Below are 72,089 nucleotides of genomic sequence, written 5' to 3'. Positions count from 1 at the left end.
GTCAAATGCTTTTTCTGTGTCTATTGAGATGATTACAGGATTCTTTTCTTTCATTCTATTAATGTGATGCACCACATTGATTGCTTTGCATATGTTGAAACGCTCTTGCATCCCAGCGGTAAACCCAACTTTAACACGGTGAACGATGTTTTTAATGTGCTGCTGGATTCAATTTGCTAGTATTTTATTGATAATTCATGCATCAATATTCATCAGGGATAGTGGCTTGTAATTTTCTTTTCTAGCAATATCTATTTCTGGTTTTGGTATCAGGTTAATGTTGACCTTGTAAAATGAGTTTGAGAGTGTTTACTTCTCTTCAGTTTTGGGGAAGAATTTGAGAAGGATTTTTTTAAAGTTTGGTACAATTCACCAGTGAAACTATCTGATCCTGGGCTTTTCTTTGCTGGGAGATTTTTGAGTACTGGTTCAATGTCCTCACTAGTAATGGGTTTATTCAGATTTTTTTACTTCTTCCTGATTCGTTCTTGGCAAGCTGTATGTTTCTAAGAATTTTTTTATTTCTTCTAGGTTGTCCAGTTTGTTCACATATAGATATTCATAGTAGCCTGTTTTGATCCTTTGAATGTCTGTGGTATCAGTTGTAACGTCTTCTCTTTTAATTCTGATTTTGGTTATCTGAGCCTTTTTCTTTCTTGGTGAATCTAGGTTAACTCCTTTTTAATTTATAATTTTCTTGATTTGGGTTCTTTCTCTTTTCTCCTTGGTTAATCTAGCTAAGAGTTTGTTTATCTTTTTAAAGAATCAACTCAGTTTGGTTAATCTTTTCTATTGTTTTTCTGTTCTCTTTAATTTATTTCTACTCTAATCTTTATGATTTTCTTTGTTTTCTGCTAACTTTGGGCTCAATTTGTTCTTTTTCTTGTTCCTAAAGATGTAGAATTAGGTCATTTATTTGGAATCTTTCTTGCTTCTTAATGTAGGTGCTCATTGCTTTGAAGTTCGCTCTTAGAACTCTTTTTGCTGCTTCCCATAAATTCTGGTATGTTATGTTTCCATTTTCATTTGTCTCAAGAAACTTTTTTATTTCCTTTTGATTTCTCTTTTGATCCATTGGTTCTTGAGGATAATGTTATCTAACTTCCATGTGATTTTGGATTTTCCTGTTTTCCTCTTGTTTTGATTGCTGGTTTCTTGCCACTGTGGTCAGAGAAGATAGTTGGATGATTGCAACCTTCCTAAATTTACTATGACTTATTTTGTGGCCTAACATACGATATGTTGAAAAATATTTCACATGAGCTTGAGAAAATGTGTATTTTCCTGTTGCTGGACAGAATGTTCATTATATGTTTGTTAGGTCCATTTGATGTATAGTGTTGCTCAAATTTACTGTTTTCTTATTGATTCTGTCTGAATGATCCATCTGTTGTTGAGAATGTGGTATTAGAGTCCCCAATAATTATTGTATTGCTGTTTCTTTCTCTTTTTAGGTCTGTTAGTTTTTGTTTTATATATTTAGCTACTCAGATCTTGGGTGCATAAATATTTACAATTGTTATATCTTCTTGATGTGTTGATCCCTTTATCATTATGTAATAATCTTCTCTCTTTTTATCATGTTTAATTTAAAGTCTACTTTGTCTGTGATAAGTATAGCTACCACTTCTTTTTTTGTTTAACTTTTGCTGAAATGTCTTTTCTCATCCCTTCACTCTCAGCCTATGTGTGTCCTTAGAATTATAATGAGTGTTTTGTAGGCAGCATATCACTGGGTCTTGTTTTTATCCATTCACCCATTCTTTATCTTTTGATTGAAGAGTTTAATTTGATTAAATTTTAAGTAATTATATATAGGTAGGACTTACTATTGCTATTTTATTAATTGCTTTCTGGCTGTTTTATATATCCATTGTTCCTTGTTTCTCTTCCTTTTCCTGCTGTCCTTTTTTTGTGTTTTCATGTTTTTGGTAACTGTATGCTTTGACTTTTTATCATGTTCTTTTGAAGAATTACTATGAGATTTTTCTTTGTGATTACCATGAGGCTTACATAAAATACCTTAAACTTACAACATCCTATTTTGAACTGTTAACAATTTAACATCAATATGTTTTACATTCTTTATATTTTGGTTTCTTCTCCTCCTCAAATTTTAGATTTTTGCTGCTACAATTGAAATTTTTTTAGTATTGTGTAACTAATGACAGATTATTGAATTTTTGGTTATTTTTGCCATGTTGACTTTTTTACCTTGTAAACTAGAGTTGTGAGTTATATACCACTATTACCATATTGCAGATGTAACTATGGCTATACATTTACCATTGCCAGGGAGATTTGTGCTACTTTTTTGAGTTTTAATGACTTTTTTTCTTTTGAGGAAGATTACCCCTGAGATAACTACTGCCGATCTTCCTCTTTTTGCTGAGGAAGACTGGCCCTGAGCTAACATCCATACCCATCTTCCTCTACTTTATATGTGGGACGCCTGCCACAGCACGGCTTGACAAGCAATGTATAGGTCCGCAACTGGGATCCTATCTGGCAAACCCCAGGCTGCTGAAGCAGAACATGTGAACTTAACTGCGGCACCACTGGGCTGCCCCCTAGTAGTTGCATTTTTAATTTTTTAAGGAAACTTCATAGTGTTTCCCATAATGGCTGATCAATTACATTCCCAGCAACAGTGTTCAAAGTGGTCACTTTTGTCTAGATCTTCATCAATATGATGTATTTTGACTTTTTGATAGTAGCCATCTTAACAGATTTGAAGTGATGTCTAATTGTGGTTTGGACTTTCATTTTCCCTATGATTGGTGAAATTTAGCATCTTTTCACATGTCTGTTCACCTTTTGTGTATCTTCCTTGGAAAAATGTCTATTTATGTCTTTTGAGTGTTTTTTAATCAGGTTATTTATTTATTTACTTAACTTTTGAGTTGTATGAGCTTCTTATATATTTTGGATAGTAATCTCTTATGGTATATATGATTCACAAATATTTTCTCCCATTCAATAGATTACCTTTTTATTTGTTGATTGTTTCTTTTGCCATGCAGAAACTTTTCACTTTGATGTAGTTCCATTTGTTTATATTTTTCTGTTTTTGCCTATACTTTTTGTGTCAAAACCACAAGGTCATGGCCAAGAACAATGTCAAGGAGTTTTTCTCTGTTTTCATCTAAGAGTTGTTAGCTTCAAGTCTTACTTGTAAGTCTTTAATCCATTTTGAGTTGATTTTTGTACATGGTATAATATGGAGTCTAATTTCATTCTTTTACATGCAGATATTGTGTTTTCTCAACATCATTTATTGAAGTGACAATCCCTTCCCCACTGTGTATTCTTAATGCCTTTTGTTTTTCAAAGATTGGCACCTGAGCTGACATCTGTTGCCAATCTTCTTTTTTTCTCCCCAAATCCCTCAGTACATAGTTGTATACTCTAGTTGTAGGTCCCTTGGTTGTGCTATATGGGATGCCACCTCAGCATGGCCTGATGAGTGGTGCTAGGTCTGCACCCAGGATCTGAACTGGCACAACCCTGAGCCACCAAAGCTTAATGACTCGGCCATGGGGCCAGCCCCTGCTTAGTGCCTTTGTAAAAACGTCAGTCAGGTTTCTTTCTGTTCTCTTTTTCTTTTTTAGTGGCCTATGTCTTTTTTATGCCATTACCATATGGTTTTGATTACTATATCTTTGTGACACAGCTTGAAATCAGCTTTGTTCTTGATCAAGTTTGCTGTAGCTATTTGGGGTCTTATGGGTTCCATGCAAGTTTTAAGATTTTTTTCTATTTCTTGGAAAAATTCCATTGGATGTTGATAAGCATTGCTTGGAATCTGTAGACCATTTAGGGTATAACAGACATTATAACAGCATCGATTCTTTCCGTGCTTGAGCACAAGATACCTTTCAGCTTATTTGAGTCTTCTTTAGTTTCTTTTACCAATATTTCATAGTTTTCAGTGTACAGATTTTCACCTCCTTTAGTAAATTTATTCCTAAATATTTTATTCTTTTTGATGCTATTGTAAATGAGATCTTAATTTCTTTTTCAAGTAGTATATTGTTCGTGTATAGAAATGTAACTTATTTTTGCATATTAATTTTATATCCTGCAACCTTATTGAATTCATTTATTGGTTTTAACAGTTTTCTGTGGAGTCTTTAGGGTTTACTATATGTAATATCATGTCAACTACAAACAGAGAAAATTTTACTTCATCCTTTCTCATTCAGATGCCTTTTATTTATTTTTCTTTCCTAATTTCTTTGGCTAGGATTTTAGTACTATGTTAATTAGAAGTGGCAAGAGTGGCACCCTTGTCTTGTTTTTAATCTCAGAGAGAGAGTGTTCAGCTTTTTCTGTTGAGTATGATGTTAGCTGTGGGCTTGTCATGCATAGTCTCTATTATGTTGAATTGCATTCTTTCTATATCTAGTTTGAGAGGTCTTTTTTCAGTTTTATTGAGATATAATTAACATACATCACTGTATGAGTTTCAGGTGTACAGCATAAATGTTTGATTCACATATATTGAGAAGTAATTACCACAATAAATTTACCTAATGTTCATTATCTCATACAGATACAATAAAAATACATGGAAATAAAATAATATTTTTTTCTCGTAGTGATAACTCAGAATTTACTCTCTTAACAACATTCGTATATATCATACAGCAGTGGGAAGTATAGTTATCATGTTTGATCCTGAAATGATGTTAAGTGTTTTTCACATACTTTCTCTGTATCTATGGGAATGATTGTATGATTTTTATTCTTCATTTTGTTAATGTCACATTTATTGATTTACGCATATTGAAGCATCCTTGCATCGCAGGGATATGTCCTACTCGATTATGGTATATGATCCTCTTAATACGCTGTTGAATTCAGTTTGCTAATTTTTGTTTGAGACTTTTTGCATCTATGTTTATCAGCAATATTAGCCTGTAATTTTCTTTTCTTCTAGTGTCCTAATCGGGCTTTGCTATCAGGATAATTCTGGTCTTATAAAATGAGTTCGGAAGTGCTCCTTTCTCTTCCATTTTTTGAAACAGTTTGAGAAGGATTGGTGTTAATTCTTCTTTAATTGTTTAGTCGGATTCACAAGTGAAGCCATCTGATCCTGGACTTTCATTTGTTGGAGGATTTTTGATTACTAATTCAATCTTCTTCCTTGATATTAGTCTGTTTGGATTTTCTACTTCGTTTTATTTCTACTTTTTTGTTCAATTCATTTAAACTAGACAAAAACAAACAGCAATTTAACTATTTCTCCCATCTCCTTCCTCCCACCCCTGGCAACCACCAGTCTGGTCTCTGTATCCATGAGCTTGTATCTATCTATCTATCTATCTATCTATCTATCTATCTATCTATAGTATATAGCATACATATCTAGAATACATATTATAGAGTATATACATGGTGTATAGTACATAGTGTGTATAAATAGTGTGTGTTTGTATAGATATATTCCACATATAAGAGAGATCCTACAGTATTTGTCTTTCTCTGTCTGACTTATTGTATTTAGCATAATGTTCTCAGGGTCCAACAACATGGTCACAAAGGGCAAGATTTCACTCTTTTTTTATGGCTGAATAATATTACATTGTATATGTAGGTATCATTTCTGTTTCTTCATGACAGTCTTGGTAGATTTTACATTTCTAGAAATTCATCCATTTCTTCCAGATCATCTAAATTGTTAGCATATAGTTGTTCATAATAATATGTAATGGGCCTTTTTATTTCTGTGGTATCATTTGTAATGTGTAATATTTCATTTTTGATTGTATTTTTTGACCCCTCTTTCCTTTTTTTCTTGATTAGTCCAGCCAAATTTTCGCCAATTTTGTTTACCTTAAAACAAAGCATTTCTCAGGTTAATTCATCTCTTTTATTGTTTTTAGTCTCAGTTTTATTTATTTCTACTACAAACTTAGGACTTAATCTATTCTTTTACTAGTTCTTTGGAAACTTCAAGGTTAGGTTGTTTATTTAAGGTTTTTTTTTAATGCAGACATTAGCTCCTATAAAATTTCTCTTATTAACTATTTTCATTCCATCTCAAAAGTTTAGTATGTTGAAGCGTAGTTTGAGATTTTTAAATTTATTCTATAAATTTATTATATTAAGCCGAATAATTTCAACTAAAGCTTGCATGGTAATAACTTTATATTAGTCAACATTCTCTTTCACCAGTCCCCTCTTTTCTAGTGTTAAAAAATATACAAGATGTTTCCATTTCCAACATAAAAACAAATTAATTAAAAATGGTCTAAGTTTTTGGAATTGTTACATTCAATGACTTGAATGAATCTCCAGACAATTATGCTCAGTGAAAAAAAGCCAATCCTGAAAAATTATATAGTGCATAAAACTCCTCTCATATAATATTTATGTAATATACATAAATTCATGTAATTCATGATGGAATTATAGAGTTGAGAATAAATTAATGATTTCCACGAATTAGGGGAGGGTGTGTTGGTATGGCAGTAAATGGCAAACTGATGGACTCTCATGGTAATGAACCTGATCTATATCTTGACCACAGTGGAGGACACTCTAACCTACATTCATAATAAACTTACATAGAACTAAATGCACACACCTACACACATACTTTTGAGAAAAGTAAAACTAGGAAAATCTGAGAAATATTGATAAATTTTATCAATGTCTCTGTGCTGGTTATAATTATTGTACTTTAGTTTTGTAAGATGTCATCCTTGAGGAAAGATGGGTAAAAGTTACTTAGTATCTCTCTGCATTATATCTTACAATAGCATATGACTCTAAGATTATCTCTCAAAAGAAAAGAATTTAAATTAAACAACAACAACAAATCAAGTATTTATACATACAACATGGGTGAATCTCAAAAACATGTAGAATGACAGAATTCTTACTCAAAACTGGATGCCATAGAACTCCACTAGTATAAACGTCCAGAAAACAAACTAATCCAAGGTGGTAAAAAGTCAGAACAATGTTGAAGCTTCTGGGGTTTGGGGCAAGGATTAATGGGAATGGGCGTAGGAGGTAGAAATTTTCCGCAGGATAAATTCAACACACTACGTGGGTGTATGCATTTGCCAGAATTCATTGAGTGGTACACTTAAATTTGTGTATCTGACTGTATTTAATTAAAAATATAGCATATGTAGTTTTACATACCAATTTTTTTAATTGAAAATATAGATATGAAATTTAAAAATAAGCAAACAACTCTAGTTAGTTAATATTATATATCTATCCTCAGATGTTCAGGGGCTAAAGTGCACCAGTGTCTGAAATTCACTTTGAAACAAATAAAATAAATAAATAAAATGGACTAAATGGAGAAAGGCATTCATAAATATATAGATATGTGATAAAGCAAATAAAAAACAGTTAAATGAAGATAGAAATATGAGCATTGACTGTATATAAGTCTTTCAACTTATTCATTTATAAAATAATTTTCATACTCCAATGTTGGGAGAAAAACAAAAATATCAAAGAATATATAAAAACGAAAGATATAGCAGCGTGGGCGGGTCGGGCGGGCTGCGGAGAGGCGGGCCGGGCACGGAGCAGGGGAGAGGCCCGCGGCGGAGGCGGAGACTGGCCCTCGCGGCTCGGCCCCCGCATCGGAGCAGGCCTGGCTGCGTTCCCCGGCCGGCGCGCTGGTCAGCGAGGCCCAGGCCGCCCGCGGCGGCGCGGGGAGCGATTGTTACTTTTAGCTGATGGTTGCTTATAGAACAGCCCACATGGAGATGAGCTTCATCGCTGCAGAAAGTGCTGTTGGACAGCGCTGATCTGGACCTCTGTCTTAGCCGTGGTTGTGGATGTCATGTTCTTGAAATCATGAATCCTGTTTATAGGCTTGGTTCTTCTGGGGTTCCCTATGCAAATGCCAAAGGAATTGGTTATCCAGCTGGTTTCCCCATGGGCTACGCAGCAGCGGCTCCCACCTACTCCCCCAACATGTACCCTGGAGCGAACCCCACCTTCCAAACAGGTTACACTCCTGGCACACCTTACAAAGTGTCCTGTTCCCCCACCAGTGGGGCAGTGCCACCATACTCCTCCTCCCCCAACCCCTACCAGACCGCCGTGTACCCCGTGCGAAGTGCCTACCCCCAGCAGAGCCCATACGCACAGCAAGGCACATACTGCACACAACCCCTGTACGCAGCACCTCCTCACGTCGTCCACCACACCACGGTGGTGCAACCCAATGGCATGCCGATGACGGTGTACCCTGCACCTATCCCTCCACCTACAGGCAACGGGGTCACCATGGGCATGGTGGCTGGGACCACTATGGCGATGTCAGCAGGTACCCTGCTGACTGCCCACTCCCCAACTCCTGTCGCCCCTCACCGAGTCAAGGTGCCCACATATCCGGCCCCCGGAACACCCACCTACAGCTACGTGCCCCCTCCGTGGTGATCACCCTGCAAATGTTTGAGGATGGAGCTGTGCGTTCACATAATGGAGGTTCCACAGCTGGTGCTGCAGGCCTGGTGCCTCCAGCCCGGACTTTCTTCCTAATGCTCTGACACTTAGCTAGCACTCCTGCGGCCCACCCAGCAGGTCCCAGCGCCATGATTCTCCAGCTGACTCTGGGTTGTTCTTACAGAAAATCCTGTTTTGTGGGTTGCCTGGCAATTTTTTAGCTAACTATAATGATAAAAAGGGAGTATTAATCTATTCAGAATCATATCTAGTTGAATGCATGTTTAAAAAAACAAACACAAAAACAAAGCTTGCTCAATCTACCTGCAGTGACTGATGCAAACCCATCATATGCAAAATCCAAAGGAATAGAAAGTGTTTTACAGCTTGTATCCCTAATGCACTGTTGTAACGTATGCAAAGTCTTAAAGTTGTAAGTGTTAAAGTGAATTTCTTCATAGAGCAAAACAACAACAACAACAACAAAAGATGTAAAGATTTTGAATAACTCAGCTACACAAATACACAATTTATTAAGTGACTATTGATTACAACCCATAAATAAGTTAAAATAGATTAAATATTTATAAGGAAAAAATAAGAAAGAATTATGCATTTAGAAATTGAGAACAAGTCTTCTAAATTGCTATAGGTTTAGGAAGATGTAAAAAGAAATATATCAAGATGTATGAAAAAGGAGATACTTTTCAAACTTGTAGGATATGACTGAAGACATATTGTAGAAGGGACATAAATTGTGGCCTGCATTTAATATTTAGTCACAGAAATACATTTACAGGAATGTTAGGCAATATATCTGGGGAATTAAGAGATATCTGAGAAAAACAAACTAAAAATAAAGTAAAACAAAAGTCTTGTGCCATATAAAAAATGATTAATTTACCATAAAGTAAAATTTAAAACAAACAGTAAACAGGTTCTGGAAGTTAAGGATGAAGATTTTATAAGAAACACAAAGGGAAAAAAAGTATAAGGAAAACTGGATGAAAATGCTAGATACAAAAATTAATTGTTAAAGAATATATAACTAACAAAAGTGCTAATTAACAGAACAGACATAACCAGTTACTGATTATTCTGCTGAATTGTCACATAGTGTAAGCCTCTCAGACAACATCCAGATAAACAAATTGCTTTAACATAATAAGCATCACCAAAATAAAGTAAATAAGTAAATACACAGGAGGAGATATTTGAAGAAATAATGAAATTTTTTTCCCATTTGAAGCAAGATTATATTTCCCCCTCAAAATTGATATGCAATGCCAAACATAATATAGTAAAAAAAAATCTACACATGGGCATATTTGTAAAGTTTAAGACCATGAAAGGTAAAGAGAAAATTCTAACCTTTCTCAAAAGAATGCCTTACAAAACAAAATAATTATGGTCTCATCTGACTATTCCGTGGCAACACTGATATATTTTATCCTCAATTTTGCAATAAGGAAACTAAAGCTTCAGTTATTTTCCCAAAAGTACAGCAAATGGGAGAGCCTGTCAATGTTGTCAGAATTTATTCCTAAGTAGTTGGATCCTGAGTTTCCTATACTCATCACCATATACACTTGTGTGTGCTGCTCTATATACATGACTTTCGTTCATCCCTCAACTAGTATCTACCCAGTTGAATGCAAGTACAATATGGCAAGCAACGTCCTCAGCACTTTGGATGCATCAGTGAAGAACAAAGACAAAAATGCTTATGGGTGCATTATATTTTAGGTTGAGTGCATGTGTGTGTGGGAAAGGCAGATACTAAACGTAAACATAATAAATAGGTAAATTCTATTGTATGTTAGAAGATCATCAGTGCTACAGTGAAAGGAAAAGTGGGACAAAAGTGAGGCCAATCAAGAGTGACAGTGGTGATAGTGGGGAGCTCATGCTAGGCCCCACTGAGTAGCTAACTTTGGAGCACAGACTGGAAAGAAATGAGGGAATTCACCCCATAGATTCTTGGAGAAAGAGCAGTCTAGTAAGAAACCTCCAAGTGCACCAGCCCTCAGGCATGACTGTGGACAGTGTGTTCTAGAATCACACGGATGCCTGTTTGGTTGGAAGGAAGAGGAGAAGGTGAGAGCAGTGAGAGATGAGGTCAGAGGGTAAGTAGGAACTACACTGGTAGGGTCCTGGAGGCCTTCATGGGGACCATGGCTTTGGCTCCAAGGTTGCTGGGAAGCTGTTGCAGGGCTTTGAGCAGGGGAGTGCCATGATCTGACTCTCACATAGGACTCGGGCTACTCTGTTGAGGGTAGGTTGCTGAGGGACATGGACTGAAGAAGGGAGATTAGGCAAACATTTCAGAAATTTGAGTGGAAGTTATGGGCAGCTCAGAGCAGAGTGGTAGCTGTGGAGGTGCTGAGAAGTCACCAGATTCTAGGTGTGTTTGGAGGTAGAACCAACAGAAAACCTGGTGGACGGGACACAGAGCGTGTGCAGTGAGAATCCTCATGGGTGACCTCAAAGCTTTGGGCTTGAGGCACTGAAAAACGTCACTGCCATTCAAAGTACTGAGGAAGGAGGTGCTGGGGCAGTATGGGATGGGGGATCAGGATACAGGTTTGGACTTATGATGTCAGAGATGTTTAAGAGCCATTCAAAGGGAAAGGTCACCTAGACAGGTAGATGAGTGACTGAATCAGCAAGCAAATATATATGCAATCTTTAGGAACCATCAATACAAAGGCAAACAACCCACTAGAAAAAAAGTGTGCAAAAGGAATGAACAACAGTGTAACAGAAATTGTGGATGACCAATAAACATATCAAATACCACTGAGTATAATTAATAATTATGGAAATGAAAATGAAAGCATTAGGTAGTATTCCACACTTGCTATTTTTTGTCAAATACTTCATTGAGTGAACAGACCAAGTTTGGACAATGATGTGAAACACAGTGAACGCGGATGCATTGGGGGTAGAAGTATAAATCTGTGCAATCACTGAAAAATAATCAGGAATTACCTGGTAAAGGTTCTACAATCATTTATTTTCGTCTTAAGTGTTCACTGTAAAACAATTTCTACTTTCACAAGGAGACTTGTCCAGATACACTCATTGAACTCTTATTTGTAATTGCAGAAAATTAGAGGAAAAAGACCTGAGTAGATTGTGTTTAAACAACGTAAAACTATACAGAAGTTACTATCCTTTTAAGTGATTTATGAACATCAGCACATCAGCATATCCCAGGACAAAAGGCAAGAAAAGAAAAGACAAAAAGAACACTTTCAGTGTGATTCTTTGAATATAAAGCTCAAAAGAGACACACACATATTTGAAGATACAAACACTTATGATAAGGTTATAAAGAAACCAAAGGATTGACTGAAACAAATTTAAAAATGTAGCTCTCTGGGAAATGTAGGAAGAGGCCACCAGGGGTTTGAATGGATTGCTGATGTATATTTCCTATATATGTGATGATCACTGGTTATTACATTTTATTTTAAATGTGCTAATATTAATGAGATGTATTCTCTTGTGTGTACAATATATTTTATAATAAGAATTAAAATAATTTTAATTTCAAAAGTTTCAAAAATCAGCACAAAACCACTAAGGAGACTTCACCTTGTGGTTCTACTACACCATATTAATGAGTACACTGTTGTCATCCCACTCTCGATATACTTGCAAATACAGATCTGCTTCTGTTAAGCAAATGATCCACTCACTGCGTTCCAGAAATAACCTAAATATGGCAAGCACTCAATAACATTTGCACTAAAGTAGACCGGAAATCAGCAGTTGATTTGAACATTCACAGCAATGGGAAGTCTAATGGCTAACAAATACGGGAGGAGATGATCACTTCCATACCTAATCCATAGACAGCAATAAAATATTACTTTATTCTCACCAGGATGATGACAAACTTAGCATCATGGTTGTGGGATCCAAAACAAGCAAAAAAATGATGGAGGACGTTATGCGACAAAAAAAGTGCATAAATCTGGACCAACTTGTGGAAGAATCTTAAACAATTTCTGCTCCAGACACACACCAAAGACTAATAGTATGCATATCAAATACATGTGTATTTACATGTTAGGAGAAAAGTTTTCTGTGACAAGAAACTCTAGTTAAATATATCTGCAGATCTGAAACAGGTGAAATGTTGCAGAATGGGTGGATCTGAACTACAGGCTCTGTCACTGGGGCAGAGGGCAGCAGCTTCCCAGAGATAAAGATGAACTGGAGCAAGACCTTTTATGTGACATTGGAGGACGTGGTGGGCTTTTGCCTTATTCAAAGGGCTAATACATATTAATCAAACTGATATCTGTGTTTAAGCTTTTAATGGGAAGTTTTGAGGTCAGGAATTTGAGGAGAAAGGCTCAGTATTACTGCAAAGGAAATAAGACAAACTGTCTTCTGGCTGTGGACCTGCTATGTCCACAATATCTGAATGGGGAACAAAACTCAAGTCATGAATCATGGGAACCAGTTTTGAGTTTGAAGACCAGACGTCTGCTGAGAGGAAGTTATAAGCTGCTAGACAGAAAGGGTAAGCACAGATGGTGGGAGACAGATGGTGGGAGACAGAATATAATGTGTAAATGAGTTTGTCTGTTTATTTGTGTGACAGAGAGAGAGAGAGATCCAAATAGTTAAGTCTAATGTTAAAAAAAATAACTCCAAACTACCATAGAAATAGGAACTTGTTACAGGTGGAATTTATATTGCGGATAAGAAAAGTCTTGCAACATACACATGCACACTTGAAAATTTAATGAAATAGAAGTATAACTTCTATTTTAAAAGAACAGGAAATTTTGAAACAAATCAGGAAGGATGAAAGGAGAAAAGTGAATGCAAAATAAACAAAACCAGAATCTTGGAAACGTAAAATACATGCACTGAAATAAAAAATAAAATAAATGGAATGCATTGTAAAATCAACATAGCCCAATAAAAATTTAGTTTACTAGAAGACAATGAGATATGTGTCCAGTATGTGACAAAGAAAAGAAGGTAAGAAATATAAAAAGCTGTTATAATATGGAGAAAATGAAGAGCGCATGGAGGTAAGGGGTAAAAGAAATTAGCTATGAATTTTGCAACCTTTAATAAGATACACAAAGATTAAGCGCCATACAGTATGTTAGAAAATTGTATGACTTTCCAAATCATAATTAGTTATCTGAAATATTGTTAACATCTGTTATATAATGTTATAATAATGATAATTATGTTATTATTATCTTAAACATTTATTGGATCCAAATACTTTCTTTTAAATTAGCACAAGAAAAAATGGGGGTGCAGAGATTGTGGGAGGCCTCAAACATGTTTCAATCCAAACGCTGTCTTTAAGTAGCTGGGAAGGTAGAAGCCTACGTAGAAGATGATGAATATAATCTTGCGCTGGTGCATTATCAGAGCAGTAGGAAGGAGAGACAGCTAACGGCACTTTTCTTATCCTAGAAGTTCTCCAAGATAATCAATAATTTTCCTTCCATGAGTGCTGAAATTGAAGTACTGACTGAAATAAGTCAATTCATCCTATCCTATGATTTTTGTATTTTTTACTGACTTGACTGAATGTTTTACCAAATTGATACCATTTGTTGGATTTTGTTTTTGGATAGTCTAGCCTCCATTCTTGGGCTTTATGAATAAGTGAAATGTGTGTAAACTTTAAACAATCAAATACCTTCTTATGAAGTAAAAGAGTTGAATAATATGTATTTCTACATCCAATAATATACCCAAGTATATTTTTATTTCAGTGATAGTTTTGTCATAAATGTGACATGGTAAAAATATTAAAATAAAGCTGTTATGAATCTGGATGATGACTTCAAGATACTGAAAGAAGTGGTAATGTTGGAGAAAACAGTGCATCCTTGGAATGATGAAGTTATTCCAACCGCCAATCAAGTACGGAAGAACCTCAAGAAACATGAGCATAGTCGTTAAACGAGCCCACAACTGCCCAGGGAGCTCATTTTGATGTTCTACTACTTTAAATTGAGCACACTGTTGTCCTTCCACTTCCAATATGCTTGTCAACACAGACACACCGAGTTTAATGAGACGCGAAAGGTCCATGCATTGTGTATGAGAATTGCATGAGGCAAACCTAAAACTTGTTCTCAAAGTTTCTTTTTTATCTCACTGTTGCCAAGTTCTCCTTATGTCCATGTGGGACCTCATTACTTTCCAAAATGCCTGGGAAAGCTGAGTTAGAAACCCCAGGGATGTTTTAACAAGCTTTTCTTTTTGGATCCAAACTACAGGTGCAAGTGATTGTAATTTCTTCTACTTAGTTATAAATTGTTGTTGTTATAGTGTAGACTCTAACAAGTGCCCTGGCCTGTCCAGGAAGGAGTTGAACTGGCAGGGCTCCCAGCTCTCGGAAGTTGGTTAGCAAAGGAAACAAAGCTGCTTTCAAGCCTTTTTTTCATGTTATGTGAGAGACAATGTAAATCTTTACTCAGTCCCTGAGCTTTTAACCTGCCCTGTTTTTAGTAAATAGTCTCTGTGGGAGGCCAGGTGATGTTCAAGTTGGAGAAACCAAACCACGAACTGGAAACTCCCTGTGAACAGTGTCCGTGAGAACAAAGCAATCACACTGTGAATTCCAATTACTGGGTAATCCTGATGCCTTTTCTTTGTTCCCAAATAAAAGTTTTTTGGTTTTATTATTGTTGTTCCATAAACCCCCTAACTCACCTTTGAAAAGCAGACAGAATATATTATTGAGTCCTCCGTTAACGCACAAGCCTCAGGAGAAACGATACTAACATTTATCGGCCCAATCATCATTGGAAAATCAATTTTGATTTTATAATCTACTTATACCCCACTCCTCTTTCATATTTTCTTCCTGCCAACTCCCTTTAAACAAAGACTGATCACAGCACACAGAGCAAAATACTTAGATAACTGATTACTGGTCAGACCACACACACAACTGTGGTTTAGCAACCGGCCAACCAGTGCACCTGAGTGATCTATGTTACTTTGTAACATTCACAGAACAGAGGGTTCCTTGTGGATATTGAAAGCCTTGTCTAAGGGTTTCTTAGTTTCCACTCTTTTTGTACAGCCACCACTTTCATTTTGTCGTTACATATTTGTTTTGACAGGCATATATAACAATCCTCCTTTTTCAAGATATATGTAATTATATACAGATAATATAGATAATATACACATTACATATAAATATATGTAAAATATTTTATCTTATATATAAAATAAATGTATATAGGAAGTGAAACTATTAAATATTTGGATAGCTTTAGTGTATAGTGTTTCAATATTTTAATTACAATTTGATATCTAACATTTACTCTATCTTCTAGATGCATATCAACAAATGCAGCTTTTATAATGAAAGAAGAGAGTAAGGATGGTCTGTTCTAAACGAAGTTCATTGGGGGAAAGTAGACGTTCGGGGTGGCAACAACTTCTCATTGGCTGAGCTGTGGCGTTTCTTATTGGCTGGGCTACTGGAAGGTAGAGAGAGAACTCTCCCTTCAGTAGTGAAGTAGTTGTACTTTCTGTCAGACGTTCAAGCTTCTGTGTCTTCTTGTTTGGAGTAATTGATGACATGTGACAAGGTGTGAGAGCTCCCTCTACAGGTCTCCCTGACTCCAATTAGTGATGATCAACAGGACCCCGTGACCCAGCAGTTTAATCAGACAAGCTGAGTAGACAACTGTCAGAGTCTGCTTTTTTCTCTCTCACTTCTTTAGCATTAAGCTCATAGATGACGATCTCTCTTAAGCTCTCTTCCTTGTCAAAGATAGTCATATGGAAGTCAAATCAACAATGTAGGTTCACTTATTTATAAAGAATAAACGTGAAATAATTGTCAGAATGTGTCCTTGTTATTGAAGTTAGGTAGCAATAAGCATGATTTGAAATAGTGAGACCATCATTTGAAACCTTTAAATTTATTTTAAGTTGACAATTTTGAAAAGAAACCAATTCTGAATTCCTTCCTCTCAGAACTTGTTCCACCATGGCTTCTACATTTTTCTCGCTCATTGTAGCACTGAACATTGCACTTTGTTATGTACATATATGAATAGTGCATCTTTATATGTGGACTATCTTGCACAATTCTCTACCTAACCCATTACATTGACACATACTCCTCATGCAGCATAGAAGAGACTTAACTCTCTGTATAGCTAGTTGCCTAGGAAATCTAAGAAAAAAATTTAAATGGAGGCTATAAGATTTCTGTTTACATCTGTCTGTGTCTATATATGTATGTTGTAAATATTTTACCTATTTTCTACCTCTAGATGGTATTACCAAATTTAAGAGCTTTTTTAATTGCGTTAAAGGTGAAGCACTTATAAGAATTGAGCACTTTACTCTTCTCAGAAATATAACAGAAACTAACCCACATGTGTTTTTCAAGTAAATGTGATACAGAATAATTTTTGGTAAATGAAAGTTTATTTACATTCCTTGGTTTGGTTGAAATAGGCATGCCTTCTGAGTTATCAGCATTGGGTATGATACAGACTCCATGTCTATTCTACCTGGGTTTATTGGTGAAATAAGCTCATGTTATCCTTGTTACGAAATTTGCTAGCTATAAAAATCACTTATAATAATAGCGGATTTTGTCTAACGTTTCACAAGTTTTGTAGGCAATCTAAATATAATTATTAGGAACAAGTGAACTAAATACATATAAGAAATATAAAAAGTTTTTAGGTGAAGTTTTTATGTGTTATGGTAAATGTACTTAAAAATAACTTCAAAATCTCTTGGTAACTTGAAACATTAGAGTTTTTCTAAATTATGTACACCCATGAAAATTTATTGAGTAAGTAGATCATTTCCAAATAAGATAAAATATTAGACGTTAATTACTAAACATAGGTTTACCTACTTTTTGTTTCTTATTACAGAAAAACTAAAAGATGTTTCGGTCTATTAATGAACATGTCTTGTGACTCATTAAAAATTTATGCTGTGGGGAGCAAAATGGCGGGGTGAGCTGACCCGGGATTCTCTCCCCTCCAAAATACAACAAAAGATTGGAAGAACTGAATTTCAGAGAATAAACATAATGCCAGCTCGTTAGAGACCTACAATACCAAGAAGGCTGAGGTCATAACATTGCTTACACCCTTGGAGGCACTGGAACGGTAGAGAGAACATCGCTCTCTCCCCTAGAGTCTGCGATCGCTGCGGCGTGGGTCGGGAGGGAGCGGGGGAGGGGCCACGTGACCTGGGGATCATCCAGGACTCCTGCCACTGATTCAGTGGAGACCTGCTGACAGGGGGAAAGCTTCCGTCTGCGGGGACCCTATAAATCAAGGGCCTTGGGAGACCAGAGAACAGAACTGATCTGAACCCAGACTGGCGCGTGTAACAGCCCTCCCCCCTAACAAAGCCAGTGGGTGCAGCCATCTTGCCCCGAAGGCGGAGAGCTAACATGCCGCTCTCTACCCCCATCTAGTGGCAACAGGCTGTAACTGCAACTGAATTCTACCACCATGAGAAAAAACCGCTCCTCTACCATCAGCAATTTATAAAAGCCCCAGACCAGAAGGAAAACAATAAAAACACAGAATTAAGTCCTGAGGACTTGGAATTAGGTAAACTAAGTGATAATGAATTCAGAGCAGCTATAATCAAAAAACTCAATGAGGTAGAGAGAAAGATAGAGAAACAAGCCGAGTTCTGGAGTTACTTCACAAAAGAGATTGAAATCATAAAGAAGAATCAAACAGAATTACTTGAGATGAAAAACACAATGGACCAGATAAAACAGAATATGGATTCCCTGAATGCCCGTGTAGACAACCTAGAGGAGCAAATCAGCATAATCGAGGACAGACAGGCTGAATGGCGCCAGACAGAGGAAGAAAGAGAACTAAGAATTAAAAAAAATGAGGAAAATCTCCGAGAGATAATGGATTCAATGAGGAGTAAGAAGATAAGGATCATAGGAATTCCTGAGAATATGGAAAAGGAAAATGGAGCAGAAAGTGTGCTTAATGAAATTATTGAAGAGAATTTCCCAAATCTAGGGATCAACGGAGAAATGTGTGTAGAGGAGGGTTTTAGATCTCCTAGATTTGTCAATGTAAAAAGACCCACCGCACGGCACATAATAGTAAAGTTGGCAAATAGGAATGATAAGGAAAGAATACTCAGGGAAGTAAGAAAAAAAAAGAGAATAACCTATAAAGGAGCCCCTATCAGACTGTCAGCGGATTTCTCTACAGAAACCCTACAAGCTAGGAGAGAATGGAGTGATATATTCAAAGCTTTAAAGGATAAAAACCTTCAGCCAAGAATACTCTATCCAGCAAGAATTTCCTTCAGATATGAGGGAGAAATTAAATCTTTTCCAGACAAACAAAAGTTAAGGGAATTTGTAACTAAAAGCACTCCATTGCAAGAAATCCTCAAGAAGGCTCTCATACTTGAAAAAAGAAAAAAGGGAGAAAGGGGACACAAGCCACAGACTAGGGAGACTGATGGATAGAACCAGAACAGGATAGCAAATATTCAACTATAGCATTAGGGTAAAAATAAGGAAACTACCAAAACAAGGACGATCTGAGCACTCTAACTACAAATTAATAAGACGAGTTGGAATAAAAAATGAAAATAATTATTTAGGAGGGGAAGAGCAAAGGGTCTAAATCAGTATTAGTAGGGTAAGTAAGAGACCACCAGAGAATAGACTATATTATATATGATATTCTAAATACAAACTTCAAGGTAGACACTAAAATAAAGTACAGAACAGAGTTACAAATCATAGATAAGGAAAAATCTAAGAAATCCAGCATAAGAAATTGCAGTATTAAATGAGTAGTCTAATGCACACAGGAAAAGAAACACAGGAAAACAAGATAATGAGCGACAGATTGACAGCATTAAGTCCACATGCATCAATAATCACTCTCAATGTGAACGGATTGAACTCTCCAATAAAAAGACACAGAGTGGCAAAATGGATTAAAGAACAAGATCCAACAATTTGTTGCCTCCAGGAAACACACCTCAGCCCCAAGGACAAACACAGACTCAGGGTGAAGGGGTGGAGGACAATACTTCAAGCAAATAGCAAGGAAAAAAAGGAAGGTGTTGCAATTCTCATATCAGACCAAGTGGATTTCAAAATAAGACAGGTAAAGAGAGACACAGAGGGACAATATATAATGATCAAAGGGACACTTCATCAAGAAGAAATAACGCTTATATATATCTATGCACCCTACACAGGAGCACCAAAGTTCATAAAGCAACTATTAACAGACCTGAAGGAAGACGTTAAAAACAACACAATAATAGTAGGGGACCTCAACACCCCACTCACATCAATGGACAGATCATCCAGACAGAAAATCAACAAGGAAATAGTGGAGCTGAATGAAAAACTAAAACAATTGGACTTAATAGACATATATAGATCACTCCACCCTGAAGGAGCTGAATACACATTCTTCTCAAGTGCACATGGAACATTCTCTAGGATAGACCATATGTTGGGAAACAAGGCAAGCCTCTACAAATTTAAAAAAATTGAAATAATAACAAGCATCTTCTCAGATCATAGTGCTATAAGGCTAGAAATTAATTACAGGAAAAAAGCTGAGAAAGGCACAAAGATGAGGAGACTAAACAACACACTACTGAACAAGCAATGGATCATTGAAGAAATTAAAGAAGAAATAAAAAAATACCTGGAAACAAATGAAAATGATAGCATGCCATACCAACTCATATGGGATACAGCAAAAGCTGTATTAAGAGGAAAATTCATCGCAATACAGGCACATCTTAACAAACAAGAAAAATCCCAAATAAGCAACCTTAAAGCACACCTAACTGAACTAGAGAAAAAAGAACAAATGAAGCCCAAAGTCAGTAGAAGGAGAGAAATAATAAAAATCAGAGCAGAAATAAATACTATTGAAATGAAAAAGGCAGTAGAAAGGATCAATGAGACAAAGAGCTGGTTTTTTGAGAAGATAAATAAAATTGACAAACCACTAGCCAGACTTACAAAGAAAAAAAGGGAGAAAGCTCAAATAAACAAAATCAGAAATGAGCGAGGAGAAATAACAACAGACTCTGCAGAAATACAACACATTATAAGAGAATACTACAAAAAACTGTATGCCAACAGAATGGATAACCTAGAGGAAATGGATAAATTCCTGGACTCCTACAATCTCCCAAAGCTCACTCAAGAAGAGGCAGACAATTTGAACAGACCAATCACAAGGAAAGAGATTGAAACAGCAATCAAAAGCATCCCAAAGAATAAAACCCCAGGACCAGATGGCTTTCCTGGAGAATTCTACCAAACTTTCAGAGAGGATTTAATACCTATCCTTTTCAAGCTATTCCAAAAAATTAGGAAAGATGGAACACTTCCTAACACATTCTATGAGGCCAACATCACGCTGATACCAAAACTTGACAAGGACACCACGAAAAAAGAGAACTACAGGCCAATATCACTGATGAACATAGATGCAAAAATTCTAAACAAAATTTTGGCAACCAGAATTCAGCAATTCATCAAAAGAATCATACATCAGGATCAGGTGGGATTCATACCAGGGACACAGGGATGGTTCAACATCTGCAAATCAATCAACGTGATACACCACATCAACAAACTGAGGTATAAAAACCACATGATCTTCTCAATAGATGCAGAGAAGGCATTTGACAAGATCCAACAGCCATTTATGATAAAAACTCTGAACAAAATGGGCATAGAAGGAAATTACCTCAACATAATCAAGGCCATATACGACAAACCCATAGCCAACATCATACTCAATGGGCAAAAACTGAACCCCATCCCTCTGAAAACAGGAACAAGACAAGGATGCCCTCTACCACCACTCTTATTTAACATAGTACTGGAGGTCCTGGCCAGAGCCAGGCAAGAAAAAGGAATAAAAGGAATCCAAATAGGGAAGGAAGAAGTGAAACTCTCGCTGTTTGCAGACGATATGATCTTATATATAGAAAACCCCAAAGAATCCATTGGAAAACTGTTAGAAGTAATCAACAACTACAGCAAAGTTGCAGGGTATAAAATCAATTTGCATAAATCAGTAGCATTTCTATACTCCAGGAATGAACCAACTGAAAAAGAACTCAAGAATACAATAGCATTCACAATCGCAACAAAAAGAATAAAATACCCTGGGGTAAATTTAACTAAGGAAGTGAAGGACTTATATAATGAAAATTACAAGGCCTTTCTGAGAGAATTGGATGACGACATAAGGAGATGGAAAGACATTCCACGTACATGGATTGGAAGAATAAACATAGTTAAAATGTCTATTCTACCTAAAGCAATCTACAGATTCAATGCCATCCCAATCAGAATCCCAATGACATTCTTTACAGAATTAGAACAAAGAATCCTAAAATTCATATGGGGCAACAAAAGACCCCGAATTGCTAAAGCAATCCTGAGAAAAAAGAACAAAACGGGAGGCATCACAATCCCTGACTTCAAAACATACTACAAAGCTACAGTAATCAAAACAGCATGGTACTGGTACAAAAACAGGTGCACAGATCAATGGAACAAAATTGAAAGCCCAGAAATAAAACCACACATCTATGGACAGCTTATCTTTGACAAAGGAGCTGAGGGTATACAATGGAGAAAAGAAAGTCTTTTCAACAAATGGTGCTGGGAAAACTGGAAAGCCACATGTAAAAGAATGAAAATTGACCATTCTTTTTCACCATTCACCAAAATAAACTCAAAATGGATTAAACACCTAAAGGTGAGACCTGAAACCATAAGGCTTCTGGAAGAAAACGTAGGCAGTACACTCTTTGACATCAGTATTAAAAGGATCTTTTCGGACACCATGCCTTCTCAGAGAAGGGAAACAATAGAAAGAATAAACAAATGGGACTTCATCAGATTAAAGAGCTTCTTCAAGGCAAATGAAAACAGGATTGAAACAAAAAAACAACCCACTAACTGGAAAAAAATATTTGCAAGTCATATATCTGACAAAGGCTTAATATCCTTAATATATAAAGAACGCTCACAACTCAATCACAAAACATCAAACAACCCAATCAAAAAATGGGCTGGAGACATGAACAGGCATTTCTCCAAAGAAGATATACTGATGGCCAATAGGCACATGAAAAGATGCTCATCATAGCTGATCATCAGGGAATTGCAAATCAAAACTACACTAAGATATCACCTTACACCCGTTAGAATGACAAAAATATCTAAAACTAATAGCAACAAATGTTGGAGAGGTTGCAGAGAAAAAGGAACCCTCATACACTGCTGGTGGGAATGCAAACTGGTGCAGCCACTATGGAAAACAGTATGGAGATTCCTCAAAAAACTAAAAATAGAACTACCATACGATCCAGCCATCCCACTACTGGGTATTTATCCAAAGAGCCTGAAGTCAGCAATCCCAAAAGTCCTGTGCACCCCAATGTTTATTGCAGCACTGTTTACAATAGCCAAGACGTGGAAGCAACCTAAGTGCCCATCAACAGACGAATGGATAAAGAAGATGTGGTACATATATACAATGGAATACTACTCAGCTGCAAAACAGAACAAAATCATTCCATTTGCAATAACATGGATGGACCTTGAGAGAATTATGTTAAGTGAAATAAGCCAGCAAGAGAAAGATAATCTGTGTATGACTCCACTCATACGAGGAATTTAAAACTATGGACCAAGAACAGTTTAGTGGATACCAGGGGAAAGATGGGGTGGGGGTGGGCACAAAGGGTGAAGTGGTGCACCTACAACATGACTGACAAACATTAATGTACAATTGAAATTTCACAAGATTGTAACCTATCAATGACTCAATAAAAAAAAAGTTTGTGTTACAGAAAAAAAAAATTTATGCTGTGATAAAGTGTATGTTTTCAATAAAGAAGGTAAAAGGGATGGAGGGATTTTTTTGTTAAGAAAGTAATTTTGTCCTAAAGTAAAACTGGTTATGGGAAAGAAGAAAAGGCATGTTCTGAAAGTAAAAAAAAAAAAAAAAAAAAGTTATAGGTTTGTGGAAGGGGAATCTTGGGTAAAGAGTTTTTGTGCATGGGCAAGTTGGCTAAGCTTGGAATTAATTTAATTATGTAAATGGTTTAATATCAACAGTAAACTGATACAAAATTAGAATTTGCCTTTCTCTCTCTTAAAATGACAGTTATTTTCCTGCTCTTGAGAAAGAAGTTATAAAATGTTTTTCTTTAATTTTATGTAAGTCTACCAAAAATACAGGTATTCTATGTTTTCTCAAAATAATTTCCCATGTTCAAAAAGCTGAAGTCTTTCTTTTAAGAGAGCTTTTTTTTTTTTTACAGTTTAAGTTTCTGTGTTTGCCTTTGACATCTTCTGTTGTCACTTTAGTTAAATGGATAAGTAAGCATTGTTTTATCATAACCTATTATCTTATTTGACCAGGTGTGTTAAAGCCTTTTGATATTTCCAACAAACTTCCCAAAAATTTAAATCATAAACAAAATCTTTTTTTGCCCTACAAGTAGCTTTGAGAACTTCCAGGGAGTCCATGGGACTTCTCAGAGAATTTGTTTTCTCTTCTCATAATAACAGAAATGGCAATCTAATTATGTTTATTTGATATGTCAAATTACATGTGAAGCATTGTCAAACAAGTAATGACAAACTTTCTTTATGGATATCCTCATATGTGTACGTTGTTAATATAAACGTTCCAAATACAGTGCCAAATTTTTAAAAATCTATGTCCTCATATGTTATCTCTCGTAATTCTAGTTACCTAAAAATATTATATGTCACAGGAATAATCAAATTTTACTGTCAATTTTATTGTAATCAAATCTTTAGCCATGCCATTTTAAGTCTTTTGTCATTTACAGAGTTATTGTTTATTTGATGCTTTTGCAAAATGTTTCATCTTCAGAGAGATTCATGGAAAGGATTTTGACACAGTCTACAATACAGGTTTCTGAAAAACTTTCACATCATAACACTGAACTGGGTAGGTAATTACAGACACTTAATGGAGAGAATGATGGCTTCAAAATATCCTAACAAATGATCAAGATATACGTATTAACTACATGAGATTACGTGAACTGAAGAAGATACTCTAAATGTTTTGTTTTTCCAGAATTAAAGCATTCTTTTTCCTAAGCTATCAAAAATTTGGTAAGACACACCTTTGTGAAAAAATATAAAACATTTACTTTTTCTTTCTACCTTATCCTTCAGGAATTCAGAAAACCTCTGTCAGTATTTTTACTTATATAAAAAATTAGGCCAAGTTTTTTAATATAAACAAATTAGTTTTAGTGGGATTTTCTTTGGTACAAAAATGAGGGTAAGTGTAAAGAGAACAATTATGTTTGCACTTTTGTAGATGTCATATTTCAGTCCTGTTAATTGTCCTTGAGGTTTTGTTGCATACATGTGCACTGGACTTCCCTGGGCTAAGGTAGTGCCTTTGGTCACACTAATTGTTCAAAGTAACCTCGTTCAAAAACATAATCTCACTCCACACAAAATAGTCACCATTAGATCAATGTCTACGGATATACAATCTTCAGCAGACCCTTTGTTGTCTTATGCTGGTACGACACAAGCTACTGTGACTCTCTAGTGTCCTATACTCAAGCGTATGATCAAGAGGTTAAAGAAGCTTTTCTGGATTCCAACTTAAAGGATCTTTTGGTCACAGTCTAGAGCCTGTAGACTGGGTATTCTGGAAGCATCATCAGAGGAAGAAAGCTCTCAAGCCCCACTGGAAAGGACCTTACCAAGTCCTCCTAACCACTGACACTGATACAGAACTAGAAAGCATTCAAATTTGATGATACATCTCACAGCTAAAGAAGGCTCCACCAAAAATATAGTCATCAGATGCTGGTGCAGATGCTAAACAAATTCCGGAGGACTCCAAATCTAATTGTACAGGAGGAGAAGCAACTGACATCTGGGACAGACAGCTCTTCCCAAATGGTTGGACCAGGACTGTACGCCTTTTACTCAATGTGTCTCTTACCTTATTTTTCTTTTTCTCTTTGTTAGAAAAATAATATTCTTCTCTGCATGTCCCAATCTATTCATAAAGGGGGAAATATTTCTGACTGTTGGGTTTGTCCTCAGGAGCCCCATTCTCTAGATAAGTCTAGAGATTCTTTAGTACATTTAATTACCAATCTCTCTGCCATTCCTCTCCTAATTCTTTGTCCTAAGTGTCTAGAATTCTTTGCCTGACCAATCAAATCCTTGGTTTAGTCAATTTCATTATAATGACTCCATGATATGTACTCCCTTAGGGTCTAGTTTCTCTTTTTCTTGCAGAAAAGCCTGTGTAAATCACATTGTTTAAATTTCTACCAAACTAGAGGTCATTATGCAACTGGATTGTTGGTTATACTTTTTTCATTATGTGACCAATCAAAAACTCTGTATTGGGCATCAGCGTGGAGTTTACTTCACAGACTAAAATGTAAAATTAGTTACACACATAGTCAAGGGTGTTCAGTGCCTGTTGGTAGAAACCCAAGCACAGCTACCAGATTGAAAAAAACCTATTTCCTAGGATAGGCACTGTCATGGATAAATATATGATCATAAATTTCTCTAAATCCCTGACAGATATTGCTCTATCTGTCACTAAAGAAATAGCTGCCAAAGAAAAGTCTGTGGATCCTCTTGCACAACTTGTATTAGGTAATAGAATTGTTCGTGCTTATCTCCCAGCTGAACAGGATGGCTTTTTCCTGCAGTAAATGCCTCTATTCCTTGGTATCTCTTCCTTGGCAAACACCTGTATTGAAATAAAAACTGAACTAGACAAAATCTGAACACAAACCGAATTGTTAAATGTTGTGCTCACTGGCACTCCATGGTTTTCGATCACTTTAACTGCCTACCCTCAGGAATGGCCTGGTTTGGGTCTATTCTCCAGTTTCAACTTAGTGTTTTATTTATTATAATAGAAATTCTCACTGTTGTAAAACTGTCTCCTGTGCATAACTCAATATTATAAGAATACCACTTGGATAATAATCACTCAATGCATTTATATGACTGCTAACACTTATGAGCTTGCATCTGAGAAAATTCAAGGAAGTATAGACAGTATTTGCCCTTAAAGAAATATGATGGTATCTGCTCTGGTGCTGTTTTTGCTCAAGTAGGCCTTAAAGCTCTTAAGGAAATTGTGTTTCTCCTTGTGTGGGACATGACATACTGGGAATGAGCCTTCCTTAAAATGAAGGACGGAGGATGCTTTGATGACTGATCAGCAATGTTTTTTAACAGTTGATCAGCAATGCTTTCCAATAGTCAAACAGCAATGCTTTCCAATAGTTGATCAGTGATTCTTTCAAAGAAAGATCTCAATCAAAAGGGGAAAATGTCAAAATCGACTATAATGGAGCCATTTTAATATGGAGTTGGAGCTGCCTTTCAAGGGAAACAGCCTTGCTGTCTTAAACATTAGACTGGGCCAAACTCTCAGACTGTGTCAAAATGGCAGTTGTTTTACAAGCAATTGTTTGAGAAGCCAGCAGGAGAACAGACATCCAGACCACAAAAACTGAAGACTGTGGGCTGACCCTGATCCAGTGACTGCTCCAGGCTCTTTGCTCCAAAAATTCAAACTTTTTTCATCTTGCAAAACTGAAACTCTGGGACATCAGCATCACGGCAGAGTGAGCTTGTCTGGTAATCTCGCCGCTCCTCCGCACAACGAAAAGACATTCATACTACAACAGAAGGCATCCAAACACAACACAAAAGAACTTTGGGGGACACACACAGCCATACAATGGAGGGCAGAGAAGCTGGAACTCCCCTCAAAGGAGGTGGAACAGAGTAAGAGAAAACTTTTCTCCCTCTCCAAAAGACTAGGATTGGGAACCATGGGCAGCCTCCAAGAGGGAAGGAACTGGGGAGGGGACACTCATTTGCAGGAACACCAAAGATCCCCAGGGTCCTCATGGCCAAGGGGAAAGCCCCTACTGAGGTGAATGCTAAAGCAGGGATGACCTCATCAAGCCAACACCACAGGAGAGGAGACAGCAAGGGTAGAGGGAGAAACTCCTGAGAGCAAGTGGAAGAAACTGCCTCTCCCTCCACCCGCCCAGGCCTGACTCCAGTGCTTGGGATCTCAGCAAAATGCAGAGGACTCAGAATATGCGGTTCTTGACCCCCACCCAGTGGTGATAGGAGGTAACTGTGACCAAATAATACCATGATGCAGTAAAACAGAGCCACACTCTCTAGCAGTATCAAAAGTTATATTAAATCTCCACAAAAGAGAGAAAATGACAAGTAGGCAGAAATCAGTCCTGAAGACAAAGAAATATGTAATCTAAATGGCAGAGAACTCAAAGTAGCTGTCACCAAAAAACTCTACAAGTTAAAAGAGAATGTAGAGAAATAATTCAGTGTGTGCAGGAGCTGCTTCACAAAAGAGATCGAAACTATCAAGAAGAATCAATAAGAAATAATGGAGATGAAAGACACAATGGAAGAGATAAAACAAAATATGGATTCCCTGAATGCTCTGGTGGACATCACAGAGGAACGAATCAGCATAATTGTGGATAGACATGTTGAAATGCTCCAAACAGAGGAGGAGAGAAAACTAAGACTTAAAAGAAATGAAGAAAGTCTCTGAGAAATGTCCATCTCAATTAGGAAATGCAACATAAGAATTACAGGTATTCAAGAGGGAGAAAAAAAAAGAGAATGGAGCAGAAAACTTGTTCAATGAAATAACAGCAGAGAACATCCCAAACCTAGGGAAGGAGATGGAAATCCATGTGAAAGAGGCTTCCAGATCTCCTAAATATGTCAATGTAAAAAGACCTACTGCAAGGCATATTGTAGTGAAACTGGCAAAAGAGAATGACAAAGAAAAAATGCTAAAGGCAGCAAGATAGAAAAAATAACCTACAAAGGAACTCCTATCAGGCTTTCAGTGGATTTCTCTGCAGAAACCTTACAGGTTAGGACAGCCTGGAATGACAATTTCAAATCTTTGGAGGACAAAAACTTTCAGCTAAGAATACTCTATCCAGCAAAAATATCCTTCAGATATCATGGAGAAATAAAAAACATTCACAGATAAACAGAAAGCTAACAGAGATCATAGCCATGAGACTCCCTCTACAAGTAATCCTCAAGAAGGTCCTCATACCTGAAAAAAAGGGAGAAAAGGCTTACAAAACACAGGGTAAGGAGATAAATAGGTAGACGAAATCAGAAAATTGTAGTTATACATCAGAACAGGATGGCAAACACTCAAGTATAAGATTAAAGATAAAGAGAAGGAAAACACCAAAAACAAAGATAATCTTGTCACTTTAATCACAAACTCACAACACAAGATGGAATAAGATGTGAGAAAAACAACTTAGGAGGGGAAAAGGAAAGGGATTGAATCAGTTTAGTCTAATGAAATAAGAGGCCATCAGAAAATGGAGTATCTTATCTATGAGGTTTTGAATACAAAATTCATGGTAACAATGAAACAAAAAAGCAGAATGTAGACACAAATAATAAATCAGAAGAAAACAAACAAAAAAACCCACAACATAAAAAACTACACAACTCAATTGGTAGACCAAAATACACAGGACAAGAAACAAAGGAAATGCAGGAGATCTGATAAATGAGTGATAAAATGGCAGCATTAAGCCCTCATATATCGATAATCACCCTAAATGTAAACAGATTGAATTCTCCAATAAAAAGACAGAGTGGTGAGATGGATTAAAGAACGTGACCCAACAATATGCTGCCTCCAGGAAACACATCTAAGCTCCAATGACAAACACAGGTTCAGACTGGAGGGATGGAACATGATATTCCAAGCTAATGGCAAGCAAAAGAAAGCAGGTGTTGCCATACTTAAATCAGACAAAGTAGACTTCAAGATAAGGCAGGTAAAGAGAGACAAAACAGGGCAGTATATAATGACTAAAGTGACACTTCACCAAGGCGACATGACACATAAATATCTATGGCCCATAGATAGGTGCACCAAAGTACATAAAGCAACTATTAACAAACATAAAAGAAGGTATTAACAATAACACAATAATAGTAGAGGACCTCAACACTCCACTCATATCAACGGATAGATCACCCAGACAGAAAATCAACAAGGAAACAGTGGAATTAAAGGAAAAGCTATACCAGTTGGATTTAATAGACATATATAGAACACTCCATCCCAAAACAGCAGAATACATATTCTTCTCAACTGCGCATGGAACATGCTCAAGGATAGACCATATGTTGGGAAACAAAGACAAGCCTCAATAAACTTAAGAAGATTGAAATAATAACAAGCATCTTTTCTGATCACAATGCTATAAAGCTAGAAATTAATTACAAGAAAAAGTCTGAGAAAGGGACAAAGATGTGGAGACTAAACAACAGGCTATTGAACAACCAATGTATCATTCAAGAAATTAAAGGAAAAATCAAAAAATATCTGGAGACAAATGTAAATGAAAACATACTATACCAACTCATATGGCATGCAGCAAAAGCCATATTAAAAGGGAAATTCATCACACTACAGGCTTGCTTTAACAAACAAGAAAAAATCTCAACTAAGTAATCTCAAAGTAATACTAACTGAAAGAGAAAAAAGAAGAACTAACAAAGCCCAAAGTCAGCAGACAGAGAGAAATAGAGAAATAATAAAAATCAGAGCAGAAATAAATGCTATTGAAACAAAGAAGGCAGTAGAAAGGATCAATGAAACAAAGAACTGGTTCTTTGAGAAGATAAACAAAATTGACAAACCCCTAGCCAGACTTACAAAGAAAAAAAAGAGAGAAAGCTCAGATAAATAAAATTAGAAATGAAAGAGGAGAAATAACAACGGATATCACAGAAACACAACAGATTATAAGATAATAATATGAAAAGCTGTATGCCAAGAAAATGGACAACATAGAGGAAATGGATAAATTCTTCGACTCTTACAACCTCCCAAAGCAGAACCAGGAAGAAATAGATAATCTGAATAGACGAATCACAAGGAAAGAGATTGAACCTGTAATCAAAAGCATCCCAAAGAATAAAAGCCCGGGATGAGAAGCTTCCCTGGGGAATTCTACGAAACATTCAGAGAGGATTTAATACCTATCCTTCTCAAGCTATTCCAAATAATTAGGGAGGATGGAACACTTCCTAATATATTCCACGAGGCCAACATCACTGTGATACCAAAGCCTGACAAGGACAACACAAAAAAGGAAAACTACAGGCCAATATCACTGATGAACATCGATGCAAAAATCCTCAACAAAATATTGGCAACCCGAATTCAGCGACACATCAAAAGGATCATACATCACAATCAAGTGGGATTCATACCAGGGACACAGGGATGGTCCAACATCCGCAAATCAATCAATGTGCTACACCATGTCAACACTGAGGAATAAAAACCACATGATCATTTCAATAGATGCAGAGAAAGCATTTGACAAGATCCAACAGCCACTTATGATAAAAAACTCTTAAGAAAATGGGGATAGAAGGAAATTACCTCAATAGAATAAAGGTCATTTATGACAAACACATAGCCAACATCATAGTCAATGGGCAAAAACTGAACACCATCCCCCTGAGAACAGGAAGAAGTCAAGGATGCCCACTATCACCACTCTTATTCACCATAGTACTGGAGGTTTTGGCCAGAGCAATTAGGCAAGAGAAAGGAATAAAAGGAATCCAAACAGGGAGTGAAGAATCGAAACTCTTGCTGTTTACAGGTGACATGATCTTATACATAGAAAACCCTAAAGGATCCATCGGGAAACTAATAGAAATAATTAACAACTACAGTAAAGTTGTGGGGTACAAAACTTACAAAACTTGTTTGCATTTCTATACTCTAATAACGAACTTATGGAAAGAGAAATCAAGAATATAATTCCATTTATAATTGCAACAAAAAGAATAAAGTATCTAGGAATAAATTAAACCAAGGAGGTGAAGGGCTTATGCAATGAAAACTATAAGACATTATTGAAGATATAGATGATGACATAAAGAGATGGAAAGACATTCCATGCACATGAATTGGTGGAATAAACATAATGAAAATTCCATATTACCCAAAGCATTCTACAGATTCAATGAAACCCAATCAGAATCTCAATGACATTTTTCATAGAAACAGAACAAAAAATCCTAAAATTCATATGGGGCAAGCAAAGACCCTGAATTGCTAAAGTAAACCTGAGAACGAAATCAAAGCTGGAGGCATCATAATCCCTGATTCAAAATGTACTACAAAGCCATAGTGATCAAAACAACTTGGTATCGGTACAAAAACTGGCACACAGATTAAGGGAACAGAACTGAAAGCCCAGAAATAAAACTGCATGTATATGGACAGCTAATCTTTGACAGAGTTGCCAAGAACATTCAATGGAGAAAAGATAGTCTCTTCAATAAATGGTGTTGGGAAAACTGGACAGCCACTTGCAAAAGAATGAAAGTAGACCATTACCTCATGCCATACACAAAAATAAACTCAAAATGAATCAAAGAGTTGAAGATAAATCCTGAAACCATAAAATTCCTGTAAAATAATATAGGCAGTACACTCTTTGACATCAAACTTAAAAGGATCTTTCAAATACTATGTCTTCTCAGACAAGGGAAATAAAAGAAAAAGTAAACAAGTGGGACTTCATCAGACTAAAGAGCTTCCTCAAGGCAAAAGAAACTAGGATCAAAACTAAAAGACAACCCATCAAGTAGGAGAAAACATTTGCAAATCATATATCCAACAAGGGGTTAATCTCCGTAATATATAAGGAACTCAGACAACTGAACAACAACAACAAAAAACAGTCTGATCAAAAAAGGGGCAGAGGATACGAACAGACATTTTTCCAAAGAAAATATACAGATGGCCAATAAACACATGAAAAGACGTTTGATGGAAAAAGGACAGTCTCTTCAATAAATGGTGTTGGGAAAACTGGACAGTTACATGCAAAAGAATAAAAGTAGACCATTACCTTACACTATGCACAAAAATCAACTCAAAATGGATTAAAGACTTGAATGCAAGACCGGAAACCATGAAACCATGATAATTCTAGAAGAAAACCTAAGCAGTACCCTCTTTGACATCGGTCTTAGCAGTATATTTTCAAGAACCATGTCTGACCAGGCACGGGAAACAAAAGAAAAAATGGACAAATTGACATCAAACTAAAAAGCTTCTGCACAGCAAAGGAAAGCATCAACAAAATGAAAAGACAACCTAACAATTGGGAAAAGATATTTTCAAACCATGTAGTAAATAAGGGGTTAATATCCAAAATATACAAATAACTCATACAGCTCAATAACAACAAAAAGCCAATAACCCAATTAAAAAATGGGCAAAGGATCTGAACAGAGATTTCTCCAAAGAAGATCTACGGATGGCCAACAGGCATATGAAAAGATGCTCAACATCATTAGCTACCAGGGAAATGCAAATCAAAACTACAATGAGGTATCACCTCACTCCAGTCAGAATGGCTATAGTTAACAAGACAGGAAACAACAAGTGTTGGAGAGGATGTGGAGAGAAGGGAACCCTCGCACACTGCTGGTGGGAGTGCCAACTGGTGCAGCCACTATGGAAAGCAATATATATCCTCAGAAAATTAAGAACAGATCTACCATATGATCCAGCTATCCCACTGCTGGGTATTTATCCAAAGAAGTTGAAAATGCAAAGGTATAAAGATACTTGCACCCCTATGTTCATTGCAGCATTATACACAATAGCCAAGACTTGGAAGCAACCTAGGTGCCCATCAAGGGACAAATGGATAAAGAAGATGTGGTATTTATACACAATGGAATACTACTCAGCCGTAAGACATGATGAAATCCAGCCATTTGTGACAACATGGATGGTCCTTGAGGGTATTCTGCTGATTGAAATTAGTCAGAGGGAGACAGTCAAATCAAAGTATGATCTCACTCATAAGTAGAAGATAAAAACAATGACAAACAAACACATAGCAATGGCAATTGGATTGGTGGTTACCATAGGGGAAGGGAGGGGAGGGCAAAAGAGGTGATTAGGCTCACATGTGGGGGGGTGAACTATAATTAGTTTTTCGATGGTGAACATGATGTAATCTACACAGAATTTGAAATGTATTACGTTGTACATCTGAAAGCTATATAATGTTATAATCCAATGTTACTGCAAGTAAAAAAATTAAAAATTTTTTTACAAAGATGTTTGACAACACTAATCATCAGGGAAATACAAATCAAAACTAAACTAAGATAACATCTTACACCTGTTAAAATAGCTATAATCACTAAGACTAAAAATAGCAAATGTTAGAGAAGGTGTGGAGAAATGGGAACCCTTACACACTGCTGGTGGGAATGCAACTGGTGCAGCCACTATGGAAAACAGTATGGAGAGTCCTCAAAATGCTAATAATAGAAATACCTTATGACCCAGCTGTCTCACCTCTGGTATCTACCCAAACAACTTGAAACCAACAATCCAAGGTAACGTATGTATCCCTATGTTCATTGCAGCACTATTCACCATAGCCAAGACATGAAAACAATACAAGTGCCTATTGACTGATGATTGGATAAAGAAGATGTGGTATATATATACAATGGGATACTACTCAGCCATAAAAAAGACAAAATCATCGCAATTGCAACAGCATGGATGGACCTGGAGGGAATTATTCTAAGCCAAATAAGCCAGACTGAGAAAGACAAACAGCATATGATTTCACACGTACGTGGAATATAAACAAACGCATGGACAAAGCAAATGATTCAGTGTTTACCAGGGGAAGGGGGTGGGCAGTGAGCACAGGGGTTGAAGGGGAGCACTTATGCTGTGGTAGACAAGAAATAATGTACAACTGAAATTTCACAATGATGCAAAGTATTATGAACTCAATTAAAAATAAATTTTAGAAAAACTGAGAATTGTGGACTCTTGGAAGATAGAATTAATAGTTAATGTTAAGCGCAGGCTAGCTCTCTGTCTCCAACTCCAATTAAAATTCTTTGTAATACAACTTCACTTCTTCACCTTTAAATGCTCCAGGCTTTTACTCCTTAGAGGGTGTCAATCTACAAAAACAGAAACCAGTTTATGAGGTAAAGTGTTTATTTGGGATCAAAGAATTACAATTCGGGGAGCACTGATTCAGTGAGAAACCCAAGTAACGTTCTGATTACAGCAGAAGGACTCAGGGCTTTTATGGGAAAAAGGGAGGAAGATGAGGTGAGTTGTATCAAAGACGAGTTTATTGGTGCTAGATGAGGTAAGGCTCGGTTTGTTCTTTATAGATTGCTTTGAGATTTGATCATCAGGCAAAAGGCTAGATTGGAACTTCATTCATTGGTTATCAATGCAGTCATCAGGAAAGCCCAATTTTATCAGTCCTTACAAACAGGATCTTCTTGTTCTTACTGCCTTCTTGGAATGTTGGCAGTTTGATTTAGTTTGGAAGATAAAACAAGACATGCACAACAATTTCTTTAAAATGGCCATGCTGGCTCTATTCTAATGTGGCTCCACTCATGTCATCTTTCATATAGGGTATTATTTGGGTTTCTACCTGAATCTATCCTTCCAAAATTGTAATTATTTGATTCCAAGTAAACACTTTGTCTCTTAAACTAGTTTCTGTTTTTGCAGATTGACATTACTTTTTGATTACCTCAATATTTCAAAGTGTTTGAAACTCATTGTCAGTCTTTTTCTGTTTGTTTTCTCCTTTCTCTCTGATCCTATCCGGAGATAATTACATTCAACTTTCTGTTTGGAGTTTTGCATTTTCTCCACCACACCCTTCCTCATAATGAACTCTATGCTGAAAATATTTTGCTATTAAGTAATTACTTATGTGTGTACAGCTATTCTGGGAGAAAGTGACATGTGAACTCTCGGGTACTTAGGGATAGCTCAAGAAAGATCTTTTGTTAGATCTTTCTAAATGGGTGGTTTCAGATTTTTTTAATCATTTGATTTAAAGAGCTAAATTGGAAAATCACTACATGAAGTGGTAAAGGAATATTTCTTTGGGTTATAAGTAAATTGTTCTGAGTCTTTTGTCTTGCTGAGAAGTCTTAGAAAATACAAATATTCAATGAGTTTGCAGAATTTGCAAAAAACTTTTAAAAAACATATCAAGCAGAATATAATTAGACAAACAACCTTAAATAAAAATAAATATAAAGCATGGTGTAACTGGAAACTTAAAATTCGCTCAAAATAAAAACTTAAAAGAAATCTGCCTGGCTGTTTATTAGACCAAAATAGCAGACAAAGGAAAAGCCAACTGCAAATATAACCAGGAATAATGTCACCTAAGTACAAGTTACAGTTATAAAGTGTCATGATGAGTCCCTTATTTGAGTGGCATTTTCTTACTGACTGAGATTCTTCTCTGAAATTTTAGATTTTCAAAGACTCCTTTTTTGTTTGAGGAAGATTAGTCCTGAGCTAACATCTGCTGCCAGTCCTCCTCTTTTTTGCTGAGGAAGACTGGCCCTGAGCTAACATCCATGCCCATCTTCCTCTATTTTATGTGTGGGATGCTTATCATGGCTTGATGAGATCTGAACCTGTGAACCACAGGCAGCTGAAGCGGAAAGTGGGAAATTAACCAGTGTGCCACCTGGCTGGCCTCAAAAGACTGCTGTTTTTAATTATGTAGGTAAGAACGAGGTATGCCTCCCTTCTGGGAGCACCTAATTTACATGGACGTAGACATGCAGTCTCACTTTTCAACACAGATTCAGAAATTCAGATAAGAAGACTTTGGACACAAAATGTCTCATGTAATCTCACTTTGTAGTTCCAGGGAAAAGCACCCTCGTATCTAATGTACAGCCCAGATATAACATTGACCATTTACACGGAGTCTTGCTTTCCATTGAGCCTCTAAAAACCCACCATTCTTTAAATTTTACCTAAACTCCACCCTTTCCTCAAATATAGAACACTCTTATTTTATTTAATGAGACACTCTGTCATTTCTGTCGCTTGTAGCCCTTGTTATTGCAGTAATTTGGTAAAGCTGACTTTACTGGAATAGATGTGTCCCTAGTGTGTCTTTAGCTGAGTTAGGACAGAACTAAAAGAAGCGTTAAAACACATGCAGTTTTTTTCTCTTACACAGTGCATACTGAGTGGCAGCAGCTGGGAGTTTTCTGGTCCAAAATCCCAATGGTAACTGCTGGAAGATGCTCATGGGCTTTTGCAATAAGCTCCAGGCTACACGAGTATGGGTGGCAGTCACTTTCAAAATTATATTTGAGCGGGTGCCATAGGGCCCAAAGGCATTGAGGGAGCCATGATCTTTTATAATTCAGACATGGCCTACTTTTGTTCAATTCCTCACTCAAATATAGCTTTCTTTCTGGTAGTGTTACAGGTGGGAGCTAGTAATATTCCCAGATGTGCAATATGTGTTCTCCAAAATCTTAGCAGAAGGAAGAAAATGACACATATCATAGCATAAATAAATGAAATAGAGACCAAGAAATAAAGAAAAAAAGTCAATAGCACTAAAGTTGGTTTCTTGAGGAGATAAAATTGACAAACTTTTAGCTACTCTAAGAAAAAGTCTCACATTAGTAAAATCAGAAATTTAAGAGTAGTCATCACAACTGAAGAAACAAAAATACTTAGGATCATAAGACACTTCTATGAATAATTATTATGCCAAAAATTCAGATAACCTTAAAGAAATGGATGAATACCTAGACACACAAAACCTGCTAAGAATGAATTAGGAAGAAATAGGAAATCTGAACAGATCAATAAGTAGCAAGGTGATTGAATCAGTAAACAAAAACCTCCCAGCACAGAAAAGTCCGGGATAGCTCGCTTCATTGGTGAACTCCACCAAACATTTAAAGAGTTAACATCAATCCTTCTCAAGCTCTTCCAAAAGCTTGAAGGAGAGGGGACACTCCCAACATCATTTAAAAAGGCCAGGTTTACCTTGATACCAAAGCCAGATAATGACACAATAGACCAGTATCTATGATGAATATAGATGTAAAAAGTCTCAAGAAAGTATTAGCAAACTGAACTCAAGAACACATCGAAAGGATCAGTTACTGTGATCAACGGGGGTTTATCCCTGGGTTGCCAAGTCTCCAGAAACCTATCTTGAAATCATAGAACTTTACAATCTAAATGACAAAGAAATCCAAAACAGTTGGAAAATAACTAACAAGATGGTGATAGCGAACTCTTACTTATCAACATTACTTTAATGATAAATAGATTAAATTCTCCACTAAAAAAACATAAAATGTGGGGTCGTCCTGGTGGCATTAAGCTCCTGTGCTCTGCTTGGGTGGCCCGGAGTTTGCCGTTTCGGATCCCAGGTGTGGACCTATGCACCACCTATCAAGCCATGCTGTGGCAGGAGTGCCACATATGAAGTTGAGGAAGATGGGGACAGATGTTAGCTCGTGGCTAATCTTCCTCAAAAAAACTCAAAACATAAAATGGCTGAATATATAAAGAAAACAAGATTTAACGATATGCTATGTACAAGAGACACAGTTTAACTTTAAGGATACACAGAGACTGAAAGGGTAGGGATGCAAAAAGATATTTCAAGTAAATGGTAAGCAAAATAGAACAAGTGTAGATATACTCATATCAGACCAATCAGATATTAAGCTAAACATTGCCAAAGAGATAAATAAGGTTATTGTATAATGATAAAGAAGTGAATTCATCAAGAAGATATGAGCATCTACATATAGAAATATATAAAGCAAACACTAACAAAACTAAATGGAGAAATAATCAGCAATATAATAATAGTAGAGGATTTTAATATCCTACTCTCATCAATGGAGAGACATGCTGATATAAAATCAATAAGCAAAGACTTGAACAACAGTCTAGAAAAATGTTCTAAAATATTTACACAGAACATTTCATCCAACTACAGCAGAATATACATTTTTCACATATGTACTCAGAACATTCTCCAGAGTAAATCAAATACACCAAAAAACAGATCTCCTCAAAGTCAAGAAGATAGAAATTATATTAAGTATCTTTTCCAACCACAATAGTACGAACCTAGAAATCAATAAAAGCAGGAAAATAAGAAAATTTACAAAAGTATGGAAATTAAACAACACATTCTTGAATAACTAAAAAAATCAAAGAAGAAGTGAAAATGGAAATCACAAAAAGTATCTTGGTGAAAAATGCAAACACAGCTCACCAAAATTTATGGATTGCAGCAAAAGCAATACCAAGAGGCAAGTTTAAAAATATAAACACAAACATAAGAAAAGATATCAAATGAACAACATAACATTACTACTCAAGGAACTAGAAAAAGAAGCAAAAACTAAGCCCAAAGTTAGCAGAAGGAAGGACGTATTAAAAAAATAGAGCAGAAGTTAATGAAATAGAAAATAGGAAAACAATTTAAAATATGAACAAAAGTAAGAGTTTTTTTTAAACGATTAGCAGAAGTGACAAAACTTTAGCAAAACTAACAAGAAAAAAACGGAGGACCCCAATAAATATAATTAGAAGAGAAGACATTACAAATGATGCCATTAAAATACAAAGATCAGGGGCTGGCCCCGTGGCCGAGTGGTTAAGTCCGCTGCAGGCGGCCCAGGGTTTCGTTGGTTCGAATCCTGGGTGTGGACATGGCACTGCTCATCAAACCACGCTGAGGCAGCGTCCCATATGCCACAACTAGAAGGACCCACAACGAAGAATATACAACTATGTACTGTGGGGCTTTGGGGAGAAAAAGGAAAAAATAAAATCTTTAAAAAAATACACAGATCAAAAGAAACTATTGTAAACAATTATACTCCAACAAATTGGACAGCATAGAAGAAATGGATAAAGTCCTAGAAATATATACCTACCAAGACAGAATCATAAAGAAACAGAAGATGTGAGCAGACTTATAACGACTAAGGAGGTAGAAGCTGTGATCAAACAGCCCAGCAAAGAAAAGGCCAAGATCAGATTGTGTCACTGGTGAATTCTACCTCACAAGTAAAGATGAATTAACATCAATCCCTCTAGAAACTTTCCAAAAATTTGTAAAAGAAAGAAAACTCTCGAATTTATTTTACTCAGCTAGCACTACTATGACACTAAAGCCAGATAAGTACACTAAAATGTAAGTTCAGGCCAATGACTTTGACAAAAATAGTTGCAAAAATTCTCAGCAAAATACTACCAAGCTGAACTCGGTAGCACACTTAAAGGATCACACATCACTACGAGGTGGCACTTGTCTCTGGGATACAAAAATGGCTCAACATACACAAATCAATAAGTGTGATACACCGCATTTGTAAAATAAAGGGTAAAAATCTTATTCTTCTTTCAATGATGCAGAAAAATTACTTGAAAAAATTTAACCTTCTTTTATAATAAAAGCTCTCAACTAATTGTGTAAAGAAATAATGTACTTGAACATAATAAAGTTCATATATGTAAGGTCCGTGATTAACATCATCCCAATAATGAAAGTTTGAGAGCTTTTCATCTAAATCATGAACAAGTGAAAGATACACATCTTCATCACTCTAATTCAACACAGTATTGGAAGTCCTAGCCAGAGCAGTTCACTGAGAAAAAGAAATAAAGGCACCAAAATCAGAAAGTTAAAGTAAATTTTTTTTCTGTTTGGAGGTAACATAATTTTATGTATGAAAATCTTAAAGACTCAAACAAGAAATTCTTAGCATAAATTAATTCAGTAAAGCTGTTGGGTGCAAAATCAACAACTTAAATAAGTCAATTTTATTTCTTTGCACTAACACCAAAATATATGAAAAAGGTATTTAAAAAACCAATTTTATTTATAATACCATCAAGAAAATACTAGAATATAGTATACTAAATACTAAATTCAAGCAAAGTGGGGAGTCTATACACTATAAACTATAAGAAAAATTTGAAGACACAAACAAATGGAAACATATCCCATAATGATGGATCAGTGAGTCAATATTAAAATGTCAATACTTATCCAAAGCCATCTATATATTCAATGCAATCACTATGAAAATTCCAATAGCATTTTTCACAGAAATAGAAAAAATATCTCGCAATTTGTATGGGGATCACAAAAGATGCTGAATATTCAAAGCAATCTTGAGAAAAAATAACATAGCTGGAAGCAACGGAAATCATTTTTTGATTTTACACAATCTTACAAATCCATGCTAATCAAAACTAGATGGTACTGATATAAAAATAAACATATACAACAATGGAACAGAATTGAGAGCCAAGATACAGACTCATGCATATATGGTCCAGTAATATTTGACAAAGGAGCCAAGAATGCTTGATGAGAAAAGGATTGTCTCTTCAAGAAACAGTATTTGAACTACTGGATATTCACACACAATTAAATAAAATTGGACACCTATCTTACACCACTCACAAAAATTAACTGGAAATGGATGAAATAATTTAATGGAACACCTGAAACCATAAAACTCTCAGACGACAAGGTCTTAGAAGACCTCAATGTAGGTTTTGACATTGATATTTTTGGACATGACACGAAAAGTACAAGCAAAAATAGCAAAAATCAACAAATAAGATGGCATTAAACTAAAAGCCTTCTTTACAATAAAATAATCAACAAAATGAAAAGGCAACATACTAAACATATAAAATATTTTCAAATATGTGATGAGAGGTTAATAGCCAAAATGCACACGGAACTCCTACAACTTAATAGCGAAAATACAAATAACCTGGTTGAAAAAATGGACAAAGGACCTGGATAGACATTATTCCAATAAAGACTTACAAATGACCAAAAAATACACGAGCAGATGCTTAATGTCACTAATCATCAGAGAAATGCATATCAAAACCACAATGGGGTCACCTCACATCAATCATGAAAAAGACCAGAGATAACAATGTTGCTGAGGGTGTGAATAAAAGGGAGTCTTGCGCACTGTTGTTGGTAATGTAAATTGGTACAGCTACTATGGAAAACTGTATGGAGATTCCTCAAATAATTAAAAATAGAACTAGCATGAGATCCAACAACCCAACCTATGGGTATATATCCAAATAAAATGAAATCAGAATCTCAAAGAGATATCTGTACATCCATGTTTATTGTAGCATTATTCACAATAGCAAACACCTGCAAACAACTTGTTTCATATGTATATATGTATTAAGTATATGTGTGTGTGTATACACACACACACACAATGGAATATTACTAAGCCACAATAAAGAAGGAAACCCAGGCATTTGTGACACACTGATTGACTTTGTAGGTACTATGCTAAATGGAAAATCAGAGTAAGAAAAATACCATATGATCTCGCTTACATGCGGAATCTCAAAAAGCAATATGGATGAATCTCCAAAATACAGTATTGAGTGCAAGAAGCATGGCGTAATTGATGATATGTTCAAATAATGATTAGCTTCTTGGAGTTTTTGATTAGGAAAAAGCAAAAGGAAGACTCCAAGAGTACTAGAAGTATGAAATATTCTAAATCTTGATCTTTGTTGTAGTTACATAAGCATATACATATGTAAAATTTGTAAGCTGTATGCTTGAGATTTGTATTAACTGCATTAACCAAAAACTGTATCAGCTGTAAGTGAATTATGCCTTGAAGATGGTATGTTCAAGGTAACTCCCCACTTCAGATTTTCTTACAGTTCCTGCTTTTGTACATGTGGCCTCCGCATGATGTTCCTCTGTTTTTAGACATCGATAAAAAACACATCAGTAGTGCCTTTTGAAAATTTTCTACAGAAACATTTATTTAAAAACTAAGGGTATAAACTCTGAAAAGCAATCAAAAAATAAAGAGACAGACATAGAATTTCCAAAACTATTTTGAAATTTTCTTTTCAATTTTGATTTCATATTTAATTTCATTATGATCAGATAACAGGTCTATATTATTTCTCTGAATTGTATTGTTATTTTTACAGGCATCTGGTCAACTTTTATTAATGTCTGTGTTTGCTTGGAGATAATGCCATTCTGTTATTTTCTTTTGTTTGCTTGAGTCTCTTCCTATAGGTCAGGCTGAACAGTTGTCTTGTTGAAATATTTTATTCTTACCAAATTTTATGGGCTTATATGATTTTCAAATCCATATGTTTTAAAATCTATTTTTCTGATGGCAAATGAATCTGGCACAAATAATGACGTTTTCATGACTGCGTTTATTTGTGTCAATTTCGTTCATTGTAAGAAAACAAAAAATATTGATGGCATAATTGACAGAATATTAGCAATTATGTTCCTTTTTTTCATCCTAACACTGGATGAGGAGAATGATAAACAAGGCAAGCAAACTCTTAGTCTTGAGCAGAGGGCTACTCTCTTCCGACATCTTCAATTCCTTCTCAAAGTGTAGAGTTTCCTGAATAATCTCTCTAGACATGGACCCAGGATCTACATGCATCTGTTAAGGTACCACCACAAATATGCACACGGTATTGGTACTTGCATCACAACACGAAGCTGGAAATTTCCTATGTCGCTCTAAAATTTTCATGTTGGAATTGAGGTGGACTTGAAATGCCATTTTAACTCTCAGAAACTCATATTGCAGATTTATTTTCCCTGGAAGTTCTTTCTGGATTCATTTTTCTATGTATGTTTAAAATTTCATTTATTTCTTAAATTTGTTACAAACATACAAAATTTAGCCTCCATAATAAAATTCTCTAAGCCAACTTATTATGCAGTTTCTGCTTGTAATTTGGCTCTGATGACCACATCTTTCTACCGTGTCTGTCTGTATCTTATCTGGCTTGCGTCTTCCTCCAACAGATAGAGAAATAGTCTTATTTATTCTCTTTTCAAAGCCCCCAACCCTGGAGGAGTGCCCATATTTTGCATGAGAAATAATTCTAGTTATCTGGACATTTGCAGATGTGAGGTGATCCATATAACTTATAAGAAACAGGCGGATGACTTACTCAGGTTTGCTCACTCATTATCATCAAGTGTTCTATTAAGACTAAGCATGTTTATGTATGTGAATTCATATCCATGGACCCCATGTCCATCATAAATCAACATAACATTTAAGCATCATGGACAAAATTAATTCCAAGAAAGAATTTAGTCATGGTGTACTTTAAAACAGATTGGTCACTGCAATTACAACTAGAGCCCGGGGAAAGATATACATTACTTAAACAAAAAGTTACATGAATTAAAATGGTTTGCCTTCAAGCTCCAGATAAAACAGATTGTGAAAGACTGCTTACGAAAACAGTGAAAATATAACATGCACAGAGCAAAAACATAGAGCAGAGTGTTTAAAATAAATTCCTGGACAGAAATAAATATACCAGCTTAAAGGAGAAGCTTGGGAGTCACATTTTAACATTTATTTGCTGTGTGATATTGAGAACAATATTAGTTTCCCATGCCTCCATTTTCTCACTTAGAAGATGGGTGTCAAAGTACTTATATAGCTGTTAATAGGATGAAAAATAATGTATAAAAATTGCTTGGTGTGGAGCATAGCAAATAGTAAGTGCTCAAGAAATAGCCTCTCTTAGTACGGTAGTCTCACGTAATTCTTAACTACTTCCTATTATACTGATCAAAGAATTTAACTTTCTCTTCAAGCATTATTAAAGGAGAGAGAATTGCCATATGTTTAAATGTTAACAACTTCAGGAAATTAGACTCTTTGAATAATTTGAAGAATGAGACTAAGTTTGCTGTCATTTTAAATTTACACATTTCCCCAGCCACCTTTCTCAGGGCCCCCTTGACCTCGCTGTTCCTCAGATTGTAGATGAGGGGGTTCAGCACAGGGGTGAAGATAGTGTAGAATGCTGACACGACCTTATCAAGGTCAGCTGACCTGTATGATTTGGGTCTCATGTAGGTGAAAATGGCAGCTCCATTAAAGAGTCCCACCACAGCCAAATGTGAGGAGCAGGTGACAAAAGCCTTCTTGCAGGCTTCTCTAGAACGCATCTGGAGAACAGCTGCGATGATAAAACTGTAGGAGGTCAGGATGAGGGAAAAGGGGACCAGAAGCATTAACACACAGCAGATGTACATTACATTTTCGAAGACTGATATGTCAGCACGAGCCAAGCGCAGCAGCATGGGGGCCTCACAGAAGAAATGATTGATCTCACATAAGCCACAAAATGGGAAGCTCAGGGTAGCAGCAGCCTGCATGAGCCCATCAGCTGCCCCCAGGAACCAAGACCCCAAAGTCATTCTCAGGCATAATTGCTGGCTCATGAGGACAGGATATCTCAGTGGATGGCAAACAGCCATGTAGCGGTCATAGGACATGGCTCTAAAAGGAAACTCTCCCCACCACCCAGTGTGAGTGAAAAAAGATCTGCAGCCCACAACCAGCAGGGGAGATGGACTTCTTGCCAGTCAAGTAGTCAGCAGCCATTTTGGGCACGATGGTGGCAATCAGCATCACATCAATGAGGGAGAATTGGCTCAGTAGGAAGTACATGGGTGTGTGGAGCCAGGGGTCCCAGTAAATCAGGAGAAGCATGACGACATTGCCCATAAGAGAAGCAATGGCCATTGTCAGCACCACCATGAATAGAAAGAGGTGGGGTCTTGTATGTTTAAAGAGTCCTAGAAGAATGAAGTCTGATGTTGTGTTTCTCTTCTCCACGATTTCTTCTGGTGTGATTCTGCAAATGGAAAAATAGAGAAGGAAGGGACTTTCATCATCTACAAACCTTAGTTTGGCTTCATAACTTCTGCACATGTGCTGGATATGGAATCCAAGGTCCTGACTCAAAGCCCTACATCCCAGTTAAGATGGTTCTGCTTGACCTATTATTCCACTTCTCTGTAACTCAGCCTTTTAATGTTCTAAATAACGTTAGTCTATGTATTTCACACAATGATATATTGTTTGGTTGGTATAATAGATCAAAATGAATCAAAAGTAGAAAAAAACTGTCAAGATTATAAAATTGTAAATAATTTGGCTTTTATTATATTATTTAATAATTATTACTATTGTGCTTTCCTTATGTGTACTGAAACCAAAATTAACCATTTTAGAAAATAAACACTTATTTAAACATTTACTATTTATATTTCTTTGAGTCTTAGATGAATTCTTTTCAAATTTTGGAAATTTTAACATACTCAAATTAGTTACTTTTTTAATAAACAAAAAATTACAGCTGTTTCACTGCAGGTTACAAGGGCCACAGAAGGGAACAGATGAGTATAACAAAGGTTCCCCACTGAAGGAACATAATATCCCCAATAATTGATGAAAATGTTACTTCCTCTCGTTAAATAACTGTTTTTATTTACCTGATTTTAAAGCTTGGCTCTTCTAGTTCATCACTCTCTGCTCTGAAACCTTCAGTCTGTTTCCATCACACTTGTAATAAAATGCACATTTCTTTCCGCAGCTTCCTAGGACTTGGAGCCATGCCCTACGCATTGTTTCACGACACAATGTACCGTCATGGAGACTTGCAATGATCAGGTGAGTATGAAAGGCAAGCATGAGAGGATCTTTGATGTCAGTAAATGCTTGGAGAGCATAGCAATAACTATAACGACGTACTCGTGATTAAAAAGGTTATTAAAAAGAAAAGGAAGCAGTTTTAAAACAACCTTATTACATGAGGCATAATTATCAGTCACAGGTGAAGTATAAATATATCTGAGAGGAAAAATATTTTTAAAATGCTTAAATTATATATTTGGCCTGTCTTCTGAGGACAGTTGCTTAATATTTAGCAAAACAGATCTATTTTCTTAGGAGACACAAACAAAATGACTGAGCCCACAGAAATGAGCACGGCCTTATGAGGAAGGGTTCACAGGTTGAGAGCTATTATACACTGAACATAAGTAAGATTTTTTAGTGTTTGACATTTTTTAAGCTCCATATTAAGAACAAAACTTGTAAATTCATAAAGAGCAGAAGAGCATATAGGTGCATGGAGCCAATTCTCCTCTTTTCTTAGCAGAAAAATGCACAAATTTGCCACTTCTGTTTATGGACAGGTTTGCAGACCTCTTTATTTCTGACATGGACAGTCCAAAAATATTTCATCCGAAGCCTTAGAGACACAGTAATCTCTGAGCCTGTTTTCTGGAATTGTCTGGTAATTGATTGGTAATTGATTACTACAGAGACAGAGATAGTGATGATGCTTTATAACCTGAAGGGTTTGATTTTGTGAATACTCTAATGCTATAAAAATTAGGTGGCAGACAGAGCCCATGTCTTGCAGAGCCGTCTAACACATAGGCAGTCTCTTTAAGAGACCTGTGGAAAGTCAGTTCTAATGGCTCGTTAAATTGCTACCTCCACCACGTGAACATTTACGTTTGAATGGACACAACAACACAAAGGAACACCAGCACCTTTGCGATGGCTTGTTTAACCACTGATACCAGACACATAAGCAGTCTACCTAATCGAGGCCTTGCCAAGACTTGGTGATTTGCACTACCTCCTATCTAGTTCATTCAGCTCCTTGTTTTATGTATTATTTAAGATATCTTTCTCCTTTTATTGCAACAGACCCTGATTCCTTGCCTGCAGGCTCTCTCAACCTCCATTATAACTTTAAACCACCCTCAGACTGATCTTATCGATGTGGGGATGTATGGATAAAGAACTCTGGGCTCAAGATACAGAACTCCTGGTTTGAGAATCATTTCGTTTACTTTCTATATACGTGATGAGGAGTCAGTTACTTAACCTTGCTGCATTTATATGTTTTAAATTACAAAGCTTCTTAACAGATTACTAAAATAATTAAGATATTTTGTGCATGAATGAATTTTGAAGTGATTTCCCAAGTCATTTTGCACATTGAAAGAAAATTATTAATTTCAATTTTATTTGTTGGTCTATATCATTAGTTGCTATTTTTTCCCACATAAACAATAGCTAGAAAGCCATAGCACAAAATGTCAATTTGATCATTTAACTGAATGCTCTGGAAATGTGAGGATGAAATAGATAGATGATAGAGAGATACACACATGGTCACACACACACGTGTGTCTCTAATTAATAACAGTAAATTTGGAACCATGACTCTTTAAAATGAAAATGTAGTAAATAAATAAGTAACTCTGTGATATCTTCCTCTATTGTGAAAAATTGTGATGTATGGTATTTTAGTAAATTAGGCTTTTCAACATACTATAATAGATAATTTAATAGGAAGGTCAATATAAATATATTACTTAATTTCTTGTACATAACTAATGCAGCTTGATCTTTTTCACTAAATATCATACATAGAATTTTTAATAAAGAATTTATTGGCTTTATGGCTATATAAATGAATTCACTTGCTAAGTGAAACATTTAGCCTTTAACTAAAAGTCCATATTAACTCAGCAAATTATGAGAATATTATAAGTATTTCTTCTTTACATCAATTGTGGACCAAATTAATGTTAGGCTATTAAATAAGGTGACTGAAATTGAGTGAAGTCTTTTTTTAAATGTACTTATATATTTTCGTGAAGTGAGAGAAATACTTCCCCTCCAGGAATAGGTTATGGATAGTTTTCCAGGTGTACACAATCACATCCTTCAGAGAAAGAAAAGGAAACTGTTCTTCATTATTCTTAAAGTAATAAAATAGTTTGCCCCCAGAATTTCTCTTATTTATTCTAGGCCCTTTATTTAGAGAATGTTGGAGGAATTCTGCGTCTATTAATCCCCAAATCACGCCCTTTCTGAAGCTCGTAGGGAAATTGATTACAGTCTCCTTCTCCACATTGCACTGACTTGTAAGCTCTAGTAGAGATCATCGTCATAAACTGTTGGAGTTTCCTTCCACAATCTCCTTTTCTCTTCCTTCTGCCATTCTGCCCTCAACAAAGAAAGTGCCTCTATGTCCAGAAGATATTGATATAACATGGTTAATTTCTTGAAACAGCCACACAGTTCATTGAAACAATCCACTATTTTATGAGCTCAGTAATTTGAATGAAATGATTGCTTATTCAAGAAGATCTATTAGCCTACTGGTTTTGGGTGGACCAGCCCACAATTTACGTCTTCAGAAAATATGTGGACAATGGGGAGACTTTTATTTTGTATCATTTGTGAATAAAGTCTTACAACGGTTACTCTGCAACTCAAAATTCAGATGTGGAATACTAAACACTTGATAAATACGAATCACTTGAAATTACTTACTAATATAAAGGAAAAATAATTCTCAAATTAGACTCACCACTATAGTAGAGTTGTAATCCGTGAGACATCCATATGGTGCTGGGTGTTTTTAATAGGTTCACTACAAATGCGCGTTTACATCAGTGTTGAGGGCACTGCTTTCTCCTCCTGGCCTCAGGCCGTACTTATTTCGAAGTCCTAAGTGACCACTTAAAGTTTCCTACACTTATAAAATACCTTCCCCGGGGCAACGACACTTTCGAAGACAAGTCACCTTTGGTAGGGGAACACAGATTTAACGGTTTCTCAAGAGTAAGTGATGCAATGAACTAATTTAACACCCGGGTTTTCCTAAAGGCAAAATAACCCCGAATGGGAAGGTGAAGAGATGAGGCACTCTAAGGATAACAGCGAATGCAAGGCCTTTTCAAAGGCAAAACAGAAGTTCCACTCCTTGAACTGAACAAATGTGACTTAATTGCCTGAAATATAGATTGTTCATTTTACTGACTGATGATAATGATGGATTTTATTCATTAATCAAATATGCTCAGCATTTTACATATGTTTCAAACATTTTATTTAATCTTTAAAACAGCCGTTTGATCTATGAACTTCTGCATTCTACCAGAATGCAAACAATGTTAATATTTTTAAGCACCATACCTATATTTAATTGTCCTGAGGTAGCAGAATGGAGGAATTTTGTTTAAGTCACCTCAGTGTGTGGTTCTCAAACTTTAGGGAGCATTTGAATCACTCAGAGGGATGGTTAGTTACACGTTGAGAAATATGTCCTTAAATAAGTCATGTAAAGTTGAATTTTGACTCTATCCTTAACTGGTCTTCAGTGCTTTGATTGCCTCTAAACTCATTGATTTCCAATTTTTTAAACCCTTTTTCTATTCCTTATGTATTTCATGATCTTGGATTAGCATTATAAGTGAGCTTCCTCTTCCTCTTCTATAAAATATGCCTAATAACCTTGCTTACTTTGTAACATTATTAGAAGGATTAAATAAAATATTTGTAAATTATTTGGAAGAGTATCTGGCTCTTGGTAAATCCGGTATAAACGTTCATTTTTATCATCACCATGATTGTTTCCAATGGGGGAAAAGTGTCTTGAAAGCAGGGCTTATGTTGATTCTGGCCCAAGTGTTATGAAAAATTATCTAAAAAAGTAAATAAGCAAAGGGAGAGCAGTCTGTCCTTTCAGTGTTATACTTGGTCATTGTTTAACAGGACTGCTCAAAGATTATTTAGTTCTCTGGGTGAATGCAACTGTGTTTGGCTTACTATTTATTAATAATCAGGGCCAAGAATCTGTGAACTTGCATATTAGTGTATATATTTGGTTCCAGTACAGATGCAAATAATTTATGTCTGGTAATAAAGTAAGAAATCAACCAGTGCTACTTAGCCAAAAAACAAAAACTCAAGCAGTGAGAAGGTTTTTTCCTCCTGACACCAAATGTGTGGTGTCTTCCAATACCTCTTTTCCAACACTCTGACATCAACCACAGAGCCTACAATTTAATCAAATCTGACACTACCTGGAGTCAGTGCAGACTCCACAGGCTTGAGGGCTCAGTCCCATAGACTGCCTCCTTCAGGTGCTCGTCACAATTGTCAGGTTTTGATGCTTCTGTCCAACTTGGCTACAAAGAGCTCCTAGGACCCTCTCCTCAGGTTCTGTAATTTTCTAGAATGACTCACAACAGTCAGAACAATGCTATTATAATGATTACAGCTTATTATAAAGGATAAAAATGGACAACCAGATAAAGCGGTTCATGGGTGAGCTTCGGAAGGCTCTTGAGTGCAGGAGCTTCTATCCTCGTGGAGTTGGGTTGCACCATCCTCCCAATCAGTGTTTGTGCACAGAAGCTCTCTGAACACTGTCATTTAGGAGTTTTATGGAGGTTTAATTACATACTCATGATTGTAACCATTGGTGATTAACTAAATTTACAGTCTTTCTCTCTTCCCTGGAGGTTGGGGAATGGGACCAAAAGTTCCAAACTTCTAATCATGGCTTGGTCTTCTGGCAACCAGGTCCCATAGTCAAGCTATATAGGGGCCACCAAGAGTCTCCTCAGAACAAAAAGGAGCCCTATCACATTTACCACTCTGGAAGTTCCAAGGTTTTTAGGAGTTCTGTGCCAAGAACCTAGGACAAAGCTCAATTATTCTTATGTTATAAAACAACAAGAAAAAGTGAAAATAACAAACAGCATTTTTTTTCAGTGTGGCCTTCTCAGAGGTCTATAAAAAGCCCTGTTCAACTCAAACACTTTTTGCACGAGCTGTAACACCCTCTTTGTCCCCTCATGGATAAGTTAAACTTTGAATAGACATTCATTTATTTCAAATTTTTGTGAGAGTTATATATTTAACTTTGGGAAAATTTAACTTTTGGAGAAGATTCATCTAACTATGTCTCAAAATGCATCAGCTTTAAAGTGAATCTGGTAAGAGAGTAAGTAACTAGTGCACAGGCCTTGTAGGCATACAACTCACTTTCCTGTATTCCTCATGTGGAACCATGGTACCATCTGACCCTATTTGACCTCAGGTATGAGGAGGAATGTTTGGAACATGAGATGCCACTGCATAGAACACAACAACCATCTGAGATGCACTGGGAATTGGGTTGGTAGGGTTAAAGGATGTGTTTTCATTGCTAAGGTTGCCAGACTCTGGAGGGGGTCAACACATGAAGACATTTTGACCTGTTCATTGTCTGAACCCAACTGGGAGAGCAACGTGAGGACTTGGTCTCACAAGGCCAAAATTGGTCTGAATGGAAGGAAAGGAAAGATGAGGCAAATGAAAAATACTCTTCTAAGATCTGTTGACAGACTGTAGGCAACCTACACGAGCTCTCTAAAACAGGATGACCCAGGACCCAATAAGCAGAAGTCAAAACACAGAAAGGAAAAAAGTTAAGTAATTAAGGGACCAATGACCCATGAAATAACTTGTATTTAGGTGTGAGTATACTCCTTTAAAGGTCCTCAAAAATGGATGAAGGACCCATGACTGCTTCAATGAATAAAAGTGGGAGGGAGACTTTAATGGCCCATGGTCTTCGCTGCTAAACAAAGCACACAGACAAGATGCTCCAACCTGCTCGAAATGTCAACAGAAAGCACTGTGAGTACTGCTGCTCACAACTACACCTGCAGGATTAGGAATCTCTAATTTTAGCATTTATCCATCACAAATTAACAAGTTATGTGAGGTGTATGAAATTATGTAGTATTCTACATTCTAACCAAAGATTGAAATTGACAAACTTTCAGTTTTACCAATCTCTTGACAATGGAGAAAATCACGTTTTACACATAATTTGTATTCGCTGATTTTCTAATGAGGTTAAATATCATTTCACTCACTCAATTGCAATTCATGTTTTCTTTCCTGTAAAACTATTTATTCTTGCCATTTATCCATTTTTCTTCTGAGATTTAAGGCTATTTATTTGTGAGTGTTCTTTGATTGGAGAATTTAATCCATTTACATTTAAAGTGGTGATTGTTATGTGGGGACTTAATGCTGACATTTTAATTCTGTTTTCTGGCTGTTCTCTGTTTCCATCATTTCTCTTCCTTTGTATTTCTGACTGCCATTTCATTTTGGTTGTTTTCTGAGGTAGATTTCTCCGTTTTCTCTTTTTTTGTGAATTGTGGCTGTACTCTGATTTTTTTGTTTAGTGGTTATCGTGAGGATTGTATGAAAGATATTCTCTTTTAAGTTGTAATTGAGCCTTTGCCTCCCTGATCTGGTGGAGAGCCACAGGTTTCTGATCGTGTCTATCTATTTATCTCCTGCTCAGAGCTGTGTAGACCTTTGCATTTTTGTTTCTGGTGTGACGGCATCTTTAATTATTTCTTGTCAAGGAGGTCAGTGGTGATGAACTCCCTCAGCTTTTGCTTATCTGGGAAAGCTGTTACTTCTCCATTGTATCTTAAAGAAAGTTCATTGGATAGAGTATTCTTGGCTGAAAGTTTTTGTCTTTCATTATTTTGAATATATCATTCCATACTCTCTTAGCCTGTAGGGTTTGTCCTGAGAAATCTGCTGAAAGCCTGGTAGGGTTTCATTTGTAGGTTATTTTCTTCTGCCTCGCTGCTCCTAGTATTTTGTCTTTATCATTAAATTTGGCCGTTTTTACTATTATATGCCTTGGAGAATGTCTTTTAGCATTGATGAAGTTGGGCATTCAATTAGCTTCATTTATCTGTAAATCTGAAACCATCCCCAGCTTTAGGAAGTTCCCAGCAAGTATTTCTTTGAACGAGTTCTCGGCTCCTTTCTCCCTCTCTTCTCCCACTGCAATACCTATAATCCTTACGTTGCTTTTCTTAATTGAGTGATATATTTCTTGCAGAATTCCTTCCTATTTAAAAATTTAGCTCTGTCTCCTCCTCCACTTGTAGCATTTCTACATTTTTCTCCTCTAGAAGACTATTTACTCCATAACATCAGTTCTATTTCTTAATGATTCTAGATTATTTTTTATTTCATTAATTGTGTTTTTCACATCCAGAATTTCTGCTTGATTTTTTAAAGTTTCAATCTCTTTGGCGAAGAGATTCATTTTATTGCTGGTTTCCTTGAATTGTCTTTCTGTGTTTTCTAGTAAGTCATTGAGTTTCTTATGATGGCTATTTTGAATTCTCTATCATTTAGGTTCTGTATTTCTCTGTCTTCAGTGTTGGTTTCTGGAGAATTGTCATTTTCCTTCTGGTCTGAATTGTTGCAGCCGTTTTCTCATGGTGTTTGATGAGCTAATCTTTTGTCAGGGCATTTGTGGTATTCTTAGGATGCAGATTCCCCCTGTTACCACTAGGGGGAAGCAGGAGCAGCGTTTCTGGCCCCACTCCATCTGCTGGAAGCTGTGGACCTATTACAGGTGCTTGCCCCAGCCTGGGGTGAATTCAGACACTTGTGTGGACTGTCGTTGGCAGGCGGGGCTTCCTTGCTGGGATGGGCCACGCTTTGGTGCTTCAGGGGCACTCTGAGCTCCCCATCTCTACCAGAAAGTGATCGCCAGTGGGCTCAAAGCTGCTGCTGCCTCTTCCCACAGCTGCCCAGGACATGTTCTCTATTTGGGGGCTCAGCAGCACTGTGAGCCCTCATCTGCATGTCTGGGAAGCATTTGCCCCAACACGTAGATCTGCTGCTGTCTCTGTTTACAGTCCATTGGACTGTTGTGCTTGGTGGATGGGGCTTCCTAGCTGGGACCTGAGCTATTACTGCCCCTTGGTGGCACAGGGGCATGGTGGGCTCCCTCTCCCCACCAGGAGAGTGAAAACAAGCACAGGCTAAGAGTTACAGCTGGCTCCTCCTATGGTCACCCTGGTGTGTGCTCCCACTGTCGGGTGCTTGCCCCAGGTAGGAAAGTGTTTGTGTGCATGCACAGGGCTACCAGGGGAGAGCAGGGTGTGCTCACCCATCTCACTTCCCCAGTGGCCAATCCACCCACCCTCAGATGTACAGCTGCGTGTGTCTCTCAGGCATCCTGTTGTGCTTTGTGGGTTTCTTCCATTGGTCAGTGAATGTCTATTTAGTTGTAGTTCAAAAGGGAGAATGATGAAGGGAACAGCTCACTCTGCCGTATTGCTGACTTCATCCTCCTGTATGTTTCTTAGCAGCATTCCAAATAGTTGATGACACTATCTAGAGCTTGGTTTGAAAAACACAAAAAACTCTTGATTTTCCTTTTATTTCACTTGTTGATTGTTATTTATTACTGCAAATCAAACCACCCCAAAATCCAGTGGCATAGAGTAACTACAATATTGCTGTTACAATTCATGAGTCTGAAATTTTGACAGGGCTTTTCAGGAAGAGCTAATCTCTGCTCCATGTTCTGGCTGTAAGTTCCACATGCAAAGCTGCATTTGCCGGGTGTTTGGCTCTGGCAGGATGACCTCATTCACAATGCTGGAGGCTGGAATGACTGGGTTTTGGTGAGACCTATCTCTCTCTATGTCATCTGTCATCATTCGACATTGTGGTCTGAAATTCTTTACGTGAAGCCTAGAGCCCAAGAGAACAAAAATAGTAGCTTCAAGGCCTCCGATGACCTGGGCCCAGAATTGGTACCGTATGACAATTGCCACACTCTGTTGGCCAAAGCAAGTCACATGGCCAGAGCATATTGAAGGGCTTGTTTCTGGATGGAAGAAGCAGCATATATACATAGAATGGGAGAAACTGTTAACAGTCATCTTTGCAAACAATTTCCACACTGCCCATTCTAAAATGTTTTGCTCGTCTCTTCCTCTGCCTGATTTATAAATATTAGTTAATTTTTTGTTGTTGAGGAAGATTGGCCACCAGCTAATCTGTGCAAACTTCCTCCACTTTATGCAGGATGCTGCCACAGCATGGCTTGATGAACAGTGCTAGGTTTGAGCCCATTTTGAGTAACTATCTAATTGCTCAAATTACGAACCTAGGAATTATTCTTGATTTTAATCTTTTCTCATCCCACAAGTTCCATTAGAAAATACTCTTGGCTTGATCTCTAAAACATGCCCTGACTTACAAATGTTCCCTTTCACTGATAATTCTTTAATGCAAACCGTCATTTACTACCATAGGCTCTTTTGCTTCCACCTTTGTCCCATAATATCCATTCTCTGAACAGCAGATGAAGTGGACATGTAAGACTGTACATCACATTATCTAACAAACGTTTTTTTATGCTTGCATTTGGAGTTTCTACTCTTTAACATGGCTTTACAATACCATCCTTACTCAGGACTGTTTTCCATCTCTGATGGCAGCTCCAATTCTTTTCTCCCTAGAACTTCACTTTAGTAACAATGGCTGTATTTATGATCTCCAAGCAAGCCAAGCTCACTGCCATTTGAGGAAGTTTGAACATGGCATCCCTTCTCCTGGAGTGATTTGTGCAGGTTTTTCTTTAAATCATTAAGGAGCAAGTAAAATATTATTTTATCAGAGACTTTTCTAGAACATCCTATCTAATGCTTTCCCAACTCCATGGTTACTTTCCATAATATTAGTATATTTTATTTTATTTACAGCATCTATCACTGATAGCTTTATTCTTTGTCGTTCATTGTCACCAGCACACACATTACACAAACTTCACAAATTTACAAACCCTGTCAATCTTGATCAGAAGTTTACCCCAGCACCCAGAACATTATCAGGAACAGAAAAGCTATTCAATAATTGTTAAGTGAACGAATAGATAGGAAGAAATAGTAGCCACATTTTGCTAAGAGAATGTTTTTTGTTACTTTTGGCTTTGTTGTAGGATGGTGAAAGTGGGATATAAATTTTTGCTCATGTTAATATTTGTAAAATATTTGTAAATGTGAATTTGTAAAAGTGAATAATAAAAATGAAATAATCATTGTGATCCATGTAATGGGTAAACATTTCAGAAAGTCTGAATGAGAGAAATTCCATCTCTATATCCTTCTTTTTCTTTCCTGCCTGACTAGAAAGCATGGTATTGCTGACTGTCCCAAGCTTTTTAGAACAGTATGAGAACCATCCAGACACACGTGCATCAACAATGATCAATAGACTATCTTGGAAGTATTTCTTTTTAATTTGAAGTGTACATCATTATATTTTGACTTCTTTAGAGACCACATCATTTTCACCACCAAAAGTCTAGTTTCCATCTATCACCAACAAATGTGCTGTTTCACATCTTCTTTATTCATTCATAGGCACCTATGTTGTTCTCAAGTCTAGGCTGTCACCTTACTCAATATGCCATGTAACCAGGAGATTCTGTCTATTGGAAAAGACACCTGCGGAAAGACTCTCTTCAACCTCACTAGAAAAGCTTCTCATTGAAATGGTGTGGTTAGCTGACCCTTGTGCCATGAAACTCCAGGGAATAGACTCTTGGGTTGTGACACACCTACAGAAACACCAAATGCTAACTGGACCTGTACGTCATCTGGTGACCTCAAAGTAAAGATTTCTGGAATTGAAGTAGATGACATCTGATGAGACAGCTTTCCCCAGAAGTCCAGACCATGCCTTTGGAAGCTTGTCTGCAAACCTTTGGTGACAACATAGCACTTCAGATGATCTCCAATGCCTATGATCTTGACAGATGTATTTTAGAAAAAAGGGCCTGAAGGTTCTCCTTCCTATCCCATATTTGTTACTCAAATGTGGCCACAAGAGGTTTCCAATCAGTGCACTTTCCCTCCAATGTGGGAGATGACACTCAGAAAACTCCTTCCTGGCATCAGTGGACAAATGCTTGATGAAAATGGAAAACTCTGACTCTTGAGCAGTGGTGCTTTCAGAGAAAGATCCTGATCAATATGGGAAAATATGAAAATTAATCAACAGGAGGCCAAAGAGGGAACTGTCACATCCTACATTGATAGTGGAGCCCAACAGGACTTCATCTTCTTGACTGACAAGAAGCTGAGCCAATGAGACACCGCGACAAGTCAGCCAATGAAAAGCCACCATACATCAACCCCTCAATTCCTCCAATAGACACTTTATTTATAAAAGTCCTCCCAACTTCTCCTTCCCCTCTATAAAAGAATTTCTCCTCACCTTTGCTGCTAGGAGGTTCCACACTGATCACTGTAGTTATACACCTTGAGGCAAACAAACCCATTTTGCTGAGGAATGAACTGGCTGTCTATTTCTTAAGATCAGCGATTGCTACCCCAGCTTTCTTTTTGTTTCCGTTTGCATGAAACATATTTTTCCATTCCTTAACTTTCAGCCTGTGTGTATCTATAGATCTGAAGTGAGCCTTGTAATTGGCTACATGGGTCCTGTATTTAACCCAGTCAGCCACCCTATGTCTTTTGATTTGATCATTTAATCCATTTACAGTAAAATAATTATTGATGGATATGTACTTATTGTCATTTTGTTAATTTTTCTGGATGTTTTTGTAGTTATTCATGATTCCTTTAGGGTTCCTTTATATTTCTGACAGACGAGTGGCGTAGGTCTGCACTTAAGAACCAAACATGTGCCCCCAAAGTGGAGCACGCCAAAGTTAACCACTGGCCCAAAATTGCTCATAATTTTAACTAGAAAAAATATACTTTGGTTTTAGAATGAATATTTCTCTATGTCCCACTTTAGTTTCAGTTTATATCTTCTTTTATATTTTTTAAAAGTAATTTCTCTAAGGTTAATTCTTCTTCATACCCTCTGTATTTTCCTTTCAAGTTTCATTGTTTTCTTTATTTTGGCCTGTATTTCATGAAAGGTGATTTCCTCATATATCTGATGATTCTTCTCTGTCCATATGTATGAGTTAGCCACTCAATGGAAGTTCTGAGGAGAGGGAAGATTTTTTGAAATATAGCCAATATATGTTTCAAGTGGGGACACTATTTGATTGTGAAAAATTTGAAACATTAGGGCCTGTGGATCTCTTTTCTTGCGCTGACCAGCTTCTATGAAGAGAAAATTTCAATATCTCCTCTAAGGGTTGTTAGCATGGCTGCCAGTATCACCAAGCAAATGGGAATGAATTGGACCTCCAGTTCAAGATGTGGATGATTACACACACTTCTCTTGTCAAATTGGTTATCTGTCTGCATCTGTCAGTGGTACCCACTCTGGTTCAAAACCTAAGTTTCGCGTTTCCATAAGAAACTACCAGTCATCTAAATCTGAAACTCTTCACGCATTCTCCAAAATTGAAATACTGAAAATAAAAGCAATAAAATCACCCAAATTTTATGTCAACATATACATAAACATCTTAAATTAACAAAGCCGATTTTAGGGACACACTGGAACTGGAGGTCAGTAATGAACATTACAGAAAAGAGAAGAATGCTGTATGTTACAGAGTTTCTGATTCAATGTAGTTATCAGAATTCAAAGATAGACCATAATGACCCATGTCCTAGCATAATCTCCTTCTTTAAGTTTGATTATGACTGGTTAGCACGTCATGATTTGGTTCAGTCAAAACGGAAGGGATTTTGCAGGTGTAATTCAAGTTGATCTAATTCAACTATAATTCTACTTTTCAGTCCATTTTGAATTATATGAATAATTGTTTAGGTGTATCTTATAAATAAAAATTTTTCTAATTGTAATAGTAGCTGCCTAGGAGATACTATGTCTGAATGTCATGCACTAACAAACTGGTTAGAACCAGATCGAATAGATAAAGTAGAATAAGCTGCCGGCAACCTAGTAAGCCGTCCTCACTGCAGTTAGACACTTGATCACTTGGTTTAACAAACTACGTACAGACTTGACACATGTCCCAGGATGCTAGTTTTCAAAACTTACTTGGCCTAACCACAGTCTTTCTCTGTAAAGTTGATAACATATAAAAGTAAACAGTTCTGCCATAACATGATATATATATGTATTCAAAAAACTTTTTTATGGTAAAACTGCATATTGGGAAGACATCAATTCTAGGAAAAATAGGGCTAGACCATTTAAAACTTAAAACTTATGAGATATTAATCAGAGCATAAACTCCAAATATTTAAAAATTAGTAGCATAGTTAAATTTCTACTTGCATTTTAAATAAGCATCAAACAGTTTTGTCTGTGAGAAAGTAAGCACTTCCTACTCTTCAGAGCTTAATGATTTCTTCTGCAAACTATAGGTCCTTGAATTCATTTACTTTCAATGAAGATTATTTAGTCAATATTTGACATCTGATTTTTGGTTGCTATTTTCATGAGTTAAGTTTTAACACCAGGGAAGTATCATTGCAGTTTTGTAATTGTCATTTCTAACTTCACTAGATAGCTAAAAGTTGTGAAATGCATACTGTGTATTGAAAGAAAATCAGCCACTACTTGTTGCAGTGACAAAACTTCTGTGAAATTTTGTTTCTTAACATAGTCATATATTGCTTAGGTTTTCTCTCAGGGGTCAAAGAGAAGAATTGGATTTTATTCTAGAGTCCTGGAAATCTGGTGTGGGGGAAGGAAGCGTTCACACGTCTACTCTGGAAGCAAGGGTTGAAATTGGTCTTCCTGACTAATCAACTTTTCCAATAACAGTTCTCATCTCTATAAATAGGATTGTTAATTGCTGGTAAATCAAAGTGGTCTTTGCCACAGTGTGTGACACTGAGCCATTCTGGTACCAATTATCCGTATGAAAACTTCTTCTTACCAATCAAATTACATTCATCTACCCACTAAGAAAGACACCCCAAAGTTCCACCAAACCACGACACCTGAGAAAAGCACATGATCTCTGGGTAGTTTCTTGTCCTCTCCTTCAGGCTTAGATGTGATTTCTTGCTCTGGTTTTGGATGTTGGTCTTTGGGACAAATCCCTTGACCCAACATTGTCCGTGGTCCCTGATTGTACCCTCCGGGAGATCTTTCCTTGTCTGTTACCACTCATGATACATCTAAAGTGGCCGCTGGGGTCTCTGCCTAATTGGCTCTCAGCAGTTCCTATTGCCTGCTTTTCAAAGAGCGCACAGCTTTACCATCACAAGCCTTACATATTGGATTAGTGGCTTATGTATTATTACATTCACATCTTTTCTATTTTAATTTTTTAAAATTTTTTTATTGTAGTAGCAGGGATTTATAACATTATATAAATTTCAGGTGTACATGGTTATATATTTTGAATTCTCTGCAGATTACATCATGTTCACCATTCAAAGACTAATTACAGTCCATCACCATACACTTGTGCCTAAACACCCCTTGCATACTCCTCCCTTCCCCCTTCCCCTCTGGTAGCCACCAATCCAATCTCTGTTTCTATGTGTTTGTTTGTCATTGTTTTTACCTTCTACTTGTGAGTGAGATCGTATGATATTTACCTTTCTCCTTCTGACGTATTTCACTTAGCATAATGCCCTCAAGTTCCATCCATGTTGTCACAAATGGCCAGATTTCATCATTTCTTATGCCTGAGTAGTATTCCACTGTGTATATATATCACGTCTTCTTTACCCATTAATCTCTTGATGTGTACCTATGTTGCTGCCTAGTATTGGCTATTGTGAATAATGCTGCAATGTACATAGAGGTGCATTTATCTTTATGCATTCATGTTATCATGTTCTTCGGATAAATACCCAGCAGTGGAATAGCTGAATCATATGATAGATCTATTTTTACCTTTTTGAGGAATCACCATACTTTCACCATTGTTATTTAACATAGTGTTGGAAGTCTTAGCCAGAGCTATCAGTCCAGAAAAAGAAATAAAATGGATCCAAATTGGAAAGGAAGAAGTGAAACTGTCACTATTTGCAGATTACATGATTTTATCTATAGAAAATGCTAAAGAATCCACTAAAAAACTTTTAAAAATAATAAATAAATATGCTCAAGTTGCAGGATAGAAAATCAACATACAAAAATAAGTTGCGTTTCTATATACTAACAATGAAGTGGCAGAAAGAGAAATTAAGAATACAATCCCATTTACAATTGCAACAAAAAAGAATAAAATATCTAGGAATAAACTTAACCAAAGAGGTGAATGATCTGTACACTGAAAATTATAAAACATTGTTGAAAGAAATTGAAGAAGAAACAAAGAAGGGGAAAGATATCCTGTGCTCTTGGATTGGAAGAATTAACATAGTTAAAATGTCCATACTTCCTAAAGCAATGTACAGATTCAATGAAATCCCTATCAAAGTTCCAATGACGTTTTTCACAGAAATAGAACAAAGAATCATAAAATGTATATATAAAAACCAAACAGCCAAAGGAATTCTGAAAAAAACACAAAGCTGGAGGTATCACACTTCCTGATTTCAAAATACACTACAAAGACATGGTAACCAAAACGGCATGGTACTGGCACAAAAACAGACACATAGATCAATGGAACAGAATCGAGAGCCTGGAAATAAACCCACACATCTATGGACAGCTAATTTTTGACAAGGGAGTCAAGAACATACAACGGAGAAAGGAAAAATCTCTTCAATAAATGGTATTGGGAAAACCAGACAGACACACGCAAAAGAATGAAACTAGACCACTATCTTACACGATGCACAAAAATCAACTCAAAATGGATCACAGACCTGAACGTAAATCTGAAACCATTAAACTTCTAGAAGAAAAACTTAGGCAGTATGCTGTTCGACATCAATCTTAGCAGCATATTTTCAAGTATGTCTGACCTGGCAACGGAAACAAGAGAAAAAATAAACAAATTGGACTACAGCAAACTAAAATGCTTCTGCACAGCAAAGGAAACCATCAACAAAATGAAAAGACAACCTAACAACTGGGGGAAGATATTTGCAAACCATGCATCAGACATGGGGTTAATATCCAAAATAGATAAAGAACTGATACATCTCATCAACAAAAAAATCTAACAACCCAATTAAAAAAAGGGCAAAAGATCTGAACAGAAATTTCTCCAAAGAAGATACACAGATGGCCAATAGGCACATGCATGAAAAGATGTTCAACATCACTAATTATCAGGGAAATGCAAGTCAAAACTTCAATGAGATATCACCTTACATCCATCAGAATGGCTATAATTAACAAGACAGGAAACAGTGTTGCAGAGGATTTGGAGAGAAGAGAACTCTCATACACTGGTGGTGGGAGTGCAAACTGTTGCAGCAGCTACGGAAAACACTCTCATCTTTTCCAATGTTTTTCCCTCTGGCCAGTTCTGAGCCATCAGTCACATGCCTTGTTCTTTCCAGGACCTAATTCTCAAGCCTGTCTCCTCGCAAGGCCTCCTTTAAACCATGCATATGGGTTTAAGGTCACTTAATCTGCTAATCCTCAGTGGGGGGATGATACCCTTTATTCACACTTTGTCTCAGGAGTGTCTTTACAGAATTCATTTTCAGACACTTACTGGGTTTCGTGTACAGTGTGCATGCACCAAGTCTAATTATTCTGTGTTTCTGAAGATTCTGGAAGCCACTGAATCTTTTTTAATATATTTCTTTTTTTGTTTCAATTGGGACACATTTTTTCCTTTTGCTTTCAATTTAGAACCCTGGCTGATAGAATCAGACTCCAAATGCCAGTTTCAGCTTAAACAGAAAACATGATGGAAAGTAAGGGCAATGATTACAAGGATTGAGGAGGAAAAATGTATTTAAAAATATTTAGGAGACAGAATTAAGAGGATTTCATAATTGTTCGTCTTGTGGAAATGAGATAAAAGTGTTGAGAATAAGGCTCAAATGTCAAATTGGCTCCCCATTTGTGTGACACATCCACCTTTGTTTTTTCTACAATGTAGTAAGAACTCAGTAAGTATTTAATGACTAATAAGTTGTGGTCCAAGCAGCAGCTGTCTTTTTTCCTCCAGATTTTACATGCAACAAAGTGAGTAGTGGGGTTGAACTAATTTTTACAAGAAAGGAATCATTATTTTATTCCATATTATCACACGATTGACCTACACTCCATTGTGTGGGAAAGATACTCATCTCTCAAAATAAGAATGGAAAAAATATTCATTTCCCTTTCTGTAAATCAAACTTTGATAATTTACTACATAATAAAACACTAACGGAACACAGTGTGCATTATAAAAGCATCCAAATAGAGACCATGTGCTTTAAAAATTTCATCTTCTTGCCATGAACCAATTAAAGAATGAATGAGAAGTGCAAGATAATAATTACTAGTTACTAACTGGATGATAATAAGAATTGCTGAAAGGAGATGTAACGAAAAGGGAGCAGTGACCCTGTGAGAGGAGGAAAACTAGGGTAATTGTAAGCCTCAGAGTCATCATTGTCCAATTTTGAAAATTATCTGAAGTAGAGTCTCATAAAAAATGCAGAAAATGGTAGAATATTTGAGAAATTTGTCTTATTTCTGTTTTGCTCTTCCTAATATTAAGAGCTTTTCTGGAGAAGGAATGTCCTGTGGGTGCAGACACAATATCGGTGGAAATTAACTTCCTGCTTTCCTGAGTCGTGAGACTACTGGAATAAAAGATTTCAAGAAGGTCATTTCTGGTAGCATTGACTGCTCAGTATTTGCTGGTGATCTCTTTCTCTCCATTTTCAGAGCTGTTGGCATGAAAAATTTAATTATTCTTGCTTTTGTAGGAATGTCATTAAAAGTGACTTCAATGATGCCATTAAAGAGGAGCAAAATTTGCCACCCTAAAATATGCCTCTTTGGCATAAAGATTATTTTATGCTGGTTATTTTTAGGTGTTAAAGGACATAGGACGAGTTCTGAAAACTGGATTAGAAGTTACCCTTGTGTAAAAGACATTTACATTTATCAGGGAAATTTTCATTTGTAAGAGTGTCTCCCTCTCTGTACCAGGAAGTGGAGAATGACCAAATTTCTAGAAACTCTTATCCATGGGGAAGGCAGCAACTTAAACCTGTATTACAACCATGTCCTAGTTTACTGTGCCTTTCCTGGTAACCTCCAATAACGGTCTTCCCATTCCCCCCAACCTCTTTGTCTTTAGCTGAAGATGACATTTAAGGTGAAGATTTGGGCCATTTCAGGAAGCTGGTTTTCTTGGGTCTCTCCCGTGTAGATAGGAGTATATATGTTGTGAAACTTTGGTGGTTTTTTTTTTCCCTGTTGATCTGTCTTTTATTACAGGAGATGTCTTTACCAAAAATCTAGAAGGGTAAAGGACAAGTTATTTTTCCTCTCCTACACTATTTACTGACACTATAGGGTAAAATGCCTCCATCTTGCTTTTCAGCAAACTAAATCCAAAGATATGGCGTGGTTTCCCCTAGATCCTGGTGTGCCAGGGCCAAAAATAGATACAGATCTCTTGATTATCTCCATTATTTACTACCTGAAATGGGTAAGAAGTCTGAAGTTGGTGTCTCTGCTCAATTCTACACCCCCTAAGATTATTTCTAATGATAACAATGAAAACAGCAGACATTTTCATCACTTTCCTGATTGGCATGACACCATTCCCTTCCTACTCACTCATTCTACTCTTCGTGGGGCTGGCCTTGTAGGTATGTGGCCTGTGTGCTCGCACAGGATCTCACACTCAGAAAGGATCCTTGCTTTGTTTAATACTCTGTTGTTGAAATCTTACAATTCTTAATAATTTTATCACTGAGAAAGCAAGGGACTGGAGGAGCTATGCTGGGCAGCAGCATTAGCATGCGGCTTTGGTCCAGCAACAATACTTGCACAAGTGGGCTCAGGCAGCACGCACAAGGAACAATGGGCCTGGCCTCCCCATGCGCACACACACAACTGTTCAAAGCACCACAGGACCCAGGGGGAGTGGCTGGGTTGGGACCTGGAACTAAACTGGTGGCAGTGATGCCAGCAGCAGCTGCAGGTGCAGCAACAGTGCTGGAGGTGGCTACTGCCCTCTAGAGAGGAGGATCTCTGCCTGGCAGGAGCAATGGCCCATGATGGGGGCAGGGGTTGACTTAGCCTTCAGTCCAGAGTCCATCCCTGTGTCATCTAAAACATTATTACCTGTCTCACTTGAGTGTCAGGACAGGAAAGCCTAGGAGCTTAGGAAGTAAACTTGGTCAGTAAATTACTTTAAATGAAAGTGTACACATGGTCATCGCACTAAAGCATATAAGGGGGTTATCAGAAATCATCAGAATCCAGAATCTATGGTTTTCAAAGCTGCTGCAACGTTGCAAAACAAATATCCACAGGATCAGAAATAGAAATAAAATTTAAAGATAATTTGAAGATTTAAAATTTAATATGAAAGATTATTCATGGAATAGAAAGCTCTTTTCCTATGAAGTTTCAGAAACCAATTATTAACAAAAAGGATAAAAATAGCATCGATGTAGTCTGTAATTGAAAATATAAGGAGAAAATGAATAAATAAGCATTTGAAACATGAAGCCACTTTTGTTTTCTTATACAAAGTCCACAAGTTACCAGAAATTTGAAATTCTTAAAATGCCATTTATTAGATTTATATTTAAAATTAAATTCAGATTTACATGAAATTGACTTCTATGGATAGGTTGAAATTTATTCATAAGAGAAATTTTTTAATGAAAAGTTCTCCTTGAGCATCATTAGCTCTATCTTTACTGTAATTTATATTTTTCTATAAGGTATCAGAAATTCAGTTCAAATTTGTACAACCCACAAACACTCCTAATATCTCTGATATCTTAAGCAGATCCTTCTCAAAATTAAAAATCACCAAAACTTAATTGCAACTTAGCATTTGCCACCAGTGACTGACAATATTTTCAATTATATTGACAACAAACAAAGTTCCTAAAACTATAAATTTTGATGAAAATAAATTTGGAGAAAAGAGTTCCAGAAAAATCTTATGACCAATATTGATATTACATAGTAAAGTATATCTATTGATTATATATAAAATTATAATACAGAAATATTGTTTGCAATTTGTATTTCATTTTATAGCTGATAAATTAATTTTGAAGGAAGAAACTTTATATTTTAGCACCAATAGTGGTAGTCTTTCCTGCTTTTTGAACAAGAAGCTTCGTATTTTCATTTTGTGCTGTGCCCTTCAAATTCTGTGGAGTATGACCCTTCCCCTCCTGCCATACTTGAGAGGGTAAAGAGCATATCTGCACTCATCACTGATGGGCATTTCACCCAGGGAGTTTCCTTGAGCTGATGGATTTTTATGGGATGTAATGGTGGGATCTGTTTGTGATAGTGACTGAGCCATAATATCAATGAGTAAAATTGATCCATAGATGTTGGCTAGTCTCAACATATTTCAGTAGAACTATGAGATGCAGTAATGGGGAATAAAATCTCATCTGAGAGACATTATCTAATGCTACAAGTAGCAGTGGCTACTGTTAAAAAAGAGATAACAGGTTCAGAATGGAGTCATTTGCGCTAAGCCCAAATCACAAAACTGAGACTTGATACCAAACTTAATTACAATTTCAACCTTCCCCAGGGTTGGAGTCTCAAACCAGTCAATATGGCATTACTCCATCAGCACCAGTGAGGTAATCTACCTAATGGACCCCTGCCATCCCCCAAGGGAGGGTGATGTTGCCTGAAACAATCAGCTCTTTGCAAGAGTAACTTTCTTGCCCTGCCTCCTTCTGCCTATAAGAGTGTTTCATTGTGTTAAGCTCTTCGGAGCTCATTTCTGTTTACTAGATGGGATGCTGCCTGATTCATTCAATAAAACCAATACAACCGTTAAAACTTACTCAGTTGAATTTGTTTCTTAACATTACTTAGGATGCAAACAGTATATGTAGAAAACCAGGGATAGGTGTGGGAATGTCCTTGACTAATTAATCCCCACTAATTTGACTAAAACTTTGACCCACTCATCTTATAATTAATTGCACAATTTCCTTCACCTCTGTTAGCACCTCCACGTTTTTATTGTTGATCCTGAGGTATACCTGAAATTAAATCATTTCCTTAGGATTCATCACCCTATTAGAGACATAAACCTGTCATATTGCACTCAGAGTAGTATAAGGAATTCTGAACCCCTGATGAATTCTTGAAGTCTCAGCTAAATACCTGTAATGATAAGTTTCTTTAAATTAAAAGAAAGACTAACTGGTATGGTAAATTACAGGTTTGCTATGAGAATAACAAGAAGTCTTCTGACTTTCAATTAGATCTTGACATTCAGGAAAAATTTATGTTTGTTTTAGATATTTTTGAAAATAGTAGCACTGGTATGCTGAAATACAACTTCAGTTAGTTTCTATTTCGTTGCTGCATGACAAACAATAATTATCATCAACATCATATCAGGAAAAAATTAATTAATTTGGAAATTAATTTGAAATTGATGGGAAAAAGCATCATGAAGAAAAAAGATAAGGCTTAGAATTTTATATATACTCACATGCACGTATATTTACAAGACAATTTTGTCCAGACCTAAGTGATAATCTTCTTATCTAGATTAATTGTGGTCCTTGCACCCTAAGCATAAAATAATATATTTAATTCTGTACACTGATGAATGAACTTATATCCAAGTCCTGGCTACACATGCAAAAAGCTCTGTCTCCATTTTCACAGTGCAGATTCTCTGAATCGCTCTTCTGAGGGCCCCCATAACCTCTCTGTTTCTCAGGCTGTAGATGATGGGGTTGAGCATTGGGGTCAAGATGGTGTAGAAGACAGCCAGAACCTTGTCCTTTGTTGGAGATCTTAGGGATCTTGGGTGTAGATAAGTGTAAACAAGTGGAGCATAATAAAAAGTCACCACAGTCAAGTGGGTGCTGCAGGTGGAATAGGGCTTCTTCCTCCCTTCTGCTGAGTGCATGCAGTGGACAGCAAGGAGAACTCGGCCATAAGAATATGCGATGCCAATGAAAGGAAACACGAGGAAGAGGGTGGTGCTCACAAACACTGTGTACTCATAAACCCAGGTATCCATGCAGGCCAGGGTCAACATGGCCAGGACATCACAGAAGATATGGTTGATGGCCCTGGATTGACAGTAAGGGATAGGGAAGGCGTGTATGTGGTGCGGGCACAAGAGTTGACAGAGCCCATTATCCAAGATCCTATTATCATCAGCACACACATTCTTTTGCTCATATGAATGGGATAGTGGAGAGGAAAGCAAATAGCTATATAACGATCATACGCCATTGATGTCAAGAGCAGCACTTCCACACCTGCTAACGTCAAGAAAAAGAAGCTCTGAACCCCACATCCAATGAAGGAGATAGATTTGTTTCCAAAGAGAAAATTAGAAATCATTTTGGGGACAATCGTGGAGATGTAATTCAAGTCAATGATGGAGAACTGAGTAAGTAAAAAATACATGGGTGTGTGGAGCTGGGTGTCCAGAAATATGAGGAGAATCATGCACAGATTGCCAAACAGAGCTGTTAGGAAAATGAGAACAATGAGAATGAAGAAGAACAGGCCAATTTTTGACAGTGGAAACCACCCCAATAAAATAAAATCAGTTGATGTTAGGTTATAATTTTCCATGGAGCGTTAATATGATTTTTCCTAGAGACAGACACAAGAGTAAGTGATTTGAGTATAAAACTATAAGCTCTTTTTAACTTAATATTTTAGACTGTGTATTATTTAAAATTTTATAGCTCTTAAATGAAGAACTGAACTTATCTATTTTGGGAGAAACAAACTTTCTTTTCTGATCCAGAGATTAAAACGTGAAAATGCGAACATTTGTGGCCAAAGCGTTTTCTAAGAAACTATTAAAATATTTTAAAAACAAGATTTCTATTTTGACCTCCTTAGGATAAATATGTTTTACTGCCCTACACAAACTCAGATATCATTAAAATCAGTTGTTGCATTCAAAATTCATAAGCGTAAAATTTATGAAAACCCATATATTATAGAGTTCTAGTATCAATAAATGTTTATGACCCTTAAGGGATGATTTTTCTTTCATATTTTTCCCTAAAACTTGCCTCTAAAATTGAAGTAGTCTATCAGCTCATGTTTGAGGAGATTTATGTCTTTCTTACATCTTCTTTTCACAATAATGTCAAGTCAAGTTTTCCTGAAGACAGGTATTATCATTTGGTTCATCTGTTCTGAAATATAACATAAATCGTTATGGTCAAGTTCCACTTATGCAAAGTCATTCTCTTCTGCCTCCTCTCTCAGGTTCTGAATGCTTCAGTTAAAGAAGACCCTTTACTCAAACATCTATACACATGCTCATTGTGGCTGTCATGACTCTGCTCAAGATCTCCCCAAGAGCATGTTTTCCATCTCTCTGCTTCTCTAACACGTATATAACATTATACATTGATTTATGACACTTTGTGTTATTCATTTTTCCCTTTTTTTGTATTTAAAATTATCTGCAGTTCTACATAAGTGTGTGAATTTAAGCATATATACTTACCATTTCTCTCTTTTAAAACCCAATTATTATGATGATAAACAACTGGATGTGTTATAAATTAAAAGACATCAGGTGAGCAAAAGGCACAATGAGAAATGAAACAGTTCAGGATTCTTTGAAAGAAGGAATTTGGATAGAGAAATGTTCAGTTACTCAAATGGAGAAAAAGGACTTGGCACCTTGACAGTCTTCACGGAGGCAGGAGGAGGATTCTCCTCCAGAGACGTCAGAATTGAACAACCTCCACACAGTGTGTGATGTTTTAGTCTTAAATATTATTTTAGAGCCCAATGTTCCCAGACTTTAAAGGAAGTTTCCAACATGAAAGAGGAAGATACACAAATGTGCACACATACACACACAAACACACATGTGTATTCACACACACCCCACTCAAATATAAAGTGAGTTACACGTGATTGGGAACATGCAGAAAGACAACACATTTTTAAAAATCAGGATTCATATCTTTAAAGAAGTATGAAACATTATTATTCCACGATATATTATTAGATTAATTTAAAAAGTGTCAGATAATAAGAAAGGGTTTGCAAATTAAGAAATACATAATAATTGATCAAATGATTAAGTGAAAGTTTCAAAGACAAAGTGAAAAAATCTACCAGAATTAAAAGAATACAGCAACAACAAAATAAAAAGATTGCCATTTTGAAAAGTTAGGATAATTAGAGAGTTAATACAGGGAAACCAGTGTATGCTTGTTATTCCTAGAAATGCAATTAGCAAAATAATAATGGAGTTCATATTATCAAAAAAACATTTTTCAGAATTGATATATATGATCCACCATATTCAAATATCATGAACAGAACACAGAAAAGTAAATGAGAAATATTTTATTGAAAGATATTTTCTTGAAAAAGCTAAATGTCTTCTTGAAAATACTTTCTGAAAATTGTCAACATTGCTGATAAATTTATGACCTGAAAAGTGCCTTGACGGAGTAAATAGTCATAATAATGAAAAGAACTATACAAAGAAATAGTAACTAAATTATCATTAGATTTTATTGTAGTTTATATTTTCATATTTTAGCAATATATGCTGGAAGATGAAACAACGCTGTCAACTTTGCCCCCCAGACCCAAAGCGGTATGTAACTATGTTGAAAGGATGGGAAATGGAAAAAGAGGTGGAAGTGGGTGGCATGCAGAGCAGGAAGGTTTCCATTCTAAACTGTCCACAAATAAAAATCTGTTAGAACTAATAAGTTCAGCAAAGTTGCAAGATACAAATTCAGTTGTATTTCCATACACTAGTAGCATACAATCCTAAGAAGAATATAAGAAAACAATTACATTTATAATATCATCAAAAAGAATAAAATACTTAGAAATAAACTTCACAATGAAAGCAAAAAATATGTGCACTGAAAATCATAAAAGATCCTAAAAGAAACTGAAGAAGAGACAAATAAACAGAAATGCATCCTGCCTTCATGGAATGGAAAACTTAATATTATTAGGATGTGGACACTACCATAAGTAACTTCAGATTCAATGAAATGCCTGTCATAATCCCAGTGAGATTATTTACAGAAGTGGAAAAATGTATCCTAAAATGCATATGAAATCTCAAGGTGCTCTGAATAGCCAAAATAACCATAAAAAGAATTGAAGAACTCATTATTTTCTCATTGAAAACTTACTAAAAAGCTATTATAATAAAAATAGTGTAGTATTGGCATAAAGACAAGCATAAACCAATAAAATAGAGATACCAGAAAAAAATCCTCACATGTGCGGTCAAATGTCAAATTTTTGACAAGGATCTCAAAACCATTCAATGGAGACATCTTTTCAACAAATAGTGGTGAGAAAACTGGATATCTAGATGCAAATAACGAAATTGTACCATTACTTTACACTATCCACAAAAATTAAAGGAACAGAAGAGCTAAATATAGAGCTAAAAGTATAAACTCTTAGAAGAAAACAGAGGAAACATTTCATGATATTGGATTTACCTGTGCTTTATTGACTATGATGCCAAAGCATGTAAAACAGTAGAAATATAGATAAACTGGACTTCATCAAAATAGAAAATTTCTGTGCATCTAAGAATTTTATCAGCAGAGTGAATCAGCAACCCACAGATGGAAAAATATTTGCAAAATATACATCTGATAAGGGATTGTTACAGGGAATATGTAAAGAACTCCTACAACTCAACAACAGAAAATTAATTTAAAAATTAAAATTTAAAAAGAGTGGAGAGTAAAAGAGCAAGTAGGAAGCAACATCAAGATTACCCTGGGTGCCATGTAACCACTCTTCTTTCATGGGAAAAAATATAATAAAAGAGCAGGAACTAGAAAAGGCTATCCATTGCAATCTTTATTGAGGATGTGGACCATTAAGTGTTAGGTTTATTCTTCAAGTTTCACTTGAGCACATCCAAAGCACACTACAATGTGAGTAGTCCCTACCTCTTCTCATGACCCTCATCTCACTTCGCATCTAGAGAGCACATTTATGGATCAGCTCCAAAACCACTTTCTGTTGTCAATTTCATACTCTACAATTCCTTCTGAACAGCATCAAAAACGTGCAGCCACTCGCTCAACCTCAAACTGCATTTCAGATCTTTTGCTTCTTAACTTAAAACTCTTACATGGATTACATC

The 72,089-nt window shown here is 36.4% G+C and overlaps 1 protein-coding gene and 2 pseudogenes across 1 annotated transcript; 1 reads left to right on the top strand and 2 right to left on the bottom strand.

Annotated features, from left to right (window-relative positions):
• Nucleotides 1-7,830: 7,830 nt before the first annotated feature.
• Nucleotides 7,831-8,475, top strand: LOC138923424 (myelin-associated neurite-outgrowth inhibitor-like). Its single transcript, XM_070262180.1, has one exon. It carries the CDS (start codon nucleotides 7,831-7,833, stop codon nucleotides 8,416-8,418), a length of 588 nt encoding a protein of 195 aa, XP_070118281.1. The 3' UTR covers nucleotides 8,419-8,475.
• A 35,457-nt stretch (nucleotides 8,476-43,932) lies between these two features.
• On the bottom strand, nucleotides 43,933-45,238 carry LOC138923423 (olfactory receptor 2T8-like; annotated as a pseudogene).
• A 20,291-nt stretch (nucleotides 45,239-65,529) lies between these two features.
• Nucleotides 65,530-68,548, bottom strand: LOC138923421 (olfactory receptor 2L5-like; annotated as a pseudogene).
• Nucleotides 68,549-72,089: the final 3,541 nt, after the last annotated feature.

Source organism: Equus caballus, chromosome 3 (assembly GCF_041296265.1).
Source record: "Equus caballus isolate H_3958 breed thoroughbred chromosome 3, TB-T2T, whole genome shotgun sequence".
NCBI classification, from domain to species: Eukaryota; Metazoa; Chordata; class Mammalia; order Perissodactyla; family Equidae; genus Equus; species Equus caballus.
Note: the sequence above shows the minus strand (reverse complement) of the source record. Positions and strands in the feature narration are given on the sequence as shown.

Coding starts and splice junctions, on each gene's coding strand:
- LOC138923424 (XM_070262180.1), top strand. CDS start 7,831: ATGAATCCTGTTTATAGGCTTGGTTCTTCTGGGGTTCCCTATGCAAAT.